Source organism: Choloepus didactylus, chromosome 3 (assembly GCF_015220235.1).
Source record: "Choloepus didactylus isolate mChoDid1 chromosome 3, mChoDid1.pri, whole genome shotgun sequence".
Classification (NCBI taxonomy): domain Eukaryota; kingdom Metazoa; phylum Chordata; class Mammalia; order Pilosa; family Megalonychidae; genus Choloepus; species Choloepus didactylus.
In genome coordinates, this window is record NC_051309.1 from 65,971,168 (window position 1) to 66,043,256 (window position 72,089).

The following is a 72,089-nucleotide window of genomic DNA, read 5'->3' on the forward strand; positions in this document are numbered from 1 at the left end:
ACACAGCAACAAAGGCAGAATTTGTCTGAGAAAAAATAAAAACACATTAGAGACTTACATGCACAATTTATTTTAAATGAATGTTCTGTAGCCATGTTTATTTGGATTTAATACATATACCATAATACTCACAATATTATTTCTTATATAATGGCCCCTGAGTTCATTTTATTTTACCAACTTCCATTATAATATTTATTTAGCTGATTCCCATCTTTTTTCCTCATCATTAACCATCAAATATGCATTTTATATTTCTTAACATGATTCTCCAGAGTGTGTTTATTGTTAGACTCATGAATATATTCTGAAATAAAGCATACCTTGGTGATTTATTATGTTTTAAACTAATTCAATTAATCTTTAAAACCCTTTTGTTTACCTGTTGTATTAGTTAGGGTTCTCTAGGGAAACAATCAATGAGAGGTGTCTCTATCAAATTGTAAAAGTGACTCATGCAACTGTGGGTATGCACGAGTCCAAATTCTATAGAGCAGTCAACAAACTGTCAACTCCAAGAAAGATGTCCAATGAACTCCTCAGGAAACGAACCGGCAACTTCGACGAACTCCTCAAGAAATTGTTCACTGGGCAGCTGAAGAAGAAGTGAAGGTCCTTTATCTGTCTCGCTTATAAGTCTTCAACTGATTAATTGGATTAAATCCAGCCAATTGCATTCTCTCATTGTGGAAGACACGCCTTTTGGTGAGTCATCAGTCACAGCTTCAGTCAATTGACTGATGATTTAATAAACCAGCCCGTTGGTTTATTAACCAGCCTCAGACGTCCTCACAGCAGTTGTTAAGCCAGTGTTTGCTTGACCAGACAGCTGGGTACTATCACCTGGCCAAGTTGACAAATGAACCTAACCATCACACCTGTATATATCAATTTTCAGCATTATGAAATCTAAAAATAATGCAGAATTGTGTAGAGAATAGGATAATCTTAAAATTATTAATACTTGCATAGGTGTCTTGATTCTAAACTTTATAGTTTTATATATTTGATGCATGCTCCAACCACCTGCTATAATTTCAACTCTTAATTTTTGATCTATTTATGAAACTCCACCCTACTTGTCTCTCATTTATAAATTTTGTCTTATATAGCATTAGCACACGTAACACTACCTTTGTCAAAAAATTATATATGTATCTTCCATAAATTAAAATATATATCATCAGATCTCTGTCAATGATTAGTATTTTATAATAATTTCTCCTAGTTTTAATTAAAAGAAATTAAAAAGTCCTGAAAAGCTAAGCATTTGTGATAGAAGTATAGGTGGCTGTTTAAATTATTATGAAAAAATTTCCTAATTGGAAGGTAGCCTTCAGATACCTAAATAAAAAAAAAAGCAACAAAAAATTATCTAAATGATAAAACAACCACTAAACTCTTCATATTTCTGCCCTCTATTAAAAAAAATATCAATTTGACTATTGATATTGACTAAAGCTATTTGGAAATAAACAAGCAAGTTTAAAACTGGTATTTTTTAGACTTGCTAAGGTATGAATTACAATACCAATGTATTGCATTGCAAGTTAAAATTTTTAGCCATTGCTTGTTCCATTTTCTCACTGATAGATGACTATTTCTAAGTATCTATCATTAAAATGTATTTTACAATCAATCTCCCTTGATACAGCCTTAAATCCAGCTACCTCATTAAACACTTTGATCTCATTAGCTTCTTAATTTGTCTCTCCATTTCCGTAATGCTACTCTCCAGTACACTCTTCACCCAGAGGCCAAAGAAATCTTTTTAAATTGTGAATCACATCACATCACACAACTCCGTAAAACTTTTCCCATTGCAGTTTGAAGCAAAACATTATTCAAACTAACACCTTACTATATCTTATTAGACTCTGTATTAATCTATCTCTGCTTATATCTTTATAACCATTTTACATCACTCATCCTTCTGCACTCTGATCCAGCACATAGGTTTTCTTTCAGGTCACATTACATCGAATTCTTTCTTGCCTCAAGATCCTTACATTTGCTTCTCCTTCTTCCTTTCTTGGAAACCTCTTTCTTAGTATTTTAATTTCATTTTACCTCTCATTTCTTCATAGAGGTTTACCTTGAAGGCACACAAACACACATAAACACAAAGCCCCACTGCTCTGGCATTTCCTATTACAGCAAGCTGTAGTATTTATTAAAAGTTGTAACTAACTGATTTTTTTCTTGAATTTAATAGACTATGTTGTCTTGCATTAAAGAACCACATATCCAAATCACATACACTAAATGCTAGGAAAATCATGGACACATCCTAGCAGCCATCTCTCAGCACTCACCTACAACTTACCTCCCAGCCTCCTTTTCTACTGTGTGCAAATGTTTCAGTGTGTTTCCATACCATGGCCCAGGGGAGATGTTAGATCTAATGGACCCAGAAAACAGGAACAAGCAGCCCCTGCTGCTTATCAGAGCAGCAAGTCTGAGTGACAGGGTGTGCTCCCCCACTGGATTGTAAAAACACCCCACCCTCAGGGAGCACAGATTCATCTCTCCTCCCCCAAGCAATGTTGGTGATGCAGAGCTGCCATTCACTGACCCTGACCTGGGCAGTTGGCCTCCCCAGGAAGCTGGTCATGATGGAATCTCTTCCCCTGCTCTTTTGGATCCTTTGTGCTGTGTAAGTAGTAAAGCAATTGTTTGCTGAAAGTTCCTTTTGTGCCTGAAGCTGTGTTTTCTCCTTGTAGCAACTTGCTCCACAGCTTTTGGCACAGCAAGTAGTGTTCATGGGGGACATATGGAGTGGGTTGATTTTTTTACCATTCTTTTCAACTCTTTTGCATTCCTTGTATTCACAAGCTTCTTGAGTAACACAGGATCATGGCTTTGTGTTAGCTGAGGGGTTGCCTCTACCATACCAGTCCTTGTTGAAGTACTGACCCACATCCAGGGGTCCTAGAGTGTGCCGTCTCCATCCTTTGGGGGAAGAATAGCAATAAATGGGAATTTGAGAACCCATCCCCCATGAATGCCAGGGAGTTGGCTAGTTGGTTTCACAATGAGATCAATGAGGTTGGGGCTCCCACCACCCAGCGTATACTCCCCTGGCTCATGGCCTCATATATTTCCTCTCATTTGGAAGGAGGCATACCTGCACTCAGGCCACACAGATTGATCTTTTTTTTTTTTTTTTTTGGTTTATAGTTAACATTAATATTTTAATATTTTTGTATCAATTGGATCAAAGGTACCACACCAATGCTAAGTATGAACAATAGGGGTGTATATGGAAACGTATTTTTTATTCTTAGGAAAATGTTACATGTCACAGAAACAAACAAATTTATAAAAGAAGGAAGGCAAGTATGCAAATAATTGTGTTCTACCTGTCAATCAACACAACTTTGGTAAGAATATATAGGTGGTACATGGCCAGGTATCTTGACTAAGAGGACCCCTTTGGACATCTTGAACTTTATATAGCTACACACTTCCATGGAACATAATTGTGCCCCTGTTATCATAAGTCATTTTCTTGGAAGCTTATTTCTGTAATAGTGAAAAAAAGCCCAATCATAATCAATGCTTAAGGGTCACCCTCTGAAAACCTCCCCATTGCCCCTGTGGCCTCTCTCTGTGCTAAACTCTGCAAATAAATTTACTACCTTACCCGTTTCCCACCACTCATGTGAGTCACGACTCCCAAGGATGAGCTTCCCGGGTGCCAAGGGATTATTATCAAGAATTAATCAGGAGGCATTAGGAGAAAGACCTGGAGCAAAAGGGGGAAATTAAATAAAACAGAATTTCTATGGCTAAGAGATTTCACAGAGTCAGGAGGACATTTTGGAGGCCAGTCCCATTCAGGTCTCAGCTAGATCTTGCAAACTGTCATGTTTTGTGAGGCCTCAGACGGGTGCTCCTGGAGTCTGCGGGGTCATCCAGATGGTATGGATGAGCCACATGGCTACATAAAATCAACACCCCTTCAGTGGGTTCTATCTGGGAATCCATGTAAAGCTATTTATCCAATACAACATAGCTATGTTATAAGTCCCATGGTCATGATTCTTGTGCTTCTTTTGCTTGAATGTATAGTTTTCAATTTGCTTGTTGAAATTCCATAAGAACCTCAGAGACCTCGTGGACAAACTCCAAACTCTAACTTGTTGGGAAACTGAAGTAAGTCCTCTGGCAGCTCAATGAAGTCTTTGTCGATGTCCACAAAACAGAAATTAGCCTCTTGAGACAACTCTAGCTTTGATTAGGCCATTGGAATGCTTTGACCAAGCCATTGGAATGCAAGCCCATCAGATATGGGACAGGAGCATCTAAGAAATGTAGGGGAGAGTCTTGGAGTATAGATTCATAGACATGCTCCAATGGAAAGAAAACATGAGCACTACAATCATCTCTGCCACAGTCATCAGTCTCTGGTAATGTGTTATAAAGCATTATTTGAAATTCCAGGAGAGCACAAGGAATAAGCTGAAACACATTCTCCACCCCAAAGCAGTTCGATGACCTCTTTGACAGGAATGTCGAATAGAGGAGGCTTATTGGTGCTTGGTCTTTGGCAGGTTATTGGCCCATAGACCCCAGAAAACTTCAAGGGCCAGTCAGGAGGTGGGAATGGCACCACATAGAGTACATTGTATATTTAGATCTCAAGGTGCAGAGGTGTGGTGACTGCCTGGTGGAATTGCTCTAGCACAATTCTACATGCCTTTATGAAGGACATGGTTTTGATGAGGCAGAAGCACTTAGAGATTTAGAAAGTATTCTGGCTAATGTCTTAGGAGTTGAAGCACTGCAGCTTAGTGCAAGAATTGCCTTCAACATCCTCTATGCCACTCTGCTCTCAGTCATTAGCAGGGGTAGCATGTCAGACATCACAGTCAGCATTGTGCATTTGGTAGATGGTCTGCATTGCACTGAAGATTTGCTTGCTAGTCACCTCCTCATAAAATGTAAAGGCAAACCCAAATATCCCAGAACCCTCCTCTCCTTTGATAATAAAGGCATGGAACTGGAACTCACTGGGATCAGCCTGGATCTTGAATGCTAGCCCTTTGGACATGCATAGCATTCCCAGTGCATCTTGGTCAAAGGGATTCCAGTCTACATTCTCATGATATAGGGCAAGTACCTTAGACTTTAATGTGGTTGGCAGTACCTATTTACTGACTCATGGGCTTTTGCTAATGGCTTAGCAGTCTGGTCCAGTTCATGAAGAGAAAGCAATTGGAAAATCAGAGGTTCCCAAATTTGGGGCTGCGACCTCTGGAAATAATTAGCAGATTGGAAAGGGACCATGTTACTGATATTTGTGTGTATGGCAAGGGCCTGTATCATGATGAACATCATTAGAATGCCCTAACCAATAAAGGATGCTTTTCATACCTTATGAAGCTGGAGACCCTTTTGGGTAAGAGATAGAAGATGATCACTGCCTAGAGGATGAGGACAATGAACTTACCTTTGATGACATCTGTGAAATAATTATATCCCCCAGCTTCTTCAGCTGCTGGGTACATCCACCATTGAACTGGACATGGAAATCCTGACATCATGAATATATGGGCTCAGGAACACAGAGTACTTCTCCCATTAAAAGAGGCCAAATCTTTCATTTACCAATATGAGAGATGTCCACTAAAGCCAGAATCCAAAAAGGGCATTTAGGGAGCAATTCCCAGAGAGGCTGCACTAAGCTGCTCATAGAAAGTGGATTACATCAGCCTTCTCCCACCATCCTAAGGTGTGTCCTATGCCTTGGACATGGTAAACAGAACTATTCAGTCTATGGCCTTGTCTTTGGAGTTCATCATTCATGTAGATGCAGTACACACATGGGATACCTTGGAAAAGTGGCTCTGCCACCAGTTTGTGTACCCAGATTACATCTCCTCTGACCAAGGATTCCACTTCACTGCACAACCCACTCAGTGATGGGTCCAGACTCACAGAATTATGTAGACCTTCCACATCACCCCCCACCACAGGCAGCATGCATTGTGGAACAATTAATAGCCACCTGAAGAAGGAATTTTGTGTCTACATCCTGACAACTCTCTCTGTGGATGGTCTACCCACCTTACTCAGGCCCTCTGAAAGCTGAACTCAGCAGTTCCCTAGAAGAGAAACATGGCCTTATCCCACTTCCTACACAGGGAAGGGTCTCAGCATGGGGGAGGAATCTAGTCTTTGCTGCACATAGGCCTTATACCCATGAAGATGAGGATTGGTTCCAAAATGGAGACCAAGGACTCACCACTTGGGACTCTCATTTTCAGCCACTGTCAGGGATTCATTCTGCTTTTCACCACATTATCCCCTCCACATGATTCCCAGGATGGTGGGAGATTAGGAACAGCAGACAGAGGGTTGGGTTGACAGAAGCAGGCTTAGAACTGCTTAGCATACATGGCATGAAAATCTAGGGGCTGGAACTTCATGGCCTGACTCTTGCATACTGGAAGTTAGTGGGTGATGCCCACCCCTGGTTGGGACACCAGTCCTCTTAGAGATAGTCACTGGGCACCTTCAATGAGTTCTGACAACTCCCATCTATCAGAAAGGGGTGGAAGTGCGTGGGAAGATATGGGTAAGGTGCACAGATCAATGGAAAAGAGGTAAGGTTATAGCTCAGGGCAAAGTGTAGAAAGACTGGGTGGCCTTAGAGGAAAAAGATAAGTTACTACAAATAGGCCAAGAAAGTGTCTCCCATGGTAGATGGTTCCATCAGCGCCCTGTGAAGACTAGTTATTGTCCCCCTCACTGTTTTCTATTGATTTGACCTGGTGGCAACCTAGAAGGAAAATAACTTTTTCCAGCTGACCCTGCCCATTGTGGCAGCATGGAATCTAAACAAATTCTTTTTCTGCCATCTGATCCCTTGCTCCCTCTTCCCTCTTTGCTGAGTTCAAATTGACACTTAAATAACTGATTTCCCCTGCCTCACATTTGAACCAACTTTAGGAAATTCTTCATCGAAGTCCTGTGACAAAGATAATGGCACAGCTGTTGGCTGTGCACTATTTTTCTCCACACCCCTGGATGACCTATTGGGAGGCAACAACCTCTGATGTAATGAGACTGGCAAATGCCTCTGTCATTTTTGCAATTTGTCAACTTGAACAAAGCATGCTTTGCTTGGGAGGGGAGAGTTCCATGATTCTGGATTTGCCTCTTCCTGCAGATGATTATTGTGCTGACTGAAAATAAACAGCATGAGCACATGATTCTCTAGAAACTTTCTCCTAGCCCAATAAGGAGGCATATGTGCTATTACTAACACCCCCTGCTATACATGGGTTAAAACCTCAGGGGAAGTGGAAGAAGAAGTGAGTAAAATCCAATGGCAATACCAATGGCTGCAAAGTTTATGGATTCTATGTGGGACTTCTTCAGCTGGCAGCTCTGGGAAGGTAGGAAGGTGTGGATGCAACCATTACTCCAGACAGGCCTGATCACCCTGCTTGGAGTAATGATATGAATAAAGCCCTCCTAACGTGCTTCAGCTGTTAGTGTCCCAAATCTTTATGGTTATCTTTGTTGAGAGCTATGGGTTTGCATGCCCAACCCCTCTCTGCTTTTGTGCCTGAGGTGGAAGGTGGACTTATGTTGTAGAAACTAATGTGCAGCAGTAGTTATTTCAGAGAGGACTGCTGGGAAAGTGAGGGAGACACCTAACAGGCATCTCCCAGCCCTCTCCTACCACTTGCTCCACTTCCTTTTCTATTGTGTGCAGATGTTTCAACATGCTTTCATTCCACAGCTTGGGGGAGATGTGAGGTCTTATGGAGCAGCCTGACCAGACCTTAAACACAGAAACCAGGGACAAGCAGCCCCAGCTGCTTAGCAGGTTGAAAACCCTCAGTGGCAGGCATCCTACTTCCTAGGTTATATAAATACCCCACCTTCAGGTAACGCATATTTGTCTCTTCTCCAATGTGAGGCAGGGTGTATGGAGCTGCCATCCACTGACCCTGACCCAACCTGTTGGCCTCCCAGGAGACCAGACTTGATGTGATCACTTCTGCTTTTTTGGATGCTAGGTAGGAATAAGATGGTCAGTTGCTGAAAATTTCTCTTGTGTCTGAGCGTGTGTTCCCATGACACACCATTAAAAAAACTTACTCCATGACAACATTTTAGGTATATCTATTACTATGAAACTATTTTTCTGAATTGTCCTTGATATCTGTGTCCCCTCTAAGGAAACAATGATATAGGATATAGTTTAAAAGATCAACTTTATGAAAAGGGCAAGCACAGATTCTTTAATTCTATGAACCAGAAGCCTCCAAGGTGCATTAAAATATAATACCATTTGCCAAAAATGCTGTGTACACACTTATACAAAAGCATACACACAGACTTTTTCATAAAAAATCACAGGACTTTACTGTTTCTGGAATAATGTAGAAAGTATTTCAGTATAATTCAGTTGAAGTACTTTGATTACAAAATAAGAAAAAAATATTACCTTACTCAGTCTTGATTTTTTTTTATAGAAGATTTTGTGTTATACTCAGGAGTCTTTTACTGACTAGATTGTTCAGTTTAATTTAACTCCATTTGACAGACATTGGGTGTATAGCCCTAATAATTTCTCATTTATTTCTTTCCACTCTATTTCTGTACTTTTATTGAGATTTATCTCAAAGAATTGTGCTTGGAAGTGTTTTTTTTGTTTTGTTTTGTTTTCTTTTCTTTTCTTTTCTTTTTAGGTCATTGACTACATTTGCTCTTGCTTGCTAATGTGTTCTCTGAAAGTGAAGTTTGTTATAAATTGAATAATATTGCAAGGATTGATTGCTAATTGACCTTTATTTTTGGACTTTATTCATGTTCTTTCTAAAAACCTCTAAAGAAAAATAATTGAGCAGCTAATTTGGCTTCTTGTTTATACTATTTGCTTACAAATCAAATATTCCAGTTTCAACTGTATTTTTTCCTTATATTTTTCTCAGTTTTGGCTGAAAAGTAATTATACACTGAGACAAAAAATATTGCTCTTTGCCTTAAAAGACATGAATTGTATAACACTAACACAGTATTCCACAGAAACAAAAACAAGAAACAAATGTTAATTTGTACAAAGCCACTTAAAAGTTACTTAAGTTGTGATTGCTTAGAGGAGAAGATAATTGTTTTCCTAATTAGTTACTTTTCATTGAAATTATTTTCTCTAGAAAGTTTTAAGAAGTATTCTTTTTTTTCCATGCTTCTATTGCCCATTCTTTTTATTGTAAATACAGGTCTAAACTACAAATATAAATGTGTATAGAAATTCACATTCTGTATAGTGTTATACAATTAACTTCATCAATTTTTCAATACCCTGTCCTAAAGGTAGTATATCTGTAGTCTAGCCAGCAATCTATGAGAAGTTTTGCACTAAATCTTTACCTAAATAAGGATGATTGCAATTAACTGAGTCAATTAAATATTTTCTCTTGAGTTGAAGACCAAAGTATAGGTTAGTGAATTAGCAAAGTTTTCCTGTAGAAGGAAGGTAAAAGACAGAAAGGGGATACAATGCGAAAGCAATAGAAACCTTGTATAAGTGGGAACCATGAATAAATGGATATAATGAGAAAACAGAAGGATGAAACAGAGAAAGTGGACTTGTTCAATAACTGTAGTTTATAGATGATCTGCTGAGCATCTATTGCTTTATCTGCTGCCAAGAATGGATATTATGAGTAAGTGGCTGAATTAAGGCCTTATGAATATTTGGGACCACATGTTCCCATGAGTGCTTAATGCATACTTGTTTCTTTTGTCCTTCCCTATGTTTAGCACAGATATAAGCTATTTATTTACCTGCATGTAACACATCTTATAAGCTACTTGATTCTAATAGCAGTATCTTATTTTCTACGGGACAACTGAATACTGTTAAATAATAGAGAAAAATGTATTTCAAACAAATCGGCTATTTAAAAAAAATTGATTCAAATTACATATTGAAAGACAGTTTCGCCATCAGAGTAAAAAGAATATTTAAAAGAACAAAAATATATTTAGTTCTTAGTCATAATTAGCATAATGTTTAAGATAATAGACCAATGTTTAGATTATATTTAAAAATGGAGAACAGAGAAGCACTTCTGTAATGGTGGAAGTAGGACCCTGAAGAGTCATTCTTGCATAAAAGCAATTAGAACACTGGAAAACAATCAAAATCAACATTTTCAGAACTCTGGATGTTATAAAAAGTTTTCCCACAATTCTAGAAGGGTTTCTTTAAGGAAAACAGCTGGCTGTTAGTAAAACAGAGAACTTTATCATGTGTCAACTTGCCTTATTTCCATTCCCCACTGTCCATATGTGCAGTTAGCCTTGAAAAAGTAGCAAACTACAGCCACTGCAAGGGCCCAACAACTTCAGAGCATGCCCAAAAGCCCCACTCTAAGAGAACTATTACTATTTGACTTTTCTGGCATCATCCTGGAAAAGTCCCACTCACAAGGATTATCTTTATTTGACGTGACACAATGTTCATTAAATAAGAAACCTTATTTCCATGGCATCTGCTAGAAATAACTAGCACAGCAATTTTTAATATTGCATTTGTGTGAGATGGTGATACTAGTTTAGGAAAAAAAAACACTAGCAAAAGAACTTAAAAAGAAAATGAGATGTGATAAGGAGTTTTGAAAAGCTGTGAAATATTCCTGCAGATGTAGATCACATGCATGTGAAGTCGGTGTACATACCCTGAAAAGACTTGAGAAGGAACTAATTTCTTATCTTTTTCTGATGTTGAGATTCTGAGACAACAACAACAACAAAAAAATGAAGGCTAGGGAAGAGTGTAAAGTCCTGGAGCCTTGAAAACTTTCCTCAATACACACACATCGTGCCCTTTGGCAAAGTGTAGGAAACATATTAGCCAAAGGCATTAAGAAAATCTCTGTATCATCATTAGCTGATGACTAGTGTAGCTGAACAGAGACTTCAATGACTGCATACTACAAGTACTATAGACTTTACAGAATGAGCCAGGAAAATCATTTAAAAACAGTCACAATAAAAACAGACAATAGAAACAAACTGCAGGGGAAAGAAGGATTTCCAGAGTTTTTACAGTAATTATGGGAATAATTTGTTTTTCTGCATTCTCCTTTATTATACTTCACAGATATTGCATTTTTTTTTTTTTACAGATTGAAGGTTTGTGGCTACAGCACGTTTTCACTTATGTGAGTAAAATGCTATAAAACAGCATTGCATGCTGCAGAGAATCTTTCATGAAAGGAAAAATCAATCAGTGTGACAAACCTGAGTGTTGGTATATTTTAAGAAATTTCCTTAGCCACATCAACTTTCAGCAACCATCACTGTGATAGTTGAATGTATTATGTCCCCCAAAATTCCATTACCATTAATGTAATCTTGTGTGGGCAGATGTTATCAGTGTTGATTGGATTGTAATTCTTTGAGTGTTTCCATGGAGATGTAACCCACCCAACTGTGGGTGATGACTCTGATTAGATAATTTCCATGGAGGTGTTACCCACCCATTCAGGGTGGGTCTAAATTAAATCATTGGAACCATATAAATGAGCTGACAAACAGAAGGAACTCAGTGCAGCTGAGACTGACATTTTGAAGAGAAGCTACAGCCAAGAGGGACACTTTGAAGAATGCCCAGGAGCTGAGAGAGGAGCTGCAGATGAGAGACAGTTTGAAGATTGCTGTTGAAAGCAGACTTTTGCTCCAGAGAAGCTAAGAGAAGACAAATGCCCCAAGAGCAACTGAGAGTGACATTTTTGAGGAACTGCAGCCTAGAGAGGAACGTCCTGGGAGAAAGCCATTTTGAAACCAGAACTTTGGAGCAGACACCAGCCACATGCCTTCCCAGCTAACGGAGGTTTTCCAGACACCATTGACCATCCTCCAGTTAAGGTACCTGATTTCTGATGTGTTACCTTGGACACTTTACGGCCTTAAGTCTGTAACTGTGTAACCACATAAACCCCCTTTATAAAAGCCAATCCATTTCTGGTGTTTTGCACCCCGGCAGCATTAGCAAACTAGAACAATCACCCTGATCAGTCAGGACCCATCAACACTGAAGCAAGACCCTCCACCAGCAAAAATTTATGATTTGCTGAAAGCTCAGATGATAATTAACACCATTTTTAGTAACAAATCATTTTAAACTAAGGTATGTACATTATTTTTTTTCTATACATAATGCTATTGCATGCTTAATAGACTAAAGTAAAATGTAAAAATATGCACTTGGAAACTAAAAAAATTCATGTGACTCATTTTATTTTGATATTCACTTAATTGTGTTGTCTCGAACTGAAACTACAACACCTCTGAGGTATACCTGTGTATTATTCAAAATGTACAATTTTCAATAACAACAACTAAAATTTTGAGGTATGCAAAGAAGCAGAAACATATAGTCCTTAAACATGAAAAGAAAGCCAGTCAATATAAGCTGTCTCCACAGAAGCTTATTTGAAGCACTTACTAGAAAAAGACTTCAAATCAGCTATTATGACTATGTTAAGAAAAGAAAAAGAATGTAAACCACATTCAAAGAATTAAACTAAATATGAGAATAATGTTTCCCCAAACAAAGGATAGCAATTGAAAGGCAGAAAGTTTTAAAAGAAGCAAATAGAAATTCTGAAATTTAAAAGTAAAGAGCTGAAATGAAAAGGCTCAAGAGAAGATTTGAGAGAATAAAAAACTTGGTTATGTCAATTGAGAATATTCATTCTGAGGTTCTGAAAGAAAAATAATGAAGAAAAACGATAGAGCCTCAAAAACCTGTGGTACCACTAAGCATACCAGCATACAGTGGGAGTCCCAGATGATAAGAGAGAGGGAAAGGGTAGAGGGAAAAGGAGCAGAAAGAAATATTGAAGAAATAATAGCTGAAAGCTCTCCAGATTTGATATAAAATTAATCTACACTTCCAAAGAGCTCAACAAATTCCAAGTAGAGTGAACTCAAAGAGATCCACACTTGCCAACATCATACAATACCAGACAAAGAGAGAATCTTGGACACTGAAAGAGAAGAATAATTCATTTAAAATGCAAGAGATTCTCAATAAGAATAACAGCTGACTTATCATCAGAAACCAGGGAGGCCAGAAGATAATGGGAAGACACTTTCAAGATGGTAGGAGAAAGATTGTCAATCAAGAATCTTATTTTCAGCAAAACTTGCCTTAAAAAATGAAGACTAAATTGACAAAATTAGACAAACTAAATCTGAGATATTTAATCATTAGCAAGAATACTGTAAAAATATCACTAAAGGGAGTCTTTAATGCTGAAATTAAAAGACAATACAAAGTAACCTGAATCAGTATGAAGAATAAAAAGCTCGTCAGTAAATGCAAATATATAGATACATTAAAAAGACAGTATAAATATAATTTTGTTTTCAACTCTTTTTTTCCTATTTGATTTAAAAGAAAGCTGTACAAATTAATAATAATAAATGGAATTATAATGTATAAAGATGTAATTTGTATGATAACTTGATTACAGCACAAAGTGGAGTGAAGGGAATGAAGCTATGTTGGAAACAAGTTTTTGTGCAATATTGAAATTAAGTTGTTATGAATCTTAACCAGATTGTTTTAAGGTAAGATGTAAATTTTAATTCCCAGGGTAAATAGTAGGAAATTACTTTTTGAATGTGCTACACAGAAAAATATCTAACACAAAATAAGGCAATATTAAAGGCATTGAGGAGCATAAATCATATAAGACATATATGCCAAATGGCAATAGCAGACAGAAATCCTAGCATATCATCAATTGCATTAACTATTAATGGATTAAACACTCCAATCAGAAGTCAGAGATTTTGGCTGCCTAAAAAAAGGCAAGATCCAACTATATGCAGTCTAATAGGAGACAAATTTTAGTTTCAAAGATCCAACTAGGTTGAAGTAATCCATAAAAGATTACACCACTTTGCATGGCAACTGTAAGAGAGCTAAAGAAGCTCCACTAGTATCATAAAGATGCTTTAAAGTAAAAATATTGTTAGAGATAAAGAGGGACAACTTACAACATTGAAAGTTTAGCTCCATCAGGAATATATAACATTGTAATCCTATGCACATAAAAACAGATCCCAAAATAAACAAATAAATATTAATAATAAAAAGAAGAAATAATTGAACCATAATAAGTGGAGAGTTCACTATCAGTAATGAAATAGAAGACTTGGACAAAATTGTAGACTAATGAGACATAACAGACTTCTATAGAACACTCCATCCAACAACATCAGAAGATAATATTCTTCTCAATTGCACAATAAAATATTTTCCAGTATTGACCATTTGCTAGGTCATAAAATAAGGATTGATAAATGTAAAAGAATTGAAGTCATACAAAGTGTGTTCTCCAAACAATGAAAATAATTTTTACTTTGCTAGAGGATAATTTACACCTGTATATACCCATATTAAAAAATAAAAAGAACTCAGACCAAGAGCTTAGACTTCCACCTTAAGTAACTAGAGAGAGAAGAGAAAACTAAACTCAAACCTAGCAGAAGAAACAATAAAGATTATAACAAAAATAAAAGAAAGAAAATAGAAAACAACAGAGATAATCAATGAAAATGAAAGTTGATTCTTTGAAAAGATCAATATATTGACAGATGTTTGTCAAATTATCCAGGAAAAAAGAGAGAAGGCTCAAATTAATTAAATCATGGATGAAATAGGAATATCACTAATGACCTGACAGAAATAAAAATAAATTAGAAAAGAATACTATGAATAACTATATGGAAACAAATTATATTATCTAGGTGAAATGAAGAAAAAAATCCTAGAAAAATATACTCTATCAAAACTGATTCAAAAACAAAGAATTCTGTCTACACCTATGCCAAGACAAGAGATAGATTGAGTTAGTAATCAAAAACTTTCCCCAAAGAAAAGCTCAGGACTTGATGCTTTACAACATACTTCTACCAAGCATTTAAAGAAGAATTAACACTAATCCTTCATAAATTTTCCAAAAAATATAACAGGAGGGAACAATTTCTAACTCATTTTATGACTCTGGCATCAGAGTCACTTTGATGCCAAAACCAAAGATAAAACATGAGAAAATTATAAATTAATATCCTTTAAGAATATTGACACAAGAACTCTCAATGCTAGCAAATAGAATCCAGCAGCATATAAAACAAATTATGCACCATGACCAACTGGTTTTTTTCTTTTTCTTAATTTTATTTTGAAATAAATTCAAACTGACAGGAACAGTTGCAAAAACAATACAAACGCCATACACAGAACTCTAGCATACCCCTTCCCCCCTCCCCCGATACCCTGATCCACCAACTTTAACATCCTGTCACACCACCATTTCTTTCTTTCCCTCCTTCCCTATCATCCATCATCTATTGCTCTGTCTTCTGAACATATGAGAGTGAGCTGCACACATCCTTGAACAATATAATTCATGTATGCATTTCCCATAAACAAGAACATTCTTTTATGCAATCCCATTAAACGCAGCTAAGAAGTGCAAGAAATTCAACATTGATACAAAACTTACATTCTATATTTCCTTTTTTTTTGTATCCCAACTGTGTCCCTTTGAGCCTCCTCTCCTCCATCCTCAGATCCCATCCAGGATCATCCTTGGCATTTAATTGTCATTATCTATTTAGACTGTCTTTTTTTTTTTTTTTTAATTGTGGATACATATATACAGCCTAAATCTTCCCATTCCAACCCCTCCCTAGCATTCCATTAGTGGGATTAATCACATTTAGAATGCTGCAATGCCATCCCCTTCCCACCATCCATTAAAAGAAATTTCCCTTCACCCCAAACAGAAACCCTACACTCATTTCTTAACTCCCCATTGTCCCTTCCCCCACTTCTAGTAACCCATACTCTACTTTTCATCTCTATGGTCATATTTTCTGATACTTTATTTGTGTTTACTGTGGGGATTAAATTTAACCTCTTAAATCTAATAACAATCTTGTTTTTCTTTGGTACCAACTTAACTTCAATAGGACACATAAGCTATGATCCTATACTCCTCCATTCCCCCACCTTTATGTAGTTCTTGTCAAAAATTACATATTTTACATTGAGTCCAAAACCACTGATTTATCATTACAGTTCATGTATTTTAGATCCTGTAGGAAGTAAATAGTGGAGTTACAAATAAAAAATACAGTAGTATTGGTATTTATATTTACCATGTGATCTTTACTGGAAATCTTTATTTCTTCATGTAGTTTCATGAAGTTTAGTGTCCCTTCCTTTCATCCTGCACAATTCCCTTTAGCATTTCTTATGGGGCTGATCTACTGGTGATACAGCCCCTCAGCTTTTGGTTATTCGGGAATGTTTTCCTCTCCCCCTCATTTTTAACCTCCAGGTCCTTGTGAATTTTCTAAGTCTCTGATGATTATTGACTTCTATTTGTATTCCATTGTGGTCAGAGAATGTGCTTTGAATAAATTCAATATTTTTTGAATTTATTGAGGCTTGTTTTATATCCCAGCCTATGGGCTATTCTGGAGAAAGATCTGTTATCACTAGAGAAGAATGTGTGTCCTGGTGATTTGGGATATAATGTTCTATATATGTCTGTTAAATTTCTCTATATCTCTCTGTCTTTTCTTTGTTTCTCTATCAGTATGGCTCCCTTTACTATCTGAAGTATGGCAGGTCTTTTATTAGCAAAATCTCTCAGCATTTGTTTGTCTGTGAAAAATTTAAACTCTCCCTCAAATTTGAAGGAGAGTTTTGATGGATAAAGTATTCTTGGTTGGAATTTTTCTCACTCAGACTTTTAAATATGTCATGCCACTGCCTTCTCATATTCATGGTGGCTGCTGAGTAGTAACTACTTAGTCTTATGTTGTTTCCTTTGTATGTGGTGAAGTGCTTTTCTCTTGCTGCTTTCAGAACTCTCTTCTTCTCTTCAGTATTTGACAGTCTGATCAGGATCTGTCTTGGAGTAAGTTTATTTGGATTTATTCTATTTGGAGTTCGCTGGGCATATATGCTTTGTGTATTTATATTGTGTAGAAGGTTTGGGAAGTTTTCCCCAACAATTTCTTTGAATACTCTTTCTAGACCTTTACCCTTCTCTTCCCTTTCTGGGACACCAATGAGTCTTAAATTTGGATGTTCTATTTTATCTATTATATCCCTGAGATCCATTTTTATTGTTTCAATTTTTTTCCCATTCTTTCTTCTGTTCTTTTATTTTCCATTCTGTGGTCCTTGAGGATGCTTAGTCATTGTTCAGCTTCCTCTAGTCTTGTACTATGAGTATCCAGAATCTTTTTAATTTGGTCAACAGTTTCTTTTATTTCCATAAGATCATGTATTTTTTGTTTACTCTTGCAAGTTCTTATTTATGCTCTTCTAGGGTCTTCTTCATGTCCTTTACATCCTGTGCCATACTCTTCTTCATGTCCTTTATCTCCTGTGCCATCATCTCATTGTTTTTCTTTAGTTCTTTGATTAATTGCTCCAAGTACTGTGTCTCCTCTGGTCTTTTGATTTGGGTGTTTGGGTTTGGGCTCTCCATATCATCTGGTTTTAACATTTGCTTTAAAATTTTCTGTTGTTTTTGACCTCTTGGCATTTGCTTTACTTGATAGGTTCTTTCAGAATATGAAAAACACCAATCTCTAATTTATAAGATATACAGCTTGGTGGCATACACTTTCTCTAACTAACCAGCAGATGGCATCCGTGAGTCGCCTATTCCCCTCAAGTCAGTTCTCCTCAACTTTGCCTTTGTGGTGTGTGGGGTTCTGATTCTTGTGGGGTTCAATTGGTGAACCAAGTTTGGGTGTGTTGTTGGTGCTGTCCTCCCTGAATGAGGGGCATGTGTCTGAGTGGTTAGGGAGGCAGGGCAGCTTTAATAATAAAGCCTCCCAGGTGTTCCTGGAGATTTAAGGCTGTTGCAAGAGTCTAAGCCTTCATTTCAGTGTTGCCACAGATTGTCTCTGCTGCTGACCCACAAGTCCTTGGTATTGGCATAGAGTTCCTGGGATTTCCAAGTGGGTCCCTCTTCTCAGCCATGCTCTTCCAGGACCTCTGCTGAGGGAAGGCTGTACCATGTCACAAGTGCATTCCAGCCCTCCAGGGAAGCCCTGGGCCACCAGGCCATGTAGGAGCATTCCCAACCTGTTGTAAAGATGGTTGAATATGGCATGTTAATTTTCCCCTTTTCACATAGCTGCGACTTCCCAGGTCTGGGACAATTAACTGTGGGTGCACTAAAGGCCACTGTCCACAGCTGATATTGTGGCATGTGTGCATGGTGCTGTAGGAAACACTCCCCATCACACTGGGACCCTTGGCACAGCTCTGGGCTGTGGCTCTGTCCCCAGGCAAGAGCATCCCCAGCCTGCTGGGAAGATGGCTGCAAGGGGCACAGTTTCTTTCTCCTTTTGGCTCCTCTCTGCCCTCCTGGCTCCAAGAATGTTAGCAGTGGGTGTGGGAAGGGCTATCTTCCGTGTCAGATATTGAGGCATTGGCACAGCCCATTCCTGCCATGCTTCACTGTGCAGTTCTCGCCACTGTATCCACAGCCACACCCGTTTTTTTTTTTTGTTTTTTGTTTTTTTTTTAAGAACTAGTCTGTCTCCAAATGCCAACCCACAGTTTCCCCACACCACAGCATGACTGCCAGACTTTCAGCTGGCTCACTCACTCATTTCAGAATGCAGACTCCTGGTTTCACCAAATGCATGGTCCCTCTGGATTTATCAGACCTTGTCTGGCTGGTGCATCACTGGAACTGGTGTTCTGGGTCACTTTCTGGTTTTTATCTAGTATTTTTCATAGAGGTGTCTTTTTGTCCTGTCTCACCTAACTGCCATCTTAGGTTCTTCTGCCCCAAATGGCTTTTATCCAGGAACACAGTTAGCTTAACATCTGGTAATCAATTAATATAATGCAACATATTAATAGATTTAAGGGGAAAAATTCATCTTAGTAGACAGAGAAAAATATTTGATATCATCCAAAACTTTTTCTTGATAAGACACTCAATAACCTAGGAATAGAAGGAACTCCTGTATATACTCTATAAAGCATAACTGCAGAATAAAAACTAAAACAAAACCCATGGTCATTCTTAATGGGGAAAGACAAAACACTTCCCTGATAAAATCAGGAACCAGACAAGAATGCCTACTCTTGGCCATTGCATTCAAAATTAAATTGGGGGTTGCAGACATGGCAATTAGGTTTAAAAAGAAATAAAATTCATCAAGACTAGAAAGGAAGGAGTAAAGCTATCTCTATTCATAGATGACCTAATTGTACATATTGAAAACTCTAAGGAATTCACACATGCAAAACAAAAATCATATTATTAAAACCAATAAATGAGTTCAGAAAGTTTAAAGAACATAAATATCAATATGCAAAATTAATTATATTTCTATATACTTGCAATGAATAATCCAAAATGAAATTAAGGGAACAATTACATTAAAATAGCAAAAAAAGAGAGAAATATTTAGGCATATATTTAACTAAATGCAACACTCATACACTGAAAATTATAAAACATTGTTGAAAGACATAAAGAAGGCCTAAATAAAGGAAAGAAACCCTTATTTCACATACTGAAAGACTTAGTGTTGTTAAGATGGCAAAACTACACAAATTGATCTGCATATTGAACTCAATTCTATGAAAATCACAGACACCTCTCTTTTTATTTATTTATTTATTTGCAGAAACTGATAATACAATCCTGAAATTAATATAGATATGTAAGGTAAGGAGAAAAGATAAAATAATCTTGAGAAATAAGAGCAAAGTTCAATGACTCACATTTCCCAATGTTAAAACTTAGAAAGCTATAGCTTTCAAGACAGTGTGATATTGGCATAAAAATAGACATATAGCTCAATGGAACAGATTGATAGTCCAGAAATAAATCTTTACTTTTATAATCAATTGATTTTGACAAGTATGTTGAGATAATTTAGTGGGGGGAAATAGTTATTTCTATGCACATTGCTTGAAAAACTGTACATCCTTACTGTAAATAATTTGTTTCCTTACTTCATATCATATTCAAAAATTAACTCAAAATGTGTCATAATTCTAAATCTAAGTACTAAAACTATGTAGCACTTACAAAATACAGGAGCAAATACCAGTGGCCTTGGCTTACACAATGGTGTTTAGTTATGACAACAAAAGCACAAGTAACAAAAGAGAAAATAAATTGTACTTCATCAAAATTAAAAACATTTGTTCTCCAAGGGACATCATAAATAAAATGAAAACACAAAGACTGAGAGAAAATACTTGGAAACCATATATCTGGTATAGAATATTTACCTAGAATATATCACAGAACTATCACAACTCAAAAGCAAAAAGACAGCCATTTTTTAAAAGACAAGGGATTTGAATAGAGATTTCTCCAATATACATAATTATGTTCAATAAACATATGAAAAGATTCCTAGAATCCATTCATTAAGGAAATGCAAATCAAAACAACAATTTGATGCAACTTCATACCCATTAGGACAGCTAAAATAAAAAGACAAACAAGAAAAAGTACTGCAGAGGTTGTGGAGAACACTCATGCATTGCAGGAAGTATTGTAAAATGGTACAACTACTTTGGAAAACATTTTGGGAGTTCCTTAAAATGCTAAATATAGAGTTACCAATGACCTGCCAATTCACTTCTTGGTATCTAACCAGTAAAAATGAAAATGTACATCCAAACAAAAACTCATATATGGGTATTCATGGCAACATTATTCATAGCAGCCAAAAAAGGTAGCAATTCAAATATTCACTAACTGATGAATGGGAAAAAAATGTTATATCTATCCAATGCAATATTATTTGGCAATATAAAGACAAAAAAAGTTCATTCATGTGGACATGAATAAATGAACATGACAACATTACACTAAGTGAAAACAACTGTCACAAAATACAAAATATTATCTTTCCATTTTAATGAAATATCCCAAGTCAGCAAATTCATATAGACAGAAATTAGATTAACAGTCATCAGGGCCTTCTAATGGATACAGGGTTTCTTTTGGGGCTGATCCAAATGTTCTAAAACAGATTGTAAAACTCTGTGAATATATTATAAACCATCAAATTGTACACTTTAAAAGGTACTTTTGCAGAAAGAAAAAGTTGAGGCATCAGGCAGGGAAGAAAAAAAGCATTAAAAAGGCATTGCTGGTGGAATCTAAGATGGTGACTAGGTGAGACAGAGAAAAAAACACCTCCATGGAAAACACTAGATAAAAAACCAGAAAGGACCCAGAACACCACTTCTAAAGTAGCACGAGCTGGAAAAGTTCTGCTAATGCCACAGGGAATGTGTGTTTGGTGAAACCAGGAGTCTGCATTCTGAAACGAGTGAGTGAGTAGGCTGATCCGTCAGCCATGCTGCGGTGGGGGGAGATGCTGGGCTGGCATTTTTTTTTTTTTTTTTTAAAGAGAGAAGCCTGGGAACAGCTGCAGATAAGATGGGAGAGGTCTGGACTAACGCCTCGGTGTCTGGGGTGGAGGATACCCCTTCCCACACCCACTGCAGATTGTCTCGGGTCCAGGGAAACAAAGGGGAGAAGCCCAGCCTCGTGGCCATCACCCCAGCAGGCAGGGCTGCTCCTGCCTGGGTCCGAGCACACAGCACAGAGCCAAGCCGAGAGGCCCAGCCTCGTGGCCGTCACCCCAGTGGGCAGGGCTGCTCCTGCCCGGGGCCAAACACACAGCACAGAACTGAGACAAGAAACCCAGCCTGACAGGGAGTCTTTCCCACAGCACTGCTCACATGACACAATATTGGCTGTGGACAGTGACCTTGAATACAGCCACGGCTGATTGTCCCAGAGCTGGGAGAGAGGAGCTGTGCAGAAAGGGGAAAGTTAACGGGTCCCATTCAACCATCTTTGAAGTGGGCTGGGAATGCCCCTACACAGCCCAGTGACCCAGGGCTTCCCTGAAGGCCAGCGCTCACTTGTGACGTGGCACGGCCCTCCCCCACTCAACAGAGGTCCTGGAAAAGCATAGCAAGGAGGGAGGAACCACTCAGAACTCCCAGGGAACCTACGCCAATACCAAGGACTTTTGTGTCAGTGGCAGAGAACAGCCTTAAATCTCTGGGAATACCTGGGAGGTTTGATTGTTAAACCTGCCCTTCCTCCCTAGCCACTCAGGCACATGCCTCTCATTGAGGGCAGACAGCACTGACAACACACCCAAATTAAGTGCACCAATTGGACCCCAAAAGAGTCAGATCCCCACATAACACAAAGTTGGGGAGAACTGACTTGAGGGGAATAAGTGACACAGATGCCATCTGCTGGTTAGTTAGAGAAAGTGTATGTCACCAAACTGCAATTCTAACAAATTAAAGATCAAGTAAAGCAAATGCCACGAGGCCAAAAACAACAGAAAATCTTAAAGCATATGATAAAACCAGATGACATGGAGAACCTGAAACCAAACACTCAAAACAAAAGATCTGCAGACACACAGTTTCTGGCAGAATTAATCAAAGAACTACAGACAGGCAATGAGAGCATGGCACGGGATATAAAAGACTTGAAGAAGAGCATGGCACAGAATATGAAAGACATAAAGAAGACCCTAGAAGAGCATAAAGAAGATATTGCAAGAGTAAATAAAAAATAGAAGATCTTATGGAAATTAAAGAAACTGTAGGCTAAATTAAAAAGACTCTGGATAGTCATAATACAAGATTAGAGGAAGTTGAACAACAACTCAACCTCCTCGAGGAGCACAGAACAGAAAATGAAAGAACAAAAGAAAGAATGGGGAAAAAAATTGAAAAAATCGAAATGGATCTCAGGGATATAACAGATAAAATAAAACATCTAAATTTAAGACTCATTGGTGTCCCAGAAAGGGAAGAGAAGGGTAAAGGTCTAGAAAGAGTATTCAAAGAAATTGTTGGGGAAAACTTCCCAAACCTTCTACACAATATAAATACACAAAGCATAAATGCCCAGCGAACTCCAAATAGAATAAACTCAAAAAAACCCACTCCAAGACATATTCTGATCAGACACTCAAATACTGAAGAGAAGGAGCAAGTTCTGAAAGCAGCAAGAGAAAAGAAATTCACCACATACAAAGGAAACAACATAAGACTAAATAATGACTACTCAGCGGCCACCATGGAGGTCAGAAGGCAGTGGCATGACATATTTAAAATTCTGAGAGAGGAAAATTTCCAACCAAGAATACTTTATCCAACAAAACTCTCCTTCAAATTTGAGGGAGAGCTTAAATTTTTCACAGACAAACAAATGCTGAGAGAGTTTGCTAATAAAAGACCTGCCCTACTTCAGATACTAAAGCGAGCCCTACTGACAGAGAAACAAAGAAATGAAAGAGAGATATAGAGACTTTTAACAGACATGTATAGAATATTACATCCCAGGTCACTGGGACACACGTTCTTCACTAGTGATCACAGATCTTTCTCCAGAACGGACTGTATGCGGGGACATAAAAACAAGCCTCAATAAAATAGAAAATATAAAAATGAATTTGTTCAAAGAACATTGTCTGCCCACAATGGAATACAAATAGAAGTCAATAACCATCAGAGACTTGGAGAATTCACAAACACCTGAAAGATAAAAATGAGGGGGAGATGAAAACATTCCCTGACAATCAAAAGCTGAGGAACTTCATCACCAGTAGATCAGTCCTAAGCAGGCTGAAAGGAAGGGACACTAAACAATTGACTGAAACCACATGAAGAAATAAAGATTTCCAGTAAAGATCACATGGTAGATATAAAGACCAATACTACTGTATTGTTGATTTATAACTCCACTGTTTACTTCCTACAGGATCTAAAATACATAAACTGTAATGATAAATTGGTGGTTTTGGACTCAATGTAAAATATGTAATTCTTGACAAGAACTACATAAAGGTGGGGGAATGGAGGAGTATAGGAACACAGTTTACTTGTCCTATTGAAGTTAAGTTGGTTTCAAAGAAAAACAAGATTCTTATAGATTTAAGAGGTTAAATTTAAGCCCCATGGTAAACACAAAGAAAGTATCAAAGAATATGACCAAAGAGATGACAAGTAGAGTAGGGGTTCCAAGAAGTGAGGGAAGGGGCAATGGGGAGTTAAGAAATGAGAGTAGGGGTTTTGGTTTGGGGTGAAGGGAAACTTCTAGAAATGGATGGTCGGAAGGTGATAGCATTGCAATATTCTAAATGTGATTAATCTCACTAAGGGAATGCTAGGGAGGGGTGGAATAGGAAGATTTAGGTTATATATATCTTTCCACAATTGAAAAAAAAAATAAGACAGTCTAAATAGATGACAATTAAATGCCAAGGATGATCCTGGACAGGATCTGAGGCCGGAGGAAAGGAGGCTCAAAGGGACACAGCTGGGACACAAGAAAAAAAAAAAGGAAATATAGAATGTAAGCTTTATATCAACGCTGAATTTCTTGAACTTCTTAGCTGTGTTTAATGAGATTGCATAAAATAATGTTCTTGTCCATGGGAAAGGTATATGTGAATTATATTGCCTATTCAAAGATATGTGCAGCTTGCTCCCATATGTTCAGAAGACAGAGCAATAGATGATGGGTGTTAGGGAGGGAGGGAGGGAGGGAGGGAGGGAGGGAGAGAGGGAGGGAAAGAAAGAGTGGGTGACAGGATCTTAAAGGTGATGGATCAGGGTATCGGGGGGGGGTCAGGGTATGATGGAATTCTATGTAGGGGGTTTGTACTGTTTTTACAACTGTTCCTGTAAGACTGAACTTATTTCAAAATAAAATTTATTATCAATAAAAAAAAAAAAGACATTGCTTTGTGTAATGGCTCCTTAGCTAGGATGAATATGAAATTATTAAGTTTGGATGTAGCAAGGAGAGGCAAGCTTCTTTTGCTATTTTGTCAAATCAACCAATATACCATACTTTTAAATTCTTTTTAAATGGAATTTCATTGAAATATATTCACATGCCGTATAATCCATCCAAAGTATACAATCAGTGGCTCAAAGTATCATTATATAGTTGTGCATTCATCACCACAATCAAAATTAGAACATTTTCATTACTTCCCCAAAATAATAAAAATAAAAAATAAAAATAAAATATAAAAGAATACCCAAAACATCCCATTCTCCTACATTCAGAAGTTCAAAACTCTCTCTGAGTCTCAGGTGTCAAACAGATACCCAAATTTCCAGGGAACTACCAGATTACACACAAAGAACGCATCTCAGAATTTAGTTAAAACTCAGGAAAAGATATGACTGCTGAAAGAGCTTACATCTAGAAAGTCTTACAATAAGTCTTATTGAACATTCTGTACTCCTTAGTCATTGACTGCCCAATCTCTGTCCCCATTTTATCCCCAGATAACCTATGATCTCAAATTCAATTCTCAGCATTTGCACATTATCGTTAGTTTATACTAGTGAGGGCTTACAATATTGTCCCTTTGTTTTTGGCTTATTTCATTCAATGAAATGTCCTCAAGATTCATTCATCTAGTTGCATGGCACACAACTTCATTACTTCTTGCAGCTGTTCAGTATCCCATTGCATGTATACATCAGAGTTTGCCCCTCTGTTTATCCATTGCTGTACACTGAGGCCACCTCCATCCATTGCAAATCATGAATAATGCTGCCATATACATTAGCACGCAAATGTCCATTTGTGTCCCTGTTTTCAGTTCTTTCAAGTATGCACCACATAAGGGAGTTGCAGGATAATATGGCAGTCCTACACCCAGACTCCTGTGGAACCACCACACTGTTCTCCAGAGGGCCTGCACCATCCTACTTCCCTACCAACAGTAAATAGGTATATCTCTCTCCACATTTTCTCCAGCGCTTGTATCTTTCTGTATATTTTTAAACAGCTTTATTCACACACCATATAATCCATCCTAAGTGAACTATCAATGGCTCCTGGTATAATCAAATAGTTATGCATTCACCACCACAATCTGTATGAAAAATTCCATTTCTTACACAAAGAAGAGGAAAAAATAAAATAAAAATAAAGATTAATAAAAAAAATAAAAAGGAGAGACAACCACCACAACAAAATCCCGTACCCCTCCATTATATTTGCCCCTTATTGACATTTAACTTTGGTATATTACCTTTGTTACGATTTGTGGAAAACTATTACACTGTTCCTTACTGTTAACTATAGCCCCTACTTTGCATTTATTGTGTTTTTTCTGGATACCATCCCATTTTCAACACCTTGTAATGGTGGCATTCATTTGTTCTTGCTCATGTAAAAACTTTCTTATATTTTTACATTTAATCACCATCAATGTCCACTCTAGGTTTCACTAAGTTATACAGTTCCAGTAGCTTTTATCCTCTATCTTTCCTTCTGTGTCATAATGTACCTAGTCTTCCTCTTTCAACTATACTCAGAGTTTTGTTTATTATACTTACAGAATTGTGCTACCATCAGATAGTATTGTGCTATCCATTTCTGGATCTTTACAATCAATCTTGTTGAATATTCTGTACTCCTTCAGCATCAAATGCCCAATCTTCACTCTCTTTTCTAGCTCCTGATAACCTGTGACCTTAACTTTAGCTCTCGAGTTTGCTCATTACAATTAATTCACATTAGTGAGATCATACAGAATTTGTCTTTTTGTTTCTGGCTAATTTCACTGAACATGTCCTTATAGGTCATCCACATTGTTATATGCATCATAATTTTATTCTGTCTTACAGCTGCATAATGTTCCATCATATGTATATATGATAGTTTGTTATCCATTCATCCATAGATGGACATTTGGGTTGTTTCCATTTCTTGGCAATAATGAATAATGCCACTATAAATGTCAGTGTGCAAATGTCTGTTCAGGTCCTAATCTTCAGTTCCTCTAAGTATATGCTTAGAAATGGGGTTGCTGGATCATATGGCAATTTTATACTTAACTTCTTAAGGAACCACCAAACTGCCTTCCCAAGTAGTTGCACCATTTTACATTCCTACCAACAGTGAAAAAGTGTACCTCATTCTTCACATCCTCTCCAGCACCTGCAGTTTTCTCTCTTTTTTGTTTTGTTTTTTTGTAATGGCCATTCTATTAACTATGAGGAGATATCTCATTGTGGTTTTGATTTGCATTTCCCCAGTAGCAAGTGAAGTTAAGCATCCTTTCATATGATCCATTTTTATGTCCTCTTGGGAAAAATGTCTGTCCATGTTTATTGCCCATTTTTTAAATTGGATCCTTTGTCTTTTCATTCTTGAGTTGTATGATCTCTTTATATATTCCATACATTAAACCTTTATTTGATAGGCAGTTTCCAAATATTGTCACCCATTGTGTAGTCTGCCTTTTTTACTTTCCTGACAAAGTACTTTGATTCCCAAAAGTGTTAAATTTTGAGGCAATCCAACTTGTCTATTTGTTCTTTCATAGCTCATGCTTTGGGTGTAAGGACTAGAAAACCACCTCCCTATCACAAGATGTTCAAGGTATTTTCCTACATTTTCTTCTAAAAGTTTTATGGACTTAGCTTTAATGTTTAGGTCTTTGATCCATTTTGAGTTAATTTTTGTAAAAGGTATGAGATAGGATTCCTCTTTCATTCTTTTGATATGGATATCATGTTCTCCAAGCACCAGTTGTTGAAGAGGCTGCTCCATTCCAGTTGAGTTGACTTGACCACCTTATCAAAGATCAATTCTCCACAGATTATAGGGTCCACTTCTGAACACTCAATTCAATTCCATTGGTCAGTATATCTATATTTATGCCAGCACCATGCTATTTTGACCACTGTAACTTTGTAATATGCTTTAAAGATCAATTGTGCATAGATGAAAGTGCCTCTTTCTGAATACTCAATTCAATTGCATTGGTCAGTGTATTTATCTTTATACCAGTACCATGTTGTTTTGACCTCTGTAGCCTTTTTCGTATGCCTTAAAGTCAGGTAAGGTGAGAACTTCCAATATGTTTTTCTTCCTCAAGATATTTTTAGCCATTTGGGGCACCCTGCCTTTCCAAATGAATTTTATTTTAGGTTTTCCTATTTCTGCAAAGTAAGTTGTTGGGATGTGAACTGGTCTTGCATTGAATCTATAAATCAACTTCAGTAGAATGGCCATCTTAAAATATATTTAGTCATCCAATCCATGTTCATGGTATGTTCTTCCATTTATTTAGGTTTTCATGATTTCTTTTAGAACGTTTTGTAGTTTTCTGTATCTAGGTCTTTTATGTCCTTGATTGAGTTTATTCATTAATATTTGATTCTTTCGGTCAATATTGTAAACGGAAGGGCACAATCTGAGCAGTGGGTTGTTTGGTTGCACAAGCATAACAGTTGCTTCTGTTTAGACTCTGAATGGTATATTTGACCCATTCTACTCAGGCATTTACATTTCCATAACCTGTCTCTATTTCTATGGTCTGCTTTAAGTCTTTGGCCTTAAGTATTCTAATGACCTTGGGGTCAATTTGAACTGGAGAGTTAGACTCCAGCCAAGTTTCCCTTAGTGGTTTTCCCTCCAACCTGGGTGAGACCCATCCTTTATACTTTGTTGTCCACCAAACAGTGTTCCAAGAATAACAGGGGTCAGGTGACTCATAAGTTATACTCTCAAATGTTCCACCCCAACAATCTTGCTCTCTATTTGAACAGTCTGCTTACATAAATACTTACACTCCTCCCTCAGTTGTCACTGATGTTTTAGATTTTTACAGCTAATTACTTGATAAATGTCAAATTGTACAGTTTAGGACTCTAAGCTTTTGACTACACTTATAACCAGCTTAGCAGAACCTGTTACTCCTTGTTTATGGAACATTATGATCAGTACAATTTTATCATTAAGCTATACACAGAGCACAATGAAAACACAGGGCTTAATCCAGCCCTTCCTCCCTCCTAGTATGTTCTTTCAACTATTGCCTTTTTAGAGTGATCCTTAGGGGATCTGAGGTGGGATTCACTCTCCAGGATTCAGGTTGAGTTGCTGGATACTTACCGTCTGGTTCAGGCACTGGTCCCTTTACTCATGTGTAATGAGTCCAGCCTCTTTCTGCTGTTCAGACTGCCATCTCAGTCATCAGCAAGACTTGATAGGGTCCCTCCCAGATTTGTTGAAGTTTGGATTCTCTCCATGACTGGATCAGAACCCAGCTGCCGGGCTGATGTCAATGGGCAGCAAATTCAAGAGGTGGGATCTGAACCAGCAGTTCATGTTGCCTGAGAGATGGTAAAGTAGAAGACAAGGCCAGTATATAATTCCTAAGGAAAAGATCCTTCATGTCTAGGGAGGGGAGCTCTCCAGTCCTCCTGGAGAAAGGCAAAACAAAAAGCATTTCATAAGAGGAAATTCCCAGTTCTTTTCTAGGGGTGGTCCTGATTCTTAGTAGAGCTATAGGTAAGCACTGGATCCAGGAGAACTTTGTTTCCAAAACTAATTTAGAAAGATGTTTCTTTATGGTTTGATTCATTCTTTCCACTCTCCCAGAGGATGGGGGATGCCAAGGAGTGTGGAAGTCCCAAGTGACACCCAGGCTTCTCATGCCATTATGCAACACATGGGAGGTAAAGTGACTGCCATTATCAGAGTCTATGTTTTCCACTAACCCATAACAGGGAATGATTTGTTCAAGGATAACTTTAGAAGTTCCCAATGTTGTAGCTGAGGATAGAGGGCAGGCTTCCACCCATCTGGTGAGGTGGTCTACAATTACCAAAATATACTTTAAATGACCTATTGGGGGCATTTCAGTGTAATCAACTTGAATGCTCTGGAATGGTCTGAGGCCTGGCTCTCTTCCTCCTTGTACCTGTTTTCTGAAGACCTTTTTATTAATCTTCTGACAAATTATGCACCATTCACATATTTGTTTAGCAACTCTATAAAGCCCTACACATCCAAATTATCTAAGTACTACATCACACATGGCTTGTACCCCCCAATGACTTCCCTGGTGTAAGACTGCTAATACTTCCCTCATTATTTGTTTGTTGAACATTTGTCTGCCATCTGGGAGAAACCATTTCCCCTGATCATTTCAGGTTGCTCCTGTTTTAGATCCTTTACTTCTTTGGCAGAGAATGTAGGTAACCCAAACTCTTTAGGGATAGAGGGTATTAGGACCATTATTTTTAAAGGGGGACAAAGAGAGGCCTCCTTAGCCTTCTCATCAGCTAACCTATTGCCTTTTGCCTCAAAAGTAGGGCCCTTCTGATGTCCATTTATACGCACCACTGATATTTCTCTAGGTAAGAGTACGTTGGTTAATACTTATTTCACCAATTCTCCATGAAGCAGTTCTTTTCCTTTGCTATTGATTAATCCCCTTTCTTCCCAGATCTTTCCAAATGTATGGACTACCCCAGAGGCATACTTAGAGTCAGTGTATATTGTACCATCCTTTCCTTCTAATAATCTGAGGGCTTGATTTACTGCATACAACTCACAAGTTTGAGCTGACCACTTATTGGGCAATTGGCTAGCTTCTTTTACCTCACAAGTTACCCCATCTACAACTGCATAGCCATTGTGCCTTTCTCCTTCTAGGACTTTAGAGGATCGATCTATGAACAATCTTTCCTGCAAGTGCAGGGGAAGATCCCTTAGGTCAGGTCAGACTTGGGTTTGGTATTCAATTAGGTCTAAACAGTCATGCTCAGGGGTCTATATTTGTTCAGGCCCCTTCCAGAGGAAGGAGGCTGGGCTTAGGCTATGATCTGTTGTCAAGACCAAATCATCTTTTTCCGTTAGGATTGCCTCATATTTCAGGATTCAGGAATCAGTCAACCATCTCCCTGCCCTTTGAGAAAGAATAGTCCTCACTTGATGAAGGGTAATAACTACTAATGCCCCTCCAAAGGTCAACTTCCTGCTTTCTTCTACTAAAAGGGCAGTTGCTGCAATGGCTTGAACACACCCAGGCCACCCCCTAGAGACTGGATCTAAAGCCTTTGAAAGGAAAGCTACAGGCCTACTTTGGCCTCCCCAGATTTGGGTTAGGACCCTTAAAGTCATTCCCTTATCTACTGTAACAAACAGGTGAAAGGGTTTCTCAAGGGAAGGAAGCTCTAGAACAGGAGCTTGCACCAGTGCCTGCTTGAGCTCATTTAAAACCTCTATTTCTACTTCCTCCCATTCTATGTTGCCAGGCTCTTTCTCTAGTAATTTTTGGTGTAGCCCTTTAGTTTGAGATGCAAAAGAATCTATCCACAATCTACAGTACCCTACCAATCCCGGGAATTTTCTTAGCTCTCTTTTTGTTTGAGGAAGAGGCAACTCAACTATGGCCTGGATTCTTTGTCGATGGATTTTTCTTTTTTCTTCACTTATGAGGTGGCCTAGGTACTTAACTTCCCTTGCTACAAATTGCAGTTTACTTTTAGATACCCTTAATCCTTGATCCCCTAAAAAGTTCAGTAGATTTTTCATAGCTTGAGCCACCACTTGCCTTTCTTTACCTGATATTAATAGATCATCTACATATTGCAGAAGGGTGATCTCAGGTGGGATTGGAAATTTTTCCAGTACGCTTTCTAACTCTTGCCCAAAGAGATTGGGGGACTCCGTAAAATCCTGAGGTAAGACAGTCCATCTGTATTGCTGCTTTCACCCATTGAAGGGATCTTCCCACTCAAAGGCAAACAGGTGTCTATTTTCTGGATCAAGGGGACAGGCCCAGAAGGCATCCTTTAAATCTACTACACTAAACCACTTATGATGGTAAAGGATTTTACTCAGCAGAGTGTAAGGATTAGGAACTACAGGGTGTCAAACCTGGACAACTTGATTAATGGCTTTTAAGTCCTGCACCATTCTCTAGCTACCATCTGGTTTCTGGATGGGGAGAATGGGAATATTAAAAGAGGACATACAGGTCTCTAAGAGTCCTTCTCAAAGGAGACCCTCAATGATGGGTTGAAGTCCCTGTCTTCCTTGAAGGGGAATAGGATATTGTTTCCAACACACAACATCCCTTTCCTTTTTTAACTTGATTTTAATTGGAGGAATTCACAACCATCCCCTATTTCCTTCTTTTACCCATACCTCCTCCTTAATGTCCTTTTCATCTTCTTCAGTGAGCAGGGCCAAAACCTCAATTTGTCTGTTCCTTACCTCTAAATCCAGTCACATAGTTATTATTAGGTCTCTTCCTAATAAATTTCTCCCAGCTTCTGGGATGTGCAACAAGGGAGCTATAATTTGATTATTTTCCCAACAAATGTTAGTAGGCTCAAGAATGGAAACTTTAAATCCCTCCCCTTTTATCCCTGAGATGTTGAGGGAACTGCCAGAGAGCCTGGCCCCCTCAGAAGATGATTTACAGAGGATCAAGCTGTTCCAGTGTCTACGAAGAATGTAATTTCCTCTTGATATGGGACCACCTTTAAATTTACTAAAGTCTCCTGGTGGGCTTCTGAGATGAGAAGCCTCTGACTCTTCTAATCTTCAAAATTCATTAGGAGTATAACTCGACCCTCCTTCTGTAAGTCTGGGCACTCTCTTTAGAAATGGCCAGGTTTTCCACAGGGATAACACCCTACAGAGTTCATTCTCCTTGATCCTTTATTTAAATCAGCCCAACCCACTCCCTTATCTCACCTCTGTCTGCTTCCTCCATTCCCTGCTTCTAATCTTTTCTTGACCAAGTGTTCGACAGTGGGCATAATGACTTTAGCCTGTTGCTTTTGCTTTTCATCCTCCCTTTTTACAAATACTTTCTGTGCTTCCCTTAATAACTCCTCCAATGGCTTATTCATCCATCCATCTATTTTCTGGATCTTTTTATGAATATCAGGCCAAGAACCCTTCACATAGATTACCTTTAACATTCTCTGGGCCACAGCATCATCAGGGTCCATACCTGAATATTTTCTCACTTGATCTCTCAATCTTTGCAGATAAGCAGAGGGAGACTCATCTTTCTCTTGATTCACCTCAAAAGCCTTATCCACATTTTGAGATTTGGGTGCAGCCAATTTTATCCCCTCCATAATGAGGTCTCTGAGATCCTTCACTTGTGCCCTATCTTCCTTATCATTATTATCCCAATTGGGGTCAGTACTTGGAAATTTTTGCTCTGCTGCCATCACCCCTTGCCCTGGTGGGTACTGCCTTTCCCATTCTGTCATAGCTGTCTCTCTCACCATTCCTCTCTCCTCTTTCATAAAGAGGATGTTTAATATGAACATAAGTTTGGACCACGTGTATATGCTAGAGCCTAGGAATTGATCTATTTGCTCAGCCAGCCCCATTGGGTCCCCTATTAGTGATTTCATCTCCTTCTTAAAATTCCTTACTTCTGCACTCATTAATGGGGCATCTACATACCCGACTTCTTTTGGCCCCATAGGCACCTCCCTCAAGGGGCAAAGGGATTCAATGGGGGTGATGTTCCCTTACTCTCTTTCCTTCAAGTGTTTTTGGAAATGGAAAATTCTGTATATCCTTTTTGCACTGTGCTAATTCTTTCCTCAACCATTGATGAGTCATATCTGGTGGGGCAGTTGGCACCAACAGGGCTCCTGGTTCCCCTAGAACCTATATGGACTTTATTAGGTCCTCAGACTCTAACAATTTCTGCCCTGGGAGAGGAGGGGAATAGTAGGGAGGAGGAAGGCTTAATAAGGGGTCCCAGGGTTTAGATTCTACCAACTCAGCTTCTAAATTTGGATTTTTATGTTTCACAGGGTAGAGGGAAGTTTTTTTTGTTCTTTAGCCAGCATGTAGCATAATCAGACTCCTCCTTAGAAAAGGATGTCTTCTCATTAACATAAATTACAAGGTTGGCACAGAGCCAATCCTCCTCTGGCCCGTCCTTTGACCAGAATACATCTGGCAGTGAAATGCTTTCTTCAGTCCAAATGTAACAACAATATTTAATCATTTTCTTTTTGTCCTTTCCCTTGGTCTAATTGTTATTGGTCCAATATTTTAACATCCTACCTAGTGGACTATCTGGAGGGATGCCCCTGAGGGACTCTATAGGTGCCCCCTTTTCTTCCTCCCTGGTTAGCCAACTGCGTCTATTCCCCATTCTGAGTCTTTTCTGGACTTCTTTCTCTCAGTTCCTTTTGCTTCATCCATCTCTGGCCCTTTCCCTTGTAGGAGAAGGGAACCACAAATCAGGACTCTTCACTCACTTCACACAGGATGTAGCACATCTCAGTCACACATAATCAGCTGCAGACTCATCATGAATTCCTGACCACCAAGTTAAAATAATATTTAATAGTCCTCTTTCCTTACCTTGGTCCATGCGTGGAGTTGCCTGGCCTACCAGAGGCAGGCTTTTCCTTTTCCCCTTTTTCTCATCCACAACCAGCAGATCCAAGCATCTGATCTCAGGCCCTCTAGCTGCCAGAGACAGGCCCCCAATGGCAGAGTCTGAGACTGCTCAATCAGTGGGGTGCACCTTCCCTTTGTCCACCTTGGGGGTCCCCCTCTGAAGCTCTGGATCCCAGATGAGCCCCCAAGTTTTTGGAAATAAAGCAGTACCTGTAAGGGAATAAATGCTCACTTAGTTCTGGAGGAGAAAAGAATTTATTTATGATCTTGCAAGATAGGACACACAGCCAAAAATGTGGTGGGCTGGTGCATGGGAGGAAGAACTTGGTGGTCTTTTAATCTCCTATTCCTACTGTGCAAGTCCCTCCCTTGTTTCCCCATTGGCTGGGTACTACAGAGGTTACAGCCTATCTGAAAGAACTAACTAGCCCATCTTTGAGATTTTAATTTGTACAGCCTATCCGAGAGAGCCAACTAGCTCATTATTGAGGTTTTGAATTGTACAGCCTATCTGAGAGAGTTCATTCAGTTTAAATTTCCTGCTGGGAGATCCTGCCTCTGATTTTACCCCATATCTCTTTACATTCCAGTAACCATGGTTACTTTTCCATATAAGGAGCTGGCACAGATTCTCTCTCTCTTTCCTTTACCACAGGGCTTGATGAAGCTGGTTCTGTCCCCATTTTCCCTATTCCATGTTGTCTCTATGTGAAAGCTAAACTTAACCCTTTCTTACAGGCTAGCCCAGAATAACTTACTCCAATTCCAAGGTTATCTTGGTAACCAAAACTGGATCTTACAAAAAAAGGTCCCCCTTACATATGTAGTAGCTTAGACTTATACCTATACTTCATTATGATACTAAAATGTATGCCCATCAACATATTAAGGCCAGTTTTTTCTCGCATACTTTCTGTGGTTAAGCATGTAATCAATTTGTGCATGCTCAACAATTAGATCATCTCTAATTATGTCACCTGGAGACATTGTGCTCATTATCCTAAAATCTACTCATCTTTTCATACAATAAATCTATCAGAATTACTTCATATCAGAAAGACAGATTTTTAGGCTGATAGGCCATCTGATCTCCTACTTCATACCTACAATAAACTTTTTCTGTCTTTGAAACCCCTATGCCTCAGGAATTGGTCATTTGAGTGTACTGGGCAGAGAATCCACCACTTTTGTTTGGTATCTGTAGTCTTCATTAATATTATTCACTGTTCTAGAGAAATTAATAATTTAGACCAAGGGAGAAATAAAGTAACATGAGTTAGGCAATGAAGTTTTTTAGGGACATGCTTAAATCTTAAATAAGATCCTCACAAACATTATATATTTACAGCACATAGTAATACACTATATCATTTTTCCTGCATGTCTTGTATCTACAAAACTACAAAGTAGATACTTTAATAGATACATTGTTTATATGCATGCTGATACCTTGGGAAAAAGAAAATCATTTAGCTGTATCATTTGTATCACTATTCTCTGTTGCTTATTATTACAAAATAACACTGATATAGCCATTTGTGTTCTTTGCCAATTTGAATAAAGATGTTGTAATAAAAGTGAGAGCCAACAGGGGTAAAAAAAAGAAATCTCACTTGTGTCTTAAATGCTGTTATAGGAATGGAGAAAGACAGCACTCTTATTGCCCTTAAATTCCTCCTTTATTTTATCTGAGCAAACCTCTGTGTACACTTAATTTCAGCAGGGACTTTCAAAAAAACAGGCAATAGAAAAGAGACTAGAGAAACCAATATCTGAATAATTTAGGAGGCACAAAAGAGAACTGGAACATTAAGGGAGGCAATATCAAAGAGCAAGGGCTTCAAGTTGTAAGTACTATTAGTAAGAGATAAAATATAAGGCAAACTGGAATTCCTTATAGTCCTTGAGATTGAAACTGTGGAGTATAACTATTCTCTAAAACGCTGCAGTCGGTAATACCTAGAGAAAAAGAAACCTGCCTTTACAAATGCATACAAATTCATTAAGTCACCTGAAGGTTTCCTTTTATGAAGTAATATGAGTATGGACTAATGACAATGGCCTCTTTTTCATGCAGATTAATTGCCAATAGTACTGGATTTATCATCAGTAATGATACCTCATCATCATTATCCTTTTCATCACCATCATTGCTCTGTGCTTTCCTTTAAAATGAGGTAACATTTTAAAGCCACAACAAATTTCCTTCCTGACTTTCACCACCTCTTGCTTCACAGGAATGACCCAAGCATTCACATAAACAGACTTTTGAAACATGTTTGCAATGATAAAATTTATTATGGCAAATGAGTATGAGAAGTTGAGACCAATTTGTTAGCAAAGAAGCAGGAAAAATAATATCTGTTTTTATGCCTCTCTCCTTAGTATAGCCATATATGTTTGCTAATATCTTTGGACCAGTTTTACTCCTTGTCTCTCATTGTTTTGAAATTCCCTAAGAAATTTGCATGTGAATTAAAATCAATTTGCACTAACAGCAATGTGTGAAAACAGGCATTAGTGAGTAAATGCAAAAGCAATATATAAATATGCAGATTATTTTTTGTTTCTTTTAGTCATCAAGAAAATATCAGGAAAGAAAAAATATTTCCTTGATGTACTCAGAGAAATATAAGCAATGGGATGGAAAACAAAAATTCTTGAAAAACAGAAAATGAGTAACTATCAATTTCTATTCACTTGAAGATACTATATCAGAATACTGTTACTATTTCCTTATACATTTGGTAGACTAAATACTGCTTGCTAAGTATTTTTCTTTGTGGGAAGATGATTTGTAACAGATTCAATATTTTAGTAAATAAAGGAATATTCATTTTCCTTTCTTTCTCTTCTATTGGTTTTAGTAAGTCATGTTTCACTTTATTTTAGTTTTGAGGTGTTTTCCAATTTAAGTTGTCAACTTTACTGAGATAAACTTTTCATCACTTGTTATTACCTTTCAAAATGACTGGAGGGCCTGTAGGGTACACTTCCCTCACTTTTTTTTTTTTTACTTCCTTTTAATGTAAATGGAATACACAAGCATATCAAAAACCCTGACATGACAGAAGAGAATACACAGAGTTATATATAGATATTTACAGGCCCTTGCAAACTGAAGGAAAAATGGAACCTCTGGTTAAGGAAAGCTTCTCTTCCTAGCCCAATTCTTACTAAAAATGAAGTACAGAGGCAGCAGCAGGAGTCTCTGCAGTTGCTTCTGGATGAAACAGCAGGAGGCTGAAATTACACCAGAAACCATCCAGAGAAAAACCAAGATGCTGACTTTCTGGTCTTGGGCCTAGTCCTAACTCCTTCTCCTTGGCAAGTGGGAATGCCAAGGATCTGTATATCTCAGCAAGAGTCAGCCTGTGACCCCTGAAATTCAGATGCATGAGAAAAGGTTCCCAGCCCCTCCCAGATTTCCCTAGCATTGAGCTGATTGAGAACTGAGCTGCAACCAACCATGTCCAAGAGAGGGGTGAGGCAAGGGGGGTGAAGGAAGAGATGCTCCCAAGCTGAGAGATGATTGCTCCTGAACAGGATGCTAGGAATCAATGACAGAGGCCAAACCTGGACTCATCCATAGGCCCAGTGCTGGCTACAGAAGACTCAGTGAGGCTGTGCTACCACCTGGATGGTAATGGGAGCATTTCACCAATAAACCAGGACAGTGCCTTGAGATAACTATTTCTTCCCTCATCTTTTTATTGCTAACATTGGCAATTGCTGTTTTTTTCTTGATCTGTATAATTCTAGAATATTATGAATTTGATGGATAGACTGTAAGAACTAGCTTTTTTCTTAGCTGATGCCTTTGGTGATATAGTTAAAAAGTCATATTTTTAAAAACACCTAGGAAGCATCATTTTAGCCAAAATCTGATTCAAATATATCTGCCATTCAAGTAAATACAAAATCTGCTGCCATTATGAGATTTACCTTTCAGGTAGTTTTGAAAATTTGCTTTGAAGAAAGTTCTAAGCCTTAGATAAATTATCTGTGATTGTACATTTTATTCCACTATTTTCAGCCAAGTTTAATCAGTCAATCAACAAGATGTTCTCTTGAATATTTCCTTAAAATTCACATGACTGAATTTTAAGTGTTACATATTGAGATTATTGGTCAAGTTTTCTAGAATTAAAAAAAAAAACAAAACAAAACACTTCAGAGTTTAAACTCATTAGAACACCATAAAAGTTACTATAATGTTTTCTTTAGACATCCAAGTATATTGTAGCCTTGGCTACTTCTATGTAGATGGGTGTGCCAATTTGAATGTATTATGTCCCCCAAAATGCCATTATCTTTGATGTACTCTGTGTGGGCAGATATATTAGTGTTGATTAAATTGTAATTCTTTGAGTGTTTCCATGGAGATGCAACCCACCCAACTGTGGGTGATGACTCTGATTGGATATTTTCCATGGTGGTGTGACCCCACCCATTCAGGGTGAGTCTGAATTAGTTCACTGGAACACTATATAAGCTCAGACAGAAGGAGCAAGCTTGCTACAGCCAAGAGAGACACTTTGAAGAATGCACAGAAGTTGAGAGAGTAGCTGCAGATGAGAGACAGTTTGAAGATGGCCGTTGAAAGCAGGCTTTTGCTCTGGAGAAGCTAAGAGAGGACAAATGCCCCAAGAGCAACTGAGAGTGACATTTTGAGGAACTGCAGCCTAGAGAGGAATGTCCTAGGAGAAAGCCATTTTGAACCCAGAATTTTGGAGCAGATGCCAGCCACATGCCTTCCCAGCTAACAGAGGTTTTCCAAATGCCATTGACCATCCTCCAGTGAAGCTGTCCAATTGCTGATGTGTTACCTTTGACACTTTATTTGACCTTAAGATGATAACTGTGTAATGAAATAACCCCCCTTATATAAGCTGATCCATTTCTGGTGTTTTGCATTCCAGCAGCATTAGCAAACTAGAACAATGGGTATTGGTAAAGTCCACTTATTTCAAATTCATTGAAGTAACCCCATATCTGTCAGTCTATATTCTTTCTTGATTCCTTAATCATCTTTGTATTCTATTTTCAGGTCAACATACTTATTTTTTTTTTTTTATTTAGTGTTGTGCTAGAGCCAGTTATGCACATATCATACCCACTCTTTGTCAGTACCCTCACTTTGATAGTTTTTACATGTACCATGTGAATCTACAAGCACTATATATAAAGCTTTTGCTATAGCTGTTGTTGAGAGCACACCATGAATTTTAACTATTGTAGTGTTTTGAAGCAGTATGTACCAAAGAGAAACATGATCTTCAACATGATCTTAAGACATGACTCATATCTGCCTACATTACTGGGACAGATGTTAAAGGTTGGCAGACCTCCTCAAAGAGGAAAGAATATACACATGACATTGTAAACCATTTACATTTTAAGCATTGAAACTCCTCTCTCCTGATCATTGTTCATAACAAATCTCCAGACCCCTGTGTAGTGTGACCCATCTGAAACTCTTTTCTCATATTCTATGGAATGTCTTTGTCCTAACCCTTGTAAGTTGCAATTACAGCCCTGCCTTTGTGTAGTGCTACTTCCATTTTCCAGCTGGCTGCCACTGGAGACTCTCCCATTCATAAATCATAATAAAACCCATATCTGACTCTGTGCCTGGTGTGTTCTTTGGTTTTGTGACTGCCCAAAACCAAGCCCTCCAAAAGCTGGATTGGAACACTGGGGTTCTTTATAAAGAAATGAAATTCAGAGAGAGAGAGAGAGAGAAGAGAAGAGGAGAGAGAGAGAGATGGAAAGGAAGAGAGAGAGAGGGAGAGAGAGAGAGAGCACATGGGAAGCAAGAAGCTGAAATTCAATGGAATCCAGAAGAGAAAAGAGAGGCCAGAAGAAACAACCATATGGATTGTCATGTAACAGAGGATCCAAGGACCAAGGATTGCCAGCAGCCAGCCCTAGAATGCAGGTCTTTCCAGAAGACACCTTGGTGACACTTTGATTTGGACTATCTCTTGGCCTCAAAATCATGAGCTAATAAACTCCATTGTCTAACTCCACCAATTGTATGGTATTTGCTTGAGAAGACAGGAAATTAAAATGAATGCCTATCCACCTTACTATTTAGCAAAATGAATCTAAGAGTATTGTTTGATGACATTGAAGACAATTATTTGAAAATTTCCATATAGAATTTGAAAGTATTTCTTATTTATAGGAACTCATTGTGAGAAACTGGAAACATATGATTAAATTAAATTTTAGTAATTAGTTGAACTTATTTATTAAACACAATATTTTCTTTTAACTTAACTAAAGTAACAAGGCCAATGAATGTTTGGTAATGTGACTTCCTTTTTCTTGAAATTAGCTGAATGGGCCCATATATTCCAGGTGATCTGATTCCACAGACAAGTATTACTTGCCAGTGACTTAAAATTAAAAAAAAAAAAAAAATTCTCCTTCAAAGAATGGAGTCACTGTATCTTTGATCAAGTTTTTAAATGACTATAAAGATGAAATTTCCCAATCATCCCCAACAATAAAATATCTGATCTCTAGGCTTTCATTTTTAAAAATGCAGAAATTTGAAAGACATTGTCATTTGGGTTTGTTTTTATACTTGTGACAAAATATTTTAAAGTAAAATGGTTTAAAATAACCTTCAACATATGGGTAAATATGGCACAAGATATATGTTAGGTACCCCCAGAATGAGAAGCCCACTACTTTAAGGTATCAGCAGAATTAAAATCTTGTTTTATGCCAAATTTAGAGACAGCTTTCTAAATCACAACTTGAATTATATTCCAATCTCAGTTTGTGTGTCTATCCTTCATTCCAATATGCAATTTGAAAGTAATGTGTACTAGCCATTAAGGTAACAGCTGGGGACAAAGATTCAAATGTAAAATTACCCCTCTTTATCAGAACAAAAGCTGTACTTAAATATGTGGTAGCACAATGGCATGTGCATTTAATTAAATTTCAGAGTAGGGCAAGGAGGGGCTCATTTGCCTATTTATTACTGGAATTATTTCTGTAACCCACAATAAGTTAATCCATGACACATGTAAACTACAATCAATAGATGTTTACAGATTATAATGAGCATTAACTTGATAATATATGTTATATGTAATTTGTCATATGTAATTTGTAGGTTAAAATATTTGGAGCATTTGGAACATTAAGGGCCATGATTTTAAGTTCAAATTGATAAACTTTCTGATATGCTATATATTTGTGTAGGTTTGGATATAATAAGTCCCTCAGAAAAGCCATGTTCTTTAATGAAATCTTGTGGGTACTGACTTATCCAACTGTGGGTGAGACATTTTGTTAAATTATTTCCATGGAGGTGTGGGCACCACCCATACAGATGAGATCTTGATTAGTTCACAGGAGTACTTAAAAGAGCTGAGAGAAGCTGAAAGAGATATTTTGGAGAGAAGCTAAGAGCCTACACAGATGTTCACATTTGGAGATGTTTGGACATGACAGAAGGACATTTGGAAATACTTAGCTAAGAGATAAGGCCCAGAGTTTGCCCCAGAGAAGCTAAAAGAGGACCCCCAAATTCTAAGGGAGAAATATCCTGGGAGAAAGAAGCAAGTATACACAGGAGCTAAGAGAGAAGCAAAGACAGAAACCCAGAGAAATTTTGGAGAAAGCCATTTTGAAACAACCCAGGAGCAAAGGACCAGCAGATACCACCCATGTGCCCTCCCAACTGACAGAGTGTTCCAGACTCCATTCGCCATTCTTTTTTTCTAGGTTATAGAAATGTAATTTCCTGTTTAATGTGGATTTTATATTCAGAAAACCTGTTTCAGATTGTACTAATTGAAATAATACTTTTCAAAAATATTTTCTACATAGCTTTATCATCTTCCTATAATTACAATATTGCTTCATTTCTATCTTTATATTTTGGTAACTTTCTTCACAATTTATTGCATTAGGTAAGACACAGTTCAGTGTGGAATAGGAATGATTTTTGCATTGATTTTGCAAGTCTCTTAAGATTTGTCAGAGGGAGATTTCTCTTTTTCTTATCTTTGAAAGGCTTGGTGTAAGATTGGTGGAGACCCTGTTTTGAATACTTCCCAGTAGTTTAGATGGTGACAATGGCCATACTCATTTTCCCAACCTTTTTTGTGGCCAATGTCATCCAGTACAGGATTGCAAAAATGACTGCTGAGCCTTTCTGGGAAAGATTTTACACTAGGGTTAAAATTAATATAGAAACCTCCAAGCTAGTAAGCCTAGTCTAATCATGAGGAAAAACAGTAGACAAATCCCAATAGAGGGACATTCCATAATATACTGACCAATAATTCTTAAATCTATCAAGGTCATCAAAACCAAGCAAAGTCTGAGAAACCAGCACAGAGAGGAGCCTAAGGAAACATGATAACTAAATGCAATGTGGTATTCCAGGTAGGATCCTAGAACAGAAAAAAGACATAAGGTTAAAACTAAGGAAATGTTATTAAATTATGGATTTAGTTAGTAGTGTATCAATATTGCATCATTAATAGTGACAAATATGCCTTAGTAATGTAATATGTTAACAATAGTGGAAAGTGGTGTGTAGAATATGGGGATTCTGTATTATCTTTGAAGTTGTTCTGTAAATCTAAAATTAATCTAAAATAAAAAGTTTGTTAATTAAAAATACCAATGGAGAGAGAGGAAAAAAATGAAATACACAAGGAGAAACTCATTTTCAATTCTTATATTTTGGATAAAATTATGTGAGTGATAGGGCCTGAGGGACAAGTTAAAACTTAAAATATACTATATTAACAACAAAGATTCAAATGATAGAAAAAATGCATTTTTGATGAAATATTGCAGCCAGCAAGTGTACCTTGAAATTCATTTCACCTACACATTTTTAAAGTGATAGATAAGTAAAATATTGTTTCATAAGTTGACTGTTAGTCAAGTATTCTGTTATTTATTGTCAAAACTATTCAAATGGTAGGGCAAGATGGTCAAATAGGCCAGTGTGATATTTAATTTGTCCTTTAGGGCAGCTAGTAAATAGCCAGGAACAGTCTGGAACAACTATTTTGCAGACTTCTGTGATCAGGTGCATATTGTACACAAGCCAGGAATGGGTGGAAGAACTAAGATCATTGCACAGAATTGTCCAAGAAGGGCAGTGTACCCCAAACAGAATAGATTCAAATAGGCATACACCAAGACACTTGCCCATCAGATTGTCAAATGTCAAGGCAAAGAGAGAATTTTGAAAGCAGCAAGAGAAGTGACCCATCACATGCAAGGGAAGCTTAATAAAAATATGTGCAGATTTCTTAGCAAAAACCATGCAGGCAAGGAGACAATGACATGATAAACTTAAGATACTGAAAGAGATAAACAACTAACCAAAAATTGTATATATGGCAAAACTGTCCTTCAAAAATGAGGGAGGGTTTAAAAAATTTACAGATAAACAAACAATGAGTTTGTGGACAAGAGACATGCTCTACCAGAAATACTAAAGGGAGTGCTATAGGCAGATAGGTAAAGACAGGAAAGAGAGGTATGGAGAAGAGTGTAGAAATGAAGATGTTCTAGTTTGCTAATGCTGCCAGAATGCAAAACACCAGAAATGGATTGGCTTTTATAAAAGGGGGTTTATTTGGTTACACAGTTACAGTCTTAAGGCCATGAAGCATCCAAGGTAACACAACAATTGGGTACCTTCACTGAAGGATGGCCAATAGTGTCTGGAAATCCTCTGTTAGCTGGGAAGGCACATGGCTGGCATCTGTTCTGGAGTTCTGGTTTCAAAATAGCTTTCTCCCAAGATATTCCTTTCTAGGCTGCAGTTCTTCAAAAATGTCACTCTCAATTGCTCTTGGGGCATTTGTCCTCTCTTAGCTTCTCTGGAGCAAAAGTCTGCTTTCAAAGGCCATCTCCAAAATGTCTCTAAACTTCAGTTCCTCTCTCAGCTTCTGTGCATTCTTCAAAGTCTCCCACTTGGCTGTAGCAAGCTCTGGGCTTGTGTGGCTCTTTTTAAAGTATTACAGTAAATCAATCAAGACCCACCCTGAATGGGCAGGGCCACACCTCCATGGAAACTATCCAATCAGAGTTATCAACTTTAGTTGGGTGGGTCACATCTCCATGGAAACACTCAAAGAATTACAATCTAATCAACACTGATATGTCTGTCCACATAAGAGTACATCAAATATAATGGTGTTTTGGGGGACATAATACATTCAAACTGGCACAAAGATAGTAAGGTAACTGAAAGGGTAAAAAGATAGAAAAAATAAGATATGACATATTAAATCCAAAGACAAAATGTTGAAAAAGTACTGTCTTTACAGAAATAACATTAAGTGTAAATGGATTAAATTTCCCAATCAAAAGACATCGACTGGCAGAATGTGTGTATATAGATATAGATATAGATATATATAGGTATAGGTATAGGTATAGGTATAGGTATAGGTATAGATATAGATATAGATATAGATATAGATATAGATATAGATATAGATATATAAGTCCATCTATCTGCCATCTACAAGAGACTCACTTTAGACACAAGGGAAAAAATAGGTTGAAAGGGAAAGATTGGAAAAAGATATTTCATGTAAAAAACAACTAGAAAGAACAGGGATAGCTATATTAATATCAGGCAATTAGACTTCAAATGTAAAGCAATTAAAAGAGACAAATAAAGACACTATGAATTAATAAAAGGACAATTCATCAAGAATAAATAACAGTCAAATATTTATTCACCAAGCCAGAATGGCTCAAAATACATGAGGAAAACATTAGCAACACTGAAGGGAGATGTAGATACCTCTACAATAATAGTTGGAAACTTCAATACACCACTCTTATTAAAAGATAGCACATCTAGACAGAGGATCAATAATGAAACATATCTTGAACAATATGATAAATGAACTAGACTTAACATTTATAGAACATTGCAGCCCACAACAGCAGGACATACATTTTTTTCTCAAGTGCTCAAAGATCATTCTCCAGGATAGATGACATGTGGGGTCACAACCCAAGTCTCAATAAAAATAAAATGATCAAAATTATACATAGATCTTTCTTGGATCACAATGGTGTGATTTTGGAAATCAATATCAGGTAGAAGGCTGGAAAACTCACAAATATATGGAGACTAAATAATACAATCTTGAGCAGCCAGTGGGTCAAGAAAGAAATTACAAGACAAATTAATAAATATCTTGAGGCAAATGAAAACAAGAGCACAACATATCAAAACTTATGGGATGCAGCAAAGGCAGAATTGAGAAGGCAATTTATTGCCCTAAATGTCAATATTAAAAAAGAAAGAGGAAAAATTGAGGTGTTAACAGCTCACCTAGAGAAACTAGAAAGAAAACAAAAGTACCCCCAAAGCAAATAGAAGGAAAGAAATAACAAATATAGGAGCAGAAATAAATGAAATTGAGAACATGGAAACAATTGAGAGAATCAATTGGTTGATTCTTTGAGAAAAGAAGTTGGTTCTTTGAGGAAATCAATAAAATTGATGGGCTTAAAAGGAAAAAAAAAGAGAGAGAGGACACAAATAAATAAAATTGGGAATGAGATAGTAGCAGAACAACTGACCCCATGAAAATAAAAGGAAATAATGAGAGGATACTGTGCTCAAATATATGCTGACAAACTAGACAACTAAGATGAAATGGACAACTTTCCAGAAAAGCATGAACAACCAACACTGACTTGAGAATAAAGAGAAGACCTCAACAAACCAATCACAAGTAAAGAGATTGAATCATTCATCAGAAACCTCCCTAAAAAGAAAAATCCAGGAACAGAAGGCTTCACATTTGAATTTTATCAAGCATCAAGAAAGAATTAGTACAAATCCTGATCAAATTTTTCAAAAAAATGAAGATGAGAGAACATTACCTAGCATATTTTATGAAGCCCACATTGCCCTAATAGCAAAGTCAGATAAAGATACTACAAAAAAGTTAAGACCAATCTCTTTAATGAATATAGATGCAAAAATCCTCAACAAAATACTCTCAAAGGAAATCCAGCAGCACATAAAAGAATTATACACCATGACAAAATGGATTTTATGCCAAGTATGCAAGGCTTGTTCTACATAAGAAAATCAATTAATGTAATATACCACATCAATCAAGGGGGGAAACCAAATGATCATCTTGATTGATGCAGAAAAGACATTTGAAAAAATCCATCATCCTTCTTGTTTAAAACATGTCACAGGAAGAAATCAAAGGAAACTTTCTCAACATGATAAAGGGAATATATGAAAAACCCACAGCTAACATCATACTCAATGGAGAAAGACTGAAATCTTTCCCTCTAAGAAGTGACAAGGTAAGGATGCTCACTATCACCATTGTTATTCGACATTGCACTGGAAGTTCTAGTTAGAGCAATTAGTCAAGAAAAAGAAATAAAGGCATCCAAATTGGAAAGGAAGAAGTAAAATTTTCACTGTTTGCAGATGACATGATCATATATGTAGGAAATCCCAAAAAATCTATAACAAAGCTACTAGAGCTAATAAATTACTACAGAAAAATGGCAGGATACATGATCCATAAGCAAAATTCAGTAGTGTTTCTATATACTAGTATAAGGATCAACCTGCTTAGGAAATAAAGAAAAAAAAAATCATTAAAATAGCAACCAAAAGAATCAAATATTTAGCAATGTGTTTATCCAAGGACATAAAAGACCTATAAAAACAAAGCTAAAAAAAAATTGCTAAAAGAAATCAAGGAAGACATGTAAAATATAATCACATACTGTGTTCATGAATTAGAAGACTAGATATAGTTAAGATGCCAATTCTACCCATTGACTTATAGGTTCAATGCAATATCAATTAAAATCCCAGCAGGTTACTTTGCAGAAACAGAAAAACCAATAATCAAATTTACTTTGAAGGCCATGGTGCCCTGAATAGATAAAAATATCTTGAGAAAGAGAAATGAAGTGGGACATCTCACACTGCCTAATTTTAAAGCATATTACAAGTGTGCCAGTTTGGGTATATTATGTCCCCCCAAAAGCCATATTCTTTAATGCAATCTTGTGGGGGCAGATTTATTAAACTTTCTGATCAGGGTGTGACCTCTTGGTTGAATGTTTCCATGGAGGTGTGGCCCCAACCATTCCATGTTGGTCTTGGTTAGTTTATTGGAGTCCCTTTAAAAGGAGTAGACCCAGATGTCTGCTGATCCCTTGAGATACTGGCCAAGAGTTTGCTCCCAGAAGCTAAGAGAGGACAAAATGACCCAAGAGCAGCTGAGAGAGACTTTTGAAGAGATGCTTGGGGGCTGACAGAGATGCTCAGAGATGCTTGGAGATGCTAACCTAAGAGATGAAGCCCCTAGTTTGCCCCAGATAAGCTAAAAGGTACAGAAGGTCAGGGACATTTTGGAGAAAGCTATTTTGAAATGTAACATGGGAGCAAAAGAATAGCAGATGCCAGCTACGTGCCTTCCCAGCTGACAGGTGATCCGGACATTCTTCAGTAAAGGTATCCTCTTGTTGATGAACAAATGGATCCAAGATCTAAGCAACAGAACTAAGAGCATGACATTTTTCGAAGAAGCTGTAGGGAATTATACTAAAGATTTTGTGGTAGGAAGTGATTTCCTAGACCTTATACCCAAAGCACAAGTAATGCAAGAAGAAATAGATAAATTGGTTCTCCTCAAAATTGAATACTTTCCCATGTCAGTGGACTGTGTCAGGAGAGTAAAAAGGCAGCTTAAACAATAAGAGACAATATTCAGAGACCACATATCAGATAATGGTTTAATTTCCAGAATATATAAAGAGAATCTACAACTGAACAACAAAAAGATGGCCCAATTAAAAAATGGGCAAAAGATATGGATAGACACTTTTCCAAAGAGAAAATAAAAATGGCTCAAAAGTATATTAAAAAGTACTCAACTTCAGTAGCTATTAGGGAAATGCAAATCAAAACCACAACGAAATATCTCACACCTACTAGAATGACCATTACCAAAACAAAACAAAACAAACAAACAAACAAAAAACCAGAAAGATACAAGTGCTGGAAAGGATGTGGAGAAATAATTATACTTATTCATTCTTGGTGGGAATGTAGAATGCTGCTAAAGTTTCAGAAATGGATAGTACTATACTGTGAGTTGGTAGCACAATATTTTAAATATAATGAACAAAACTGAGTGAGAGTATGGTCAATAGTGGAAGAATATTGGCATGTATGACACCAGAAGGAAATATAGGGGATAAAACTTGGGACTTTATAACTTAGCAAAACCTAGAGCAGAAAATGATGGTGACTAAATGTACAAGCATAAGAAAGTTTTTACATGAGTGAGAAAAATGAATGTTACCATTGTGAGGTGTAAAAACTAGGATGGTATATGGAAAAAGTACAATTAATGCAAACTAGGATCTATGGTTAATAGTAACATTGAAGTCATCTTTCATTAATTGTAACTATGAAAATATGCTAAAGCTAACATCAATAAGAGAGATATACAAGGAAGTGTTTACGGGATTCTTGTTCTCTCTCTTTTTTTCTCCTCCTCTTCTTTCTTTGTAGAAGTAATGCAAATATTCTCATAGATTTTTGAGGTGAGTGCATAACTATATGTTTGTATGGGAGCTATAGATTGTACAATTATGATAGATTGTATGGTGTATGAATAACTATTTAAAAAATAAACAGAAAGGAACAAGTGCTGGAGAAGATGTGGAGAGAGAGATAGGTATTATTAACTGCTGGTAGGGAAGGAAAGCAGTGCAACCCTTCTGGAGGGCAGTGTGGTGGTTCCTCAGGATGCTAGGTACAGGGTTGCCATATGATTCTGCAACTCTGGTATTAGGTATTTACTTGGAAGAACTGGAAGCAGGGACACGAATAGATATTTACGCACTGATGTTTATGGTGGCATTATTCATGATTTGCAATGGGTGTAGGTGGCCTAAGGGTACATCAACTGACAAATGGAAAGGTGAACTGTGGTGTATACATACAATGGAATACTGAGTGGCTGCAGGAAGGAGGTTATGTGGCATTCAACTAGGTGAATGAAACATGAGGACATTTTATTGAGTAAAATAAGCCAGAAATGAAAGGACAAATATTATTTGATCTCACTGAGATAGACTAAACTAATGAGCAAACTCAGAATTGAATTTGAGAGAATAGGTTATCAGAGGATAGAAAGTGGGCAGAGACTGGACAATCAATGACTAAGGAGTAAAGAAAGTTTAATAAAGCTTATTGTAATGGTTCCCATATTGCGAGCTTTTACAGAAGTTACATCTATTCCTGATTTTTAATTGTTATTTCTAAATTCTCTGATGTTGTGCTCTTTGTGTATGTCTTTGCAGTTCCCTGGAATTTTGGCTATCTATGTGACACCTGAGACTCAGAGTTTTGCATCTCTGAAAGTCAACATTACTTCATACAGCAATTGTTAAAGAAGCTGAAAAAGAGATCAGACTTCAATTAGAAATATGAATGAAACTGATCTGATTAGGACTAATGTAAATCAGAATACACAGTAAAGACTGTTATTGTCTGTATTTTAATACTTCAACTTCCATGTAAGGCTAAAGGAAGAGATGTTTATTTGGTCCAAAATTTAAATTGTCTGTAGCACAATATCTAATTTAACCTGTCTGGTCAGTTTATTTAAGCAATATAATTACATGGAACCCAGAATAGGGAATGAGATCTTGTTCTTCTGTATTGATTAAGGTGATACCCTGATGCATTCCAGAGCATTTTGGGCAAAAAACAAAATAAAAAGAAATTGCAAATTCCATTGAGGGACTGGAGAAAAATGTGGGATTATTAAACTTCCCCACCTGAGGAATTCATGGTATTCTCTCAAGCATGAGGGACTCCCAATTTAATAAGCTAAGCCTTCAAACTTTAGGCTTGTGCTTATGAAGCTTATCTCTGCAATGGTGAAGCTAAGCCTTACTTATAACTATGCCTCTTTTATTTCTCAGATATGGCCTCTCTCTCTAAGCCAACTCTTCAAATAAACTCACTACCCTCCCCCCATGTGGGAAATGACTCCTAGGGATGTAAGTCTCCCTGGCAATATGGGACATGACTCCCAGCTATTTACCTGGACTTGGCATCATTGTATTGAGAATACCTCCTTTACCAAAAGTGGGAAAAGAAATGGAACAAAATAAAGTTTCAGTGGCTAAGAAATTTCAAATAGGGTTGAAAGGTTCTTCTGCAGGTTACTCTTATGCAAGCTTCAGTCAGATATTGCAGATTGCTACAGTATGCCAAGCCCAAACCAACAGTATTCCTGAAAACCCTAAGAATACCCTGGGCTTTGTCTAAGACTCTATAAATATTTTACCTAGTAAGTTTATATTTTCAGAAATTTAAGGCTCCCAAATTGTTCCCATGCCAGAAAAACCTTGGAACCCAGAGGTACCAGCCTAAGAATATCAACCAGTTTCATTCCTCTACCCCTTTCCAGCACAAAGAAGTTAAAAGGGTCATTTCTCAGATATCTCTGAAGATTGAGAGAATGATTAAATAAGAGGGAGGAGGTATAACTGAGAAATTAGGATTTAACAAATGATTATGACTATTGACTCACTATATAGATATTTCTTTTTATTTTCTAGTGTATTAGAACAGCTAGAAGGAAATAACAGAAATTGTTGAGCTGTAATACAGTAGCCCTGAAGTTTGATAATAATTGCACAGCTATACAGCAAAAAAAAAAAAAAAAAAAAGAAAAAAAGTCAGCTACCTGTGTTTGTATGGTTCTACGTCTGCATGTTTTTTTCTGTTCCACTGATCTATATATTTATCTCTGATAATATTGTACTGTTTTAGTTAACCTACCTTTATTGTAAGTCTTAAAATTGGGTAGAGTGCAATACTAGAAATCAGTAAGGGAGGGTATAAGAGGGACAGGATGTTTGGGTTTTTTTTCTTTTTATTTCTTTTTCTGGAGTAATGCAAATGTTCTAAAATTGATCATGTACAACAATGTGATGATACTATGAACCACTGATTGTATACTTTGGATGAATTGTAGGGTGTGTGAATGTGTCTCAATAAAATTATGTTTAAAAACTCCAAACAATAAAATATCCCTCACTATTAAAAAACAATGTCCAAAGTGATATATCAATATTTGGCATTTTTATCTTTGGTACCAAGAGTTAACTTCAATATAAAATGGAGCAAGAGCATATAGACCTATCATATGTGAGTCCACCTCTACCTCCTGGTCTCTGGTTTCCCAAACTCCACTCATTTCAATGGGAGAGACTGATTTTCCTTTCATCTATTCATCTATTGGGCCTCTTTAAAGGACTTTTTTTCAAATAAAGAAACTTATGGAAAAGTTTATAAATAATTGTGTTAGATCAATAAATAACAGGATGTTAATAATAAAAAACAAATACAGGTAATTTCTGGGTAGAAATGTTATAACTAGGAGGTAAGAGTTTCCTTGCCCAATTCTCATTTTTCTTTGCTTTGCTTTTTAAAATATTCCTTCATTTTCACTTTGTAAGCATTAAATATGAATTTAGCCCATATATATCCTAGGAAAGACCCACAGTCTTAAATTATAAAATGGGCAAAAATTTTGCCTTGTAAATAGCAAAGATGAATCCTGATATATTGATCAAAGTAACCTTTTTTTCAAAATGATTTATATAGATGATTTAGAAGCAAGTGTTTTATGAACAAAGATCAAGACCATGAATCTGTGTTAGGCATATTGAGAGGACTAATAAGATCAGGAGGTGGGTCAGGTAAATGTACAAAATCAAGTCAGCCCTTCCATTTCTGAGGAAGAAAGTTAAACAATAAATTATCAGAACTAAGATTGGGAGACAGAGAAAAAAATGCATATGTGATTTGAAGACTTTGTAACTAATAAATTAAGAAAGTGAAAGAGTTATAAAGAATGACCAAGAAAAGTGTGGCTTCTCTCAGAAAAGTGAAAATTTAAACAAGGACTGAGTTAAAGTGCTGTATTTTATTGAACAATTCAAGTTTACTGTCAATTCCTTTCCTTGAAATTATCTGGAAAGAATCATGTCTGGTGCTCCCCAGGGGCTTCAACTTCTGCCCTGTCAGCATTACAGAGCAGAAATAAAATAGAATAAGCTATACTTCTGAGATGTTTACTATGGGATGACATAATATTTAAGAAATGGTAGATATCTGTCATCATCACAAGATCAGATTTGAGAGGAATGGGACATTTGCCCAAATTTAGTTTGTACTACCTATAACACTTTCTAGAATATACATTTTGTTTATAGTTGTGTATAGTTGTATAGTTGTCTTTAAAAGAAAACACACTGAAAAAAGTTTTAAGGAAGTAGGAAACCTTTCCAGCTAAAAAGGGTTGAGAAATAGAGTCGGTATTTATATTTTAAGTCAAGGATGGCAAAACTTAAAACTGCAACACCTGTTGACATATGAAATCAAGGAGAAAATAGTGGTAAAATGAGTTAGACATTCTTAAAATATATTGATTCTTTGAAAATAGAATGCTTTATATATGTTATGAAATTAATTTTAGGGAGGAATTAATTCACTAAGAAAAAATTATTAGGCACTTTAATTTTAAAAGAATACAATTTAGGGGAACTCGGGTTATTTCATATATTGCTTGTTTGTGGAAAAATTCCAGAAGGATGTAATCTAAATTTTTGATCAAACAACTAGTGAGCAGATGTGATTTAATGTCAAGAAAGTACTAATTACACACACCAAGGGAAATAATTAAAATTACTTGCAACCATATATAAATTAATCAAAACCTCTCTGGAGGTATGCCAGGGGAATGCTATAAATGATTGAATGGAAAAGTGTGTTGAAACAATCCAAGAGTATAAACAATGTATTGAGCTTCACATATGCAGTAAAAATTTCACTACAATCCATCTAAAATTGTGCTATAGTCTAATTTGACCTAACAATTCTGTACTAAAATCATTTAATGTGTTCATAACCATGTATCAACCCTGTGCAGGTTTGATACTGTTACAGACCCCAGAAGAGCCATGATCTTTTTTTTTTTTTTTTTAAGGTAGATGAAAGATGAAATATTTATATATTAAATATATAAAATATAAAATATATTTTATATATAATATATAAATATATAAAATATAATATATAAAATATATTAAATATATAAATATTTATAATATTTATATATTTAACATCATCAAATAAATACAAAAACAAAATTAAATTGTCACAAAACTCCACAGTAATTATCTCAATTTGCAACATAATTCGCATTGCATAACTTTAAACAGGAAAAGTTTTAGCATACAAATACCCTGGCAAGAATTCTAATTTAGCCCACTAATTTTATAGGTAGGGCTTTTGGGGTAAAGATATAGTTATCATTTTCTGTTCAAATTTTTAATAAAAATAAGTAATGTTAAGTGGAACATTATCATTTTATATCAAAAGTGTGGAATTCTATTAAGAAATCAGAACAGTTATTGAACACTAAATATTACATGCAGGCATTATATATCTACTTAAAGAATGGATATAAAACCATCTTGGAGTAGATAATGGAAGAAAGCCTGCTTAAGTTCATACTAAGTCAACCAAGGAGAAATTGGAGAATCTTGTATCAAGATGAGAGGCATTTATTCTTGGCATTTTCTTCCAATGAAAATGTAAAGCCAGTGTGGCACCACCTTAACTTTACTTAAACATTTATCAAAAAGGATTTAGAGCACTGATTCTCAAGTTGGCAGAACACTGGATTCATCTATGTACTTTCTACCTCTGAAAATTTGCATTTAATTTGTATAAGGTAGTGCCTGGTCATATGGATTGCTTTAAAGTTCTCTAGGTGATTCTAATGAGCAGCAAAGTTTGAACCACTAGCTTGGAGGATTGCCCCACAATCAAAGAGGTCAGTCTTCAGCTAAAGGATTCCCAATGCCTTGACTTTACTGAATGCATTGATTTTTTAAGCATCTGATAGGTATATCTCCCTAGATTAGAAAATAAATACCATAAGAGTGATTTTCTTTTGTTCCTCAATGTCTCCCCATATCTAGAACAATGACAAGCACATAGCAGTTACTAAATAAATATCTTTTGAATGAATACATGATTGCTTTTATATGTCCATCTTCTAGTAGATACATGAACATAAGAATTCAAAAGATATTTACTGAAAAAATGAAATTACTTAAGCAACTGGGATATGTTTAAGGCAAAATCAAAATCTTCATATATATGTGTATATATATATATATATATATATATATATATATATATACACACACATACATATATATATATGGTTTAAAAACCCACACATATGAATACATCAAACATAGAAAAAGAATATACAAAGGAGTGCAACATTTAGCAGTTGTTTTCCAATATTCTTCACATTCTTACTCTAAGAAACAAAAAGTAACCCTAAACAACTAGTACTTTAGCTAATATCCATAATAACATGTGCAGATAAGTTATTTTCTTTTAGAAACAGAATTACAGCTTAAACATAAAGAGTACATGTCAGTTTAAAAAAATTCAAGTAAATAAATTTCTGGCACACATCATGATAGCTTTTCCAAATAGTTGTATAAAAGAGAGAAGATTGTTTCTGGTTAAATATTTGGTATCACTATCCTCACTATTATTTGCTTTTAGTTGAGATCCAATAGTTTGTTAGTCTCACATGGAAAATGTTTCTTAAACTATTTTGGCACTTCCTTATACATAGTTTGTTTATTTAGGAAAACCTATTAATAATAAGCTTCCTTTTTATAGTATATGTATTCTCAGGAATGGCTTATTAAAGTTCCACAAGTATTACATAATTTTTAATTCAGTTAGTATCTTAAACTACGAAAATTTGGTTTTTCTTAAAATGAGCATTGGTTGCTTGATTGTAGGCTTGTCACAAAAAAGTTCTGCTTCAATCTCTGTGGTTGGAAATCTTTTCTGATATATCAAGGGATATTCCTTCTGAAACTGTTTTAGTTTTTTCCTTTTCTCCTTAAGAGGCAGACCCTTATTTTTAATAATATTCTCTAAAAGTTCTGCAATTGCAGCTTGAGAGGTAGAAATTTTTTGTTCATCAAACTCCTGTGTACTAATCTGCTTACAGTATGAGTAAGTTGGCAAAGGAGCAAGAAGTCCATCTGTAGGATTTTTAATATGACCCTTTCTTAAATAGTCAAGATGTTTCTCCACTGCAATTTGTAGTACAAGGGTACTTGAAGAATTTCCTGGTGATGATCCATTAAGAAAGAAATTAATCTTGCAGCAAGAAGCTCATCAAGATCCACTTCTTCGGCACAGCATAAGACACACCGAGAAAAAGTGTGTATCATCAGTGATCTTGTACCCATTGCATCATGAAGTTGGGGCATATCAACATTTTGACTCATACGTGAAATCATGCGCATTAAAAGCTGAAGCTTTCTACGATTTGGTGGGGGAAGTAACAAGCAACATAATTGTAGTGCGCTGATAGCAACCCTCTCTAAATGAGGCTGTAACAAACTTTGTGTGCCAGTCAACAGAGAAGCTGGAGGAAAAGAATTTTCTGAAAGTTCTACTGTACTTTTGCAGAGTCTTTTATTGATTGTGGCACTAGACTCTCGGGGTTCACATTCCATAGCTGTTTGCACATTTGTGCTGCCTTGTCCGAGATGATTGCTATAATTTGATTTCATGGTAATTTCAGCCACTGGTATATTGATATAGCTATTCTCTCTTGTACTACTTCTTAAAAGCAAACTCTGAGATCTACAGAGCTGCTTTGGCTTGCAGTCCCCACTACACAGTGCCTCTTGGTCTTGAAAAGTCAAAGTAGAAGTTCTCTTAAAAACAACACAGGGTGGTTTTTGAATATTTTCTTCTGAATGAAGATTTGATAGGGATTCTTGTTTGGGATTAGATACTATAAATTGTTTATTAGTTTGTCCTTCTATGCTCAAAATAGATTGATGGAAGACACTGGAGACCTCTTTACTTGAAACCCCTGGCATATCTACAATTCCTTCCAAAGAACAGCACCTTGGTTTGATGTTAGAAGGTAGAACATGCATACTACTTAAGCCTATTAAATTATGACAACTTCCTCCCATTCTGTCATTAGCACTTGCTCTTCTGTTTCTTAAATTAACTAGTTGCATTTTCCTAGTACATCTTTCTTGAAATCCATGATCATTTATCTGCAGTCTCTCAGCAGACTCCAATTCTTCTTTATTTTTGTCTTTACGAAGCAGACTGAGAAGAAGACACTCAGTTGATTTGAAGGAATTCAAACAGTTTAGGTGAAGGACATTTGAAGACTGTGGATCATCTTGGATTTTATGTATCCCACTGGATCTATCTGAAATTGTGTCGTAGCCACAAACAACCAAAATATTCACAAATAATTCATAAAACTCAAAGGTAAGTAGAGGCTCAGGGAGATCTAGAAAATAATCTGCAATTGTTCTGGATATATCTTGTTCAAATCCAACATAAGTTGGGTTATTCATATCATTACTTTTTGGCCAATTTGCTAGGCATCTCATGGCAGATAATACCCAGTGAAGGAGGTCATCTGATTTGTCTTGTAGTATAACTACTCCATGTTTACTTGTATTGCTCATGTTGTACATTATATGTTGAGGAATAACTTGACTTGGATTTATGACTTCTTCCAGAGATGGCATGCCTAAAATGGTTTGCAGGTAGATCAGAATAATATATCTCCAAACTTCTTCAACATCTCCCTGGCTTATTTCTCTATTATCAACTGAGTTTTCTTGGTCTTCATTGATTGATTCACACTTTATTTTCTCTGTATTTTCCTGAGAGAAATGTAATCCATGCTTTTTAGGAGTCCTACGAGATAAGTTTCGTAATTTAAAAATATTATCTTTAGATAAGTTCTCTATGCTGTTTTTTCTCAATTCTGGATGCCTTCTTGGAAGAGTTTTAAGTGGGGAAGTTGTAGGAAATCTGAATAGGTGATTGTTGTCATCAAGATTTTCTGACCCCCATCGACCTTTGATATCTTCAATTACATGATTCTTAAGAAATTTTCTCAACAGTTGGATAGTCTGTTGCCTTGTAACTTCAGGACCAAAATTGTTATTATTTCTTAGTAAGTCATAAAGCCAATCCACTTCTTCACCTGCTGTGAAACAACTGCCATATTTTTTAAAGTGTTGCCTGTGTTTCCTCAGAGGCATTCCTGCCTGAAAAGATGTGGTAACTTCATTCCACGTCACATTTGGGAGTGCCTCTTTCTGTTCCCACAAAACACTGGAACTCATATGTTCTCTTATCTTGAAAGGGGGTAGACAAAAAGGCAAAAAATCGGAATGTTTCATGACGTTCCAGGAGATGCCATCACCAGGTACAAGAGTCACCAGCTTGGTGGCCCGATAAGGCCCGGGAGGCACACCCCGATTCTCCATTCCGCCCACAGGGCCCAGAGCTCGGTCAGCGATCGGTGCAGTCCATGGCGCCGGAAGAGCCATGATCTTTTAATCCAATACTGTTAGGTGGAAACATTTGATTGAATGTGTTCCATGGAGATGTGACCTACCCAAATGTGGGTGAAACTTTTGATTGAATGTTTCCATGGAGATGTGAACCTGCCTATTTAGGGTGGGTCTTGATTTGTTCACTGGAGTCCTTTAAGAGAGTTCATAGAGAGAAGGAACTCAGAGAAACTGAGAGACATTTGGAGAGAAGCTAAGGTATGTAATCCAGAGTTTGCCCCCAGGAGAAGCTAAGAGCTGACACAGATGCTGATGCTTGTTGATGCTCGGAAATGCAGACAGGAAGATGTTTGGAGATGCTAAGCTAAGAAATGAAGCCCAGAGTTTGCCCTGGAGAAGCTAAGAGAAGGCCCCCAGATGTTTAGAGAGAAACATTCTGGAAGAACAAGCAAGGATGCACAGGAGTTGAGAGAGAGAAGCTAAGAAAGACAGAAGCCCAGAGACATTTTGGAGAAAGCCATTTTGAAACACAACCCAGGAGGAAAGGACAAGTAGATTCCAGCCACGTGCCTTCCCAGCTGTCAGATGTGTTCCAGATGCCATCAGCCTTTCTGCAGTGAAAGAATCCTCTTGTTGATGCCTTAGTTTGGACACTGTTATGGCCTTAGAACTGTTAAATTGTAAACTAATAAATCCACTTTATAAAAGCCAATCTGTTTCTGATATTTTGCACAACAGCAGCTTTAGCCAAACAGGAAGAAACCCAAAGTAATTAACCAACTAGTAATTTTTTTTTTTAATGAAAAAGGCTTGTGATTAGTTAAATATTGAGATATTTGGATGCATTTCTAAACTGTTAAATTTTTGGCTCCTTTGAATACTTGTCAATGATATGAAACTAAAAAGAAAATAAGAACCTGTGATATTACTATTTGGGATTTGCCAGAAAACAATTTAGACCTGTACCTCTTAACTGTAAGCCATCAAAATTCCTTGCCTATCCCAAATATTGCCACAGAGTAAATCAGCATCAAGCACAAGGGAGGTTAAGTTCTCTCTCTCTAAAGTTATCTGATTCTGCAATTCATTTTTGAATTTTATTTTGTTATTTCTTTAAAAAGCATAGCATATGATAACAAAGGTGACACACATGTAGTGTTTAATCAAACCTGGAACACCTAAATAGAAACCGAAAGGAATGAGAGGAAAATCCTTGAGATAACACTAACATGGTAAAATACTTGCAACAAATACTTTATTTTCTCTAAATATCATTTTTCCCATTAATACTTCTAATATTTTGGATGCACCATTTCATCATTTAACTATTCAGTGTTTAATTTTATTGACTCTTTTTCACTAATAAAGCCATTTTCAGTTTTACATTTATACAAAAAATGAGCAGATAGTACAGAGTTCTCATTTATTCCCCTCAATACCTTCAACATTTTCCCTGTTGGTAACATCTTATTTTATTATGGCACACTTGTCACCGTTAATGAACCAATATTGATACATTATTATTAATTAAAGTCAATAGTTTATTCAGATTTCCTTAGTTTTAGCCTAATATCCTTTTTTTCTGTTTCAGGATCTCATCCAGAACACTAAATTGCATTTAGTCTTCATGTCTCCTTAGTCTCCTCTTCTTTGTGCCAGTGTCTCAGTTTTCCCTTGTTTTTGATGACCTTGATAGTTTTGAGGAGTACAAGTCAGGGATATTTTAGGATACCCTTAAATTGGAAGTTGTCTGATGTTTTTTCATGGTCAGTTTTGGATTATGATTTTGAGGAGGAAATTCACAAAGATATGAAGTGCCAATTTCATCACATTACATCAAGGGTACATGCTATCTATGTCATTTATGACAGTTGATATTGAACTTGAATATTTTTCAGTTTTCCTCACTGTAAAGCTATTCTTTTATTTCCCCCTATTTCCAATCACTTCTCTTTGGAAGGAAATCACTATGTATAGCCCATACTTAAGTTTATTTGGAATTTTTCAGCACAGGAGATTTACCAGTTATTCAGACATTTTCCATCCTATAATAACAGTCATTTTAAATCTGTATGCATTTTTATTATCCAGGTTTTAAAGCTACAAGGGCTCCAAGAGTTGATCCACTATTTCCATTTCAAAAGTTAAAATTCATGAGATAACTTTAGTCACATAGTAAATCTGAACCCCAAAATCAAGGAGATTATATGAGATTATCTCTAATGTCCTTCCCATTGCCTATATTCTATGATATTTAAGTATCACTCAAAATCAGCATAAATTTAGGAGTTTAGGTCCATGATTCAAATAGCTCAGTATTTTATTGATGGCTTCACCTACTTCCTGAATGTATCTTCCAATTAATTGTTTATTTTAATATGTTAATTTTTTTCTAAAGTATAATTTTGATCATTTCGTAGATCTGTTTAAAAAATGCAGTGGTCTCTGATTGCCAACACTAAGTATCAAAGCAATAACCCATGTAATTCTGGATTTCCTATAATATACCAATACTATTTCTTGTTCTGGCAAGAATATATATGTATTCTTATCAACCTTACCAAATTATAAACTTCTTGAAGATAGTATTCATGCAGTTCCATAACCAGGAAAGCACTTAGCATGGTGACTTCAATATGTTTAGTAGACACCCAATAAACTATTTTTCCCATTATGCTCTATGTATTCTATCAGTTTCAGAGAATTTGAAGATCACAGAAACTACCCTCAAACAATATACATCTACTATAGTCTGGTGGTGGAGTCAGAGAAATATATATAGAATATTATGTGATAAGTCTTATGAAAAAAATCACACAGCTTGTGATATATATGAATGTCTGAGGAACACATAATGCAGGCTTGATAGAGGAATATAGAGTCTCTCTAGGCTGGGAGAAGTCTAATTTATGTCTTAAAATGATTTAGAATTATTTTAAATGAAGTGTAGATGAGGGAAGAGTATTTAAGGTAGAGTGAATGTCATGAAAATGGTAAGTCAGTTGGGTCAAGAGGAAGGACACAATAGAGAGGGAAACAGAGCCAGATAGCAGTTCAACATTATCTTAAATATTATGGTAGCTCATCAAATGATTTCTAAGCAGGTGGTAATTTAGACCTTTTTTTCCTCTGTTAAGGTGGTAGCAAGGAACAACACAAAAGAGGTAATTAGCTAAGAAACCACTGGAATAATTCAGTTAACTAAATATTAGTCTTTGCATAAGATTGTTATTGTACTAATAGAATTATTCTTCCATACCCTTGGCCATGTGATTTTGCAGTGCCTCCCACTAGAGTCAGAGATGTAAACTTCCCTGGCCTATTGATATTAAATGGGCCATGACTTGTTTTGGTTAGTGAGATATAGGCAAAAACATAAATGTGCCAATTCACACATGAGGAATCACAGGTTTCCATTTGCCCCTCATATGACTTGGTTCTTCAAAATGAAAAGAGCATGTGCTTGGAAGTTTCTTGACCTAGAATGAAGAATTCTGGGGAATGCAAGTGAATGCAACCTGCAGTATGGAACAAAGTCCTACAGATCCCAGCCAACCACAAAACAAATACATCATCTCCAGATTTTTGAGCAAGAAATAAACGTTTGTTGCTTAAAAACACAGTAGTTTCCATGTGCATAAAATTAAGTGAAAAAAAAGTAAGAGAAGGAACCACATTATTGATATTTTGTTATGATGGTAGAATTTACAAGACATGTATATAACTGGAAATAGTGAGGGGAAAGCAAGGATAAGTTTGGCCTTCATATTTCTGGCTTGGACAATGTAAAACAGAAAATAAGTTGATTAAGTTATATATATATATTATATATATTGTATATATATATAATGTTTATTAAAATTAGTTCTTCCTCACATATCCATGTTTAATCTCCCCTCTATAGTTATATGAGAATTGTTTGGTTGCTTTGTTTTCAACCTATATTTTAACTCTGAGATAATAATATTCTACATGTCCTCTAAAAAATAATTTGGGAATCACAGTCCTTATGCAATACTGTTGTAAACCTCTGACTAAACTTATGTAATGACCATAAGGTAAATGAGGACAAGGACATCTCTGTATTGTAATTAGTCTATTTTTAATGCCTATTACAGAAGAGACACTAAAAATATTTTATATATCCATGTGGAAATGAAAGAAGTATGTGTACAATGAAGTGAGAAGAGAGAGGAAAAGAAGGAAGAGAATTGAGATTAGATATTAGATAATGAGAAAATCCTTTTTATAACATTGATTTGGAATCTTTCGAAATAATAAGCACATTTAAATGTGCTTTTAACACATGCATATATTTAAACATTTTAATACATGAATGTATTTAAAATGTGTTTTAATACATGCAAGAATTTAAACATCATTCTCAAGTATAAGTACAAATATTATATACAATATATAATGTAATTTTCATTCACTTTAATATGCTGAAAGTTTAATAGAAATCATATTTGTGCTAGATATTTTACATACAGAATATACATTATCAGTTGCATAAATTTATTTATATGTGGCATTATAAGCTATAACTATCTTTAATGATTTTTACTACCAAATGGTCATAAAGAAATGCTCTCAACAACTTACTTTTACAAAATATCACTTTACCACAACTAACTGCCACTGATAAACAAAATTTCTTCAAATAATTTCACAGCTACAATATGCTTGAGGTTTAAAGTAAACTCTGTTATTGTGCTAGAGTGTGTATGTGTGTGTGTGAGAGAGAATGTCTTTGAACATATGTGTACACATTTTTAAAAGATTGAATGACTGAAAACTTAATATCAAATAGAATACTTAAGCCTAATTCCTTACCTGCTCTGCCTTTCTCTCTCCTTGTGACTTTCAGAGAATGTCATCAGGAAGTGAGATTAAACACTATCAAATACAGCTGAGTTCATTATTGAAAAGACATAGTAATGCCCCATTGGTATCCTTAGCTTATCATTAAATGCATCCTTTGGTAATAAACTATTTCAAGGATGGCTACAGGAAAAAGTTGACATCATATATTTAACAAAACTTCTAAAACCAAAATGTAAATCCAAAACACTGGTTTTAATGGCTCAGAATTAAAACTCATAGGGTACCAAGGCAATTCATTCATACATATATATACACTGAGCATCAACTATTATATCAGAAAAGGTGCAGGATGCTAGGGAGACAAAAGTCAACTATTTTCAAATAACTCACATTCAGTTCAATGGGTAGGGAATAGGAGGCAGAATTAAAACAGATGATACATATTTAAGTATTAAAATATGTGTAAGTGTCCGGCGCTTCTCCGCCCCGCCTCGAGTCCTCGGTCGGCCGGCGATGGGGACCAGAGAGATAAGGGGAGAGAGGGTGCGAACAACGTCTTACCCGGAGCACTTGTGATCACTCAGGACTCGCGGTGGTAAAGCAGATAAACTTTTAATGGGACTAGGCAATCATCATCTTTACAGGTTCCACCCGGGGCGAGACACCTCGGGGGAGAACAACCTCGATGCGGCCGTCAGGTACGGCTCCTTGTGGGCTGTCTCCCCGAGCTTTGCCCGGGAACTTTCTTATAAACCTTGCGTGTATCCAATGGGCTAACGCCACGCACACAAGCATGATTGGTGAATACAGCGGGTGGTTACATACATCAGAAGCCGGAAGCAGGATGTGGGCGCCATCTTGGCACCACTCGATGGGCGGGGGGAACTCAAGGGCAGGCTGCAGCTTGTCTACTAGGCCAAATCCGGAAGGTGGCTGCTCACATGTAAGCTCATAAATATACTGGAAATTAGAAGGATACTACTTCAGTTAAACTTTCTGCAGTGAATGTTACTCTCAATATAAGTGTTAAAGAGAAAACCATGAGCATTAATTGAGTCAAGAATTAGATAGTGTATTTAAACTAATAATGTAAACATAGAGACGCATTATAGGCCAATAAACACAAATCAAGTATTTTATAATTAAATATATCTTGATCCTTACTACCATGGTTGTAAACAATTGACTTGAAACAAACTACGTTGGGATATAAAGTATTTAGCAGAATCACTCCCACATGAACACAAGTATTTATAGCCAAATTATCAGTAATTTGTTTTTGATGAATTATTGACTACTTACAATCAATCATAAGTAATTAGTTAGAGCTTAATATAAAATAGCTATGATTATACATGTTGCCTTAAATGGGGAAAATACTAATGTGTATGCACACACGTGAACATGCACATATTCTCTATGTCTTTATTTACTGTCAATTCTCATTATTTCTGGTAGTTATGTTCTATAAAGTCTCCTTGACCACTAAATTAGTGAAACTTTTCTCCTAGGGAAAACACAGGCTTAGTTCCCTAACATTAACATTGAATTCATGACCACATTACTTTAATTCATGCCTGAATGAAGTTTATTTTACATGTGCCTTTTTCTCTGTAAGCACATCATAGCCTCATGGACTAAGAGACACTAGCCAGCACTTCAGCACTATTATTGGGAGCCATTTAAAACAAACAGTAAAATCACCAACAAAAAGCACAAAATGAGAAAAATTTGGCACTAAATATACCATAAAAAGGATACATGTGTACAGTGGAAGAGCTGAAATACAAAGGAAGATGCCAAAATTTTTCATCTTCAGCTGGGAACATATGTGTGTGTTGACTCAAAATATTCCCTGCTCTGTGCATGTCTGTGAATGACTATGACAGTGTTGTGAGTATTGATTTTGAGGTTACAAATAAATTTTAACAAGTAAGTGAATTTGCAAATATAGGATCTGTGAATAATGAGGATAAATTGTATATACATATATATATATACACACACATATACATATACATGTATATAATAACTAGCCTATGAAACAATGTGGAAAGCAAGCATTCTTTTCTAAATGATTGGTCATTTCTAAGAGAAACGTTCTGGTAGTATATTGCAGTTAAGTAGTTAATTTATATGCAATTATGATAAATTTTATATTGCAAATTAATTGTAAACAATTTCTTAATCAACTTTATATCATTTGAATGACAACTATAGTATATACTTTGCTGTAAATATAGTTAAAAGTACATTGGGCTGTTATATTTAGGGAAAATTTGACTTTACTGTATTTTCTAGTTTTTTAGTGTAAGTAGCCTCTTGAAAAGAGAAATTAGAACATTAAACAATTATGAATATACACTTATTTTTTACATCATTCATGGTGATTCATTTCAAAACTCATCTGCTCAAATCACCTATATCTCTTGCAAGGAAAACAAGAAGTCCTGAATTTCCAACGGCAACTTAACAAAATCAATTAGTATGTTACGTTTTGCCAAGCTGAACTTGATATCATATTTAGGAGTCTACTCACAGGTCTTATAACACATAAAAGTTTTACAAGTTGGAATTAGGAGAATAACTTCAACAAATGCTACTTTTGAAATTAATTCAAGTCTTAGTCCTTTAAATCTCTAGTCTCTTTTGTTAATATTGATTTAATACATTAATTGAATGAATATATATGACTCCTTTGTGTTAGACACATACATGCAACATAGCTACTTTTTTGCCATTGTCATTTATTAATATTTTAAAGTTTAATTTTGTCAAAGCATGATGTAATTAGGTATATCATTCTATGAATTTGTATACAGTTGTGCAGCCACCTCTATGGTGAAGATTTAGATTGTTTATATCACCCTAAATAATGCCTGAATGTGTTTTACTATCCAGTCCATTCCCTAGTCCTGATCTGATTTCAGTCCCTATGGTTTTTGCCTCTCCTGGAATAGTATATAAATGGAATCTTGCAGCAGATAGCCTTTCAAGTTTGCCTTCTTTTACATAGCATGATCTTTTTGAGGTTATCCATGATGTTGCACATGTTAGTAATTCATTCATAATAGTTTTATTTTACTTTCCAAGGTGTATTCCCTGTAGATAAGCTTCTTGGGAATTTCTTTTTGCAAATCAGATTATTAGTACCAAGTTTAAAAGTAGGATAAGCATCAAATTTTTGTTCCTCGGGCTCAGGATGCCAACTGAGCTCCAGAGAGGTATTTGCCTCCCAAAATAAAATAAAAACTAATTGCTATTTGCCAAAAGTTTTTTATTATAGCCTCATAAGCATCTATTGAATACTGTTAAATATTATTCATTTATACTTAAATAATGCTTTTTTAAAAAAAATTATATCATTTACAACTAGATATTGATAAACATCAAAATCTAAATAGATGTTAAAGTGTCACTTGAGAGGCTATCGTGTCCAGATTTCATGGTCCATTACCATTTATCTGTGTAGCAACTTTCAGTAATTATTCCTTGCCTTCTATGTTTAAACTTCAGCAAAGTGAGAACCAACTCTTGGCCTTCACTTATGTTTTCCTCTCTGCCTGAGACAGTAATTCTTTGTATTTCTAACTAATTTCTACTCTCTTTTAAAGATGAAGCTTGACTATCACCTTTTTAACGAAATTTTGGCTGTCCTAAACTAGATTATGTATGTTTGCAATATATTCTTGTAGTAAGTTTCTATTTCTGCTATAACAAATTACCACAATCTTAGTGGTTTGAAACAATACAAACACATTATCTTGCAGTTCCCGTAGAAGACCCACACAAATCAGTGTCAGTAGGGTTGCATTCCTTCCTGAAGGCTCTGGGGGTAAATCCATTTATTTACCTTTCCAGGTTCTTGAAGCCACCCAAATTCCTTGACTCACCACCACCATCTTCCGTCTTAAGTGCCTGTAAGATCAAATCTTTCTAACTCTTCTTCCATAGTTATATCTCATTCTGCCCCAAACTAGGAAGGGATCTTAAATTTTAAGAACCCATATGTGGATTGAGTTTCTACATGGTGTGTCATGGGAACACAGGCTGAGGCACAACAAAAACTTTCAGCAAATGATTGCTTTATTACCTACACAGCAAAAAGGGACAAAGGGCCCAAAAGGGCAGAGGAAGAGATCCTATCATATCCAGTCTCTCAGGGAGGCTTGGGTTAGAGTCAGTGGAGAGGTAGAAGCTCCACATGCCCCATTTTGTGCTCGAGGGGAGAGACACCTGTACTGTTGGAGAGTAGGGTATTTATATAACACAGCAAGGGGGTCAATGCCATTGATAAGAAGCTAAGGACGTTTGTTCTTAGTTTCTGGATTTAAGATATGGTCAGGACTTTTCATTAGACCTAACGTCTCCCCCAGGCTGCGGAATGGAAACTGCCGAGGTCTTGCCTCAGCAAACGTGACAGGGTCCTAAAGTGGGGGTCGGCGTCGGCGCAGCAAGGAAGGAGACAGACACACAAAGTGTCTGGGATGAAGCTCAGGGCTCCGACAATTTTAATGAAAAAGTGATTTTCTTTTATAGCTCAAAGTTACATAAGCTCTGCACCTGGATCACGCGGGTGAGAGCTGGCAAGCACAGCTTATAAATCACAAAACCATTGTTACTCAATTCCAGGGGACATTGGGGTCCGAACAGGGCGGGGGGACCAAGCAGTGTGTGTTTTCATCCATATGTTAAGACAACTCTGTTCCGGTGCAGACCTTCCAAGTTCCTCATAATATTCTTCCTTGTTCTCAGTAATGATCTCTGTTTTGGCTATTTTAATTATTTAGAAGGGCTTGTTTTTGTACCTAAAGTAAATTAGCTGTGGGCTCATACGAGGAACTACTCTCGTACCATAAGCCCGTGGGGTGGGTGCCCAAAGAATTTCTTGTATGCTCTGGCTGCCCGAGGCCAGCCATTAGGCACTAGTGGAGCGTGTTGACCCTGATTCAGTTCTAACCTCGGCAAACAACGGGCCTGTCAAGGAACCGGGTGATGAATTACGTGGTTTACATTGCTTCTGCTTTGGCCTTCTAATCGCTTTCTCAGTGAAATATTTTTGGATGTGAAAGGGGGAACTTGTGTAAAGGAGGGTGTCTGGAAAGGGGCAAGGGGGCTTCAGGCGGCTAAACGGGGTGGCTGCTTTCTCATAGGTGGAGGAGGGGATTCATCGAAAGGTAAAATCATCGGAAGGTGCCCAACACTTTGTCATATCTTTGATTATTATCCAGAGTATATCCCAAATAATAACGTTAGCAAAGAAAAAGAGAAAGCAGAAGCACAAAGATTAAAAGAATCAGCATTGCAATAGTCCATCGGTGGTAGGCTTTGCCAGGATCCGTCGAGGGGCCACGCCCGCCGCCGTGCGGCACATCCACAGTAATGTTTTCTGTTGAACGTGAGGCCTTGCCATCAGGTTTAGGATGTGGCGATTTGGCTCCCGACAGGAAACAGTCTGAAATATCTGCACACAATAGAAAAGGAGGTGGGAGTAGGCTAGGGCTGGGAGACAGCCACTAGGTGTGTGTCCCCAACTTCCCCAATGCCGTGTCGTTATATTGGGCCTACCCCAATAACGTATGATGATCTCAGGGTCCTTACCTTAATCACATCTGAAAATTATGTTTTCCATGTAAAGTAACATTGTCACAGGTCCCAGCGATTAGGACACTAGGACGTGAATAGTAGGTGGGCCCATTATTCTGCCTACAGTAATTCCCATTTTACCTTTAATTTCCCTTTTATGCATGCAAAAGACAGCATTGTGATTTTCATTTAATGTTTCTATTCTTGGTTGGATTATTCTATGAACTTCCATGTTTGAATTCTTTGATTCATATACCCTAGCAAATTGAAAATTACCTCTTAAATTTTTATTAACTGAATTTAATTATCCAATTATCCAATATCTGGATGAAACGGACTTTGAGATTCTAAAGGAAATGGTGCAGAATGTAATAGATGTTATTCTGCGTCATTTGTAGTTCAAAGGAATCTTATTTTCCCCCCACCTTTGCCTAGGAACTCTTAACTGATTTCTATAGAACTCAACATCCATAGGGGGAAAAAATATCGCAGTCAGTTGATTTTATTTGAGCTAACCTTTTACATGTTTAAAGATCATGTTTTTTTTTTTTTTCTCCAGTAAATGGTATCAGGTTTATATTTAGTGAGAATTCATTGTACATACTTCCACAAGGTTCCTTTTAAATCTTAGATTTCACTGTGGTTGTATTTTTTAAATATTTTGTATATCTTCATAGATTATTTCATGGAAAATAAGAGACAAATTAATGTCTGCTTGTATTGATTTATTTCCAAGCTGAAAAAATTTTCTTCTCCTTCTGAATTATATGAGATATTTTTTGCTAGTATTTTCATTTTAAAAAAATTCATATCACATTGATGTATGGACTCTTCTCATATTTGCTCTGCATGCTGTCAGATACAGTTCTTACCCTTCTATTCTTCTCTGTTTCACAGGGTATGTGGTTAGCCTCCACTCCCCTGCCCCCCATATATCATTCAAATTAGGTTTTGGACAATGAGCAATTCTGGAAAAAAAGATTGTATAGCAGAATGTGTAGAAGGGAAAAGCCACGGTATTTCTCTCTCTCTTTCTGCCATGACCAGTGTCTATTTCCAGCAGTGGGTACGTCTATTCCATGGTTTGTGGTTCTATCACGTAGCTGCCTCTTCTTTGTATGCCCAGTTTCATTTATGATTTCATCACCAACTCATGTTTGGCTTTTTATCATTTTAATCAAATTGTTACATTCAATTCTGTTTTTTGAACTAGTCATAGTTGTTTTGTTTTGTTTTTTCCCATTCAGACTATGACTTATGCATGGATTAGTTGCTTCATATGCACATATTTAAAACATTCCTAAATACAAATCAAATTGCTATATGCTTATAGTTGAGATAATTTTGAGTAACAGATTAACTCCCTATTTTGACAACAGGAATACTATTTAGTGGTCTTTTTTTTTTTTTTTAACTTTGGATGGGCAATTGAATAATATAAAATGTAAGCAGTATAGATAAAATAGTCAAATATCTACCTATATCATCAAACACATTAATTTATGTGTATATATATATATATTTACAGTATACTGTATAACATATATTTACTCTGAGAGTAGTTTTGTTATTATCTTCATTCATGAAAAATTTTCCATTAGGGACCCTAATATGCATTTTTTAGAATTAGTGACTTTTTTATTCTATTTGAGATCATCCCATAGTACATTATCTTCATGTCAGTGTAATTGTTTAATCAACATTTTTTTGGGGGGGGGGCATGATGAAAATTTATTTCCATGCCACAAGAAGACATTTGCTTAAAATTTTGGCAAATACTTTTACACTTGTTCCACTGGTGTATACTTGTACTTATACCACATTCTTTATTGTTCTTAGAATTCATCTGTAATAAAATTAAACTTTTTCAATTTTATTTTCACATTATTATGAAAAATTATTGTTTGTGTCATAATTTGTGTACTTGCCTTTGTCTTTTTAACTAATTCTGACAGGTGTTCTGTATAAGCAATTAATGCCAGAAATGACAGATCTGAAGTGTCTATAGAAACTTTCCTAAACGGTACTTGGTTGCTTCAAGTGCATTATTTTTGGAACACTTTATACAAAAGATTCTTTGTATAGGTCTTTGTAAGGACTCTTATCTCAGGAATACTTTTGAGGATAACATCATATTATTTTTCATGCGTATGGCATCTCTTAGGAAGTTGGAACTTTATTATCTTAAGAGACAATACAGATCGCGCCGGAAGCGCTCAGGCGGCGAAGATGGCGGCCGCCGGGGCCGGCCTGGGGCCCGATGCCGGGGACTTCCTGGCCCGGTACCGGCTGGTGTCGAACAAGCTGAAGAAGCGATTCCTGCGGAAGCCGAACGTGACGGAGGCCGGCGAGCAGTTCGCGCAGCTGGGCCGCGAGCTACGCGCCCAGGAGTGCCTCCCGTACGCGGCCTGGTGCCAGCTGGCGGTGGCGCGCTGCCAGCAGGCGCTCTTCCACGGGCCCGGGGAGGCGCTGGCGCTGACCGAGGCCGCCCGCCTCTTCCTGCTTCAGGAGCGCGACGCGCGCCAGCGCCTGGCCTGCCCCGCTGCCTACGGGGAGCCGCTGCAGGCCGCTGCCAGCGCCTTGCGCGCCGCCGTGCGCCTGCACCTCGAGCTGGGCCAGCCGGCCGCCGCCGCCGGCCTGTGTCTCGAGCTCGCCGCCGCCCTGCGCGACCTGGGCCAGCCGGCCGCCGCCGCCGGACACTTCCAGCGAGCCGCCCAGCTCCAGTTGCCCCAGCTGCCTCTGGCCGCGCTGCAGGCGCTCGGCGAGGCCGCCTCCTGCCAGCTGCTGGCCCGCGACTACAACGGGGCCTTGGCGGTCTTTACACACATGCAGCGCCTCGCGCGGGAGCACGGCAGCCACCCCCTGCCGCCGCCGCCGCCGCCACAGCCTCCAGGACCGCAGCCGGGCCTGCTCCCTCCTAATGCCGTCTCCGGAGCGCCTGCTTCCGCGGCGCTAGGCGCCTTCTCGGACGTGCTGGTCCGCTGCGAGGTGTCCCGCGTGCTGCTGCTGCTCCTCCTGCAACCACCGCCCGCCAAACTGCTGCCCGAGCATGCCCAGACCCTGGAGAAGTACTCCTGGGAGGCTTTTGACAGCCACGGGCAGGAGGGCAGTGGCCAGCTTTCCGAGGAGCTCTTTCTGCTACTCCAGTCTTTGGTCATGGCGACGCACGAAAAGGACACAGAAGCCATCAAGTCGCTGCAGGTGGAGATGTGGCCGCTGTTGAGTGCTGAGCAGAATCATCTTCTTCACCTCGTTCTGCAAGAAACCATCTCCCCCTCTGGACAGGGGATCTGACCAATCCCATTAACCCAATGACTTTTTTCCTGTTGTCAAACCTCATGCATGCTCCTTTGCATTTGGGGGAGAACAAAAGACATTGATCCTCATTCTACGTTTATGTTATGTTACATTGTCATCATAGGAATAAGGGTCTGTATCCCAAATGCTTATTTCCAGAATAGTAGGAGAACAATAAAAATTTTTATTTTTATTAGGATGGAGTTAGAGGACGTGGTCCTCTTCCCAAAACCTGGCAACATAAAAATGAGAATCCCTTTCATCCTCTACCCAACTGCCCCTGCCCATCTTTGTTTAATAGGGGGTGTTTTATTTTGCTTAGCTCTTTAAATACTAATACTTGGGCTATATGGTTTTATCGTGACTCTGATTTCAGAAAAGGGTTAACCTATTTTTTTATGAATATAGATTGAGAAATTCTAAATAAAATGTTAGCAAATTGGATCTAGCTAAGTTTTTAATTATTAATATATAACTGGAGGAGGTTTTTCCAGAAATGTAGCACACTGGCGTGCTGGAGCTCGCTTGTACTGGCTTGTGAGAGCTGACTGTGCACATCTCTTCCCACTTCTGCATTCA

At 37.1% G+C, this 72,089-nt stretch overlaps 2 protein-coding genes and 1 pseudogene across 2 annotated transcripts in view; 1 reads left to right on the forward strand and 2 right to left on the reverse strand.

The window, feature by feature from the left end:
- Positions 1-4,108: 4,108 nt before the first annotated feature.
- LOC119530276 lies at positions 4,109-33,022 on the reverse strand (annotated as a pseudogene).
- Positions 33,023-55,195: 22,173 nt separating this feature from the next.
- LOC119528636 (DEP domain-containing protein 1A-like) lies at positions 55,196-57,773 on the reverse strand. Its single transcript, XM_037828950.1, is given in 3 exon segments — positions 55,196-55,559; positions 55,562-57,596; positions 57,726-57,773. Coding segments are annotated over 3 exon segments (2,445 nt in total). The 3' UTR covers positions 55,196-55,197.
- Positions 57,774-70,421: 12,648 nt separating this feature from the next.
- LOC119528637 (40-kDa huntingtin-associated protein) overlaps positions 70,422-72,089 on the forward strand; it is a 2,178-nt gene continuing 510 nt past the window's right edge. Inside the window, exon 1 of the mRNA XM_037828951.1 lies at positions 70,422-72,089. This exon is cut by the window's right edge and continues 510 nt beyond it. Within this exon, the coding sequence (XP_037684879.1) occupies positions 70,443-71,507 (1,065 nt within the window). The 5' untranslated portion in view covers positions 70,422-70,442 and the 3' untranslated portion in view covers positions 71,508-72,089.